The 72,089-nt window shown below is 39.0% G+C and overlaps 2 protein-coding genes and 1 pseudogene across 2 annotated transcripts in view; 1 reads left to right on the plus strand and 2 right to left on the minus strand.

Moving 5' to 3' along the window:
* Positions 1-6,620: 6,620 nt before the first annotated feature.
* Positions 6,621-48,380, minus strand: LOC140929987 (uncharacterized; annotated as a pseudogene).
* Positions 48,381-54,742: 6,362 nt separating this feature from the next.
* On the minus strand, positions 54,743-57,434 carry LOC140931118 (uncharacterized). The gene has a single exon (XM_073380868.1). It carries the CDS (start codon positions 57,412-57,414, stop codon positions 56,509-56,511), a length of 906 nt encoding a protein of 301 aa, XP_073236969.1. The 5' UTR covers positions 57,415-57,434; the 3' UTR covers positions 54,743-56,508.
* Positions 57,435-63,665: 6,231 nt separating this feature from the next.
* LOC140929988 (uncharacterized) overlaps positions 63,666-72,089 on the plus strand; it is a 16,342-nt gene continuing 7,918 nt past the window's right edge. Inside the window, exons 1-2 of the mRNA XM_073379658.1 lie at positions 63,666-63,733; positions 64,927-66,429. Coding sequence (XP_073235759.1) covers positions 64,958-66,429 — 1,472 coding nt within the window. The 5' untranslated portion in view covers positions 63,666-63,733; positions 64,927-64,957. The remainder of the gene's footprint in view (positions 63,734-64,926; positions 66,430-72,089) is intronic.

The raw sequence follows: 72,089 nt of genomic DNA on the forward strand, positions 1-72,089 counted from the left end.
CCCTCCCATCCAGATTCCTAAGATTTTAGGGGGCCTCCTCCCCCAAGATTTGTATTTGTCAACTTTAGAAGCCATCTACAGCTACATGCCTCATATGGTTTTCATAATGATGAAGAAGAAGTGATTCACTACTTATCTCCTCTTGACAAATCCAACAGCTATGCTTCCTATAAACCCTTTAAGCCCCAGCATCAACGTGCACCTTCTCCACACTGTTCTTCATATGGTACTGCTTGAGAGATTTTTTTTTTTAACATCACAACATTTCATCTTTGGTTTATCATTTCATGAATTCTCATGATCTGTCTGTTTGATCAGGCAGTGTTATTGTTGGGAGAAATTGGCTGTGAGTCACTATTGGGACTTAAAGGGTTGATGATGGCTGATCGCTGGCCTTCCACATCACTGTTTCCAGTCCCTTTCTGAGACAGTGTGCAATCCTGCCCTTATATTACTTCCTGCTCTCTTACGATTACAAAGCACACATTTAAATGGACCTTTGCTACCTTTCTTGAATTTCACTCCTAATCTAATGCTAGTTGAGAGATGCCTAAACCTTACATGCATCATTATTAAATTAACTAGCTGTTATATTGGATGATACGACCTAGAACTGCAATATACATGTATTTACTTATAAAAAAGACTACAGGTATCCAATAGCTTTTTAAAATATCAATAAACGAGAGTATAATGGAATGAATATCTTAAAACTTTGTCTGAGAGAGGTGGGGGAAGGGGCACATTTCAAAAGTTATTATTGCCCGGGGGGTTGCAATTTTCACATGAATTTTTTTTTTTTGGGGGGGAGGGGGAGTGAAGTGCAAGGTTCTACATCATATTCAGAAAACCCCTACACCCCTCTGGGACATACTAAACAATCACTCCCTTTCCTACATTATGCTTTTAAAGCACTTGGTGACTCCAGAGTTTAAACAGAGGTTTGAATCCAAAATTCAAGACTTTTTCCAGACTTTATTCCAAAACAATAATTTCTTTTCCCAGATGATCAACACAGACCTTAAAAAAGCAGGAACAAAGCTTTAGTCTTGATGCAATGCAAACATGCAGCAGAAAAAAGACCATGACCAAAATGAAAAAAAAATCAGATGTGAAGCACTTATTATAGCTTTGAATAAAAATTTAAGACTTTTTTACCATATTTAGTGAATACCAAAATTAGTGGGCAAAATTACAAGACTTTTTCAAGAATTCAAGACTCTGTACGAACCCTGTAACTCAAAGTCTCACCTCTTAAATTCCAAATCAGTGGTAAATAAGAGGGTTCGTAATGGTGAAAAAAATATGACATTTGTTTGGCAGGCCTTTCAAAATAATTGTTACCTGCCATTATTTTTTTGGCATCTTTCTCATGAATAGATTATACGGTACATGGAGCATTCTAAACTTTAAATGTGCAATCTTATTTTTGCTGCTAGTCTCAAATAAGAGGTCATGAAATAAGTCTTGATAAAATAGTTTTTCCTGAGCTTTATGTTTCTGCAAGCACCAACTTTAAAGTGTTTTGACTTTTAATTGCGGCTAAGAGAGATTGAATTTTTTAGTTTTCTTCAAAACACATAGATCTGAATATTAAAGTACATGAAGTTTTCTAGTCTGTGAACATCATGATTCCTGTTATGCTCAGAGTGACAGTTAACCCTGACTTACGTTTCTGGCACCAGTAAGCTACATTTAAACAGTTCACATTGATCAATTCACATGGCATTTAGTTGAAACCCTTGTCTCTTTTTCCTCCTGGCACTGGCCCAGAAAGCTTAACTTTTTAAATGCATTGCCTTATGGCTGATATTTTCTCCTGCTGAGCAGAGGCTAATATTTACTAATTTTGTAACACAACTGCAAGCCAATTTAGTTGGTTAAGTTAATATTCAATTCTACAGTAAAGCAGGTTTCAGTGTATTGGTGTAGTATTCCACCTGTAGTTAATTTATAAGCCGATAATTGATAATCACTGATAGTAATTGATATCAATCATTGATGAATGAATATTGACTTCCAATATCAATCAACAGAAATTTTGTTATGGATTGTTATTGATTACTATCGATTATTATTGGAAAAGTTTTAAGTCATTATTCGGTAGAAGTTTAACACTTACAGGATGTTGTCCGTACGGTATTATTGGGTCATTCAGTTGTGATATTATCCAGTTATTTTAATGAATACAAAACTAAAAGAAGAAAACACTAACAGGAACAAATTGCTCTTTGTTTTGATTTTTAAGCTTAAGTGCAATCCATTAAAAGGAGAGAAATATTACTGCAAAAGTGACAGACTCTTTGTCGCTGAAGCCACTCCATAATAATCCATCCATAATATGGAGCAAAATTTAAAAACAAAATCAGTGTTCTTATAATTTCAATGAGTCGCAATAAGAAAAAACTATGTCTGGATTAAATGGACATTTAAAGATCTACATTGTATTTAAAACAAACCAGGAAACGCAAAGGAAAAAAATTGGAATCTTATAAAGACTGTGCACAACTAGAATAGTTGCTGAAGTCATCAAAAATAAAATGTGTTAAGCTAAAGCTTATGGATTACTATCGATTCTTATTGATTGTTATCGATTTTGTTAATCAATAATAATCGATAATTTTTTTTCTGTCTTCGATTTCTAACGATTTCCTCACAAGAGATTAGAATTGCCGTACCGTACCCGCTGCTCCCTTCTCTTTCCAGACATTGACACCTGCATAAACTAAGGCGACTGGCGCTTTCAACTGTAAATTTTAACGGCAATCAAGGTCACAAATTAAAATATAAACTCCTCTGCGGCCTGTGTCTACGCACAAGCTACAAATTATTGCCCGCCAGGGAAGCGATCATTAATGAGCTTCTAAAATATTGTGCTTTCTTTATTGTCGATCAATCCTGTCACTGAATTCATTCTAAGATGATATATCATGTACTGAAAACCTTTTCTTACCTTTTTAAATGAGGTTTCAGCGCTTGTGATCAGTCCACAAGATCCCCTGACGAGATCTAACTCTGTTGGCTGCCATTTTCCTTGTATCAATGCCCCCCGTACATGAAGCAGTTACCCAGGAAGGAGTACTTAGTCCCCCAACCGTAAACACAGGCACGTCTAACGTGCATGACCTTTTCCAGAAGTTGCGTCATCCCAAAAGGAAGGAAAAGCGTAGTGAGAACAGTAGACACCTGGGTTAATGAAATATCTCCTTAACGCAAACATTTGTACAGTGTGCAGTTGAACCCGGCTTTGTCAACGGACACCCGCTTATTACAGCCACCTCGTTCTTACAGATGTTCCCTTTTCCCTAAGTTACAAGACTCTCCCGCTAAAACAAGGTCGTAACGAGGTATATAGGATCAGGGGTCAACAGTAAAAATTAGGTTGTGATCAGGGAATACAGCGACGAGATGTGGGATCAGAAGCCGTAGGAACAGGATAAGAAGTGTTTTAAGGAGTTAAGGGATGGTTTACGGGTTTTCCGACAGAACAACAAAGACCACAAAATTCTTCAAATTCTGAAATGCTCTGCAAACGTTTTAAAATTCAGTTCTGTAGAATTTTAACGTTGAAACATTTCAAGCGGGTACCAAACCGCACGCAATCCAATCTGCTGGACTACAAAACCCTGGTACTTTCCTTAAATTGAGAGATATTTATCTTTGTTGCCTTATTGGCACATTAATGACTCTGCTGGTTGACCTGTTGACTCATTTTGTTGGAGATCTGATATACACTAAAGTGACTGAGCTACCGGAATTGGTCAAAGTCTTTGACTGCCAAAGATGGATTCTGGAAAAAAAATTCTCGCTCTGGGATTGATACCCTCGTTACGCGCATTTACACCGTTGTAGGAAACCCGTTTTTTAGATTCAAGCTAACCGGATCCGCTGAGAGCTGGTACACTGCTCCCCCTGGGAGGGGGGGGGGTACTCCCCTATAAAATTGACGGGGATGCTTGTCGTACCTTTTAGGGGTTTAAATTGGTGGATTGGTACCGCTTAGGGTGCTAAAACTTAAAATGACTGCTGCCAGAGTTGTTACGAATTCTGTTAGAAATAATATGCTTTATTATAATTAGGATAAAGATAATATAATTTGTTGTTGTTGAATTGCTACCTTATAGAGGTGGAAATGAATTTGGGACAGGCCCATTAAACAAGATTCTGGTACCTTTTAAGGGTGTTCTCGAAATTTTTCGACGAGCAACCCCGTCAATTTAATTTTCTAGGGGAGTACCCCCCGGGAACAGCTCACTATATTATGCCGAGCGGTAACCCAACTAGATTTTATCAAAACCTACACTTGTATGACAGTCAGATAGTGATTTATGACTAGAGGTACTCCTAAACTTAGCTAGGCGGCGACTGAAACAAAGCCAGCTAGAGCAAACGCTTTTTATCCTAGAGTTTTATACTCCATCAAAATTTGCTTTGCTTCTGTTGTTGCTGCTAAGTTGCCGTAGTTACATGAAATTGATCAAATTTTAAAAGGAAGGCTTAAATGACACGAACAGAGCAAAAAACGATATATTATTATTAGAGCTCTTAAGTGGAACGCATTATGATAGAAATAATAACTCGAAAATAAAGACGGGAGCCAAACTTAATTCTCCAGTCAGTAACTAATAGGGCCGTTTAAACGAGGAAAATAAGACGCGTCTTTGCAGTGGCCCATTGAGAACACGCTACTACATTTCTATATTGAACAACAATTCGACCTTTAATCCTATATTGCTTAACGGAAAGCCCCTTGAGGAGGTGACCAGTGCTAAATTGCTTGGCCTGAACATTAGCAATGACTTAAAATGGAACGTTCATGTATTAGAACTAGTGAAGAAGGCCTCCTGTCGGTTGTACTTCTTGAGACAACTAAAGAGATCACAGATTATGCCTGCGGAGTTAATACTTTTTTACATCACAAGCATTCGTTCTCTTCTCGAATATGCATGTCCCGTGTTCCATCGCGCCCTCCCGGGTTACCTCAGCGAGGACCTGGAGAGACTGCAAAAACGTGCATTGCGAATTATTTACCCCGGTATGTCATACAATCAGGCCCTAGAATTTTCAGGTTTGCCAACCCTCTTTAAAAGGAGAGAAGAGATTTCATCAAAGCTCTTCAATGAAGTCGTGGATGACCCCGGGCACACTCTTCACAAACTCCTTCCTTCCAAGAATCCAGCAAATTACTTTCTAAGGAGGAATCGGAACTTTGCCTTACCTTTGTGCGAGACCAATCGATGCAAAAAATCTATCATTTTTAGTCACGTTTTCTGCGCTTAGTAGTGTTTAATTAGTTAGTTATAGTAGCAATTTTATACTTTTTACCTTTTTATTGTTATATTTTATATACTTTTTTTATTTATTGTAATGTCTTTATTGTAATGTCCTTTTATTGTAATGTCTTTCGTAATTCAGCCTATGGCTGCAAGGTATTAAGACAATAAAGCATCTATCTATCATATCGCGCGATAAATCGAAAATATCGCGCAATAAATTCAAATTATCGCGCGATAATTTGAATTTATCGCGCGATATAAAAATGTAGGTAGCGTGTCCTCTATGGGCCACCGTACGTCTTACATAGGACGCGTCCTAGATAAGAATCAAACTATCCCATATAAACGGCACCTTTTTCTTCAAATTTAGCTAAGACGCGGCGTCTTATCTAAGAACAGCCCCTAACACCTGTTCTTCGATAAGACGTGTCTTTGCTAAGTCGCGTCTTAATGTGTCGTTTATACGGCATAGTCTTATTTTTTCAGCAGACCTGCACCGTTCTAAACCTCTCATTTCAGTGGTCCCCTTTAATGTTTTCAGGGATAGGGGCATTGTTATGTGACAATACCTATTGTTTTGCCAGCTAATCAAAAACAATCTTTCAAGTAGGTACCGGATCGCCCTATTTTTCCTCGTTTAAATGGCCCTAGTGTGACTAAAATAAAATAAATGGAAGTGAGACACTTAATTTAGTATTTCATCCAGTTTTTGTCAAGTATACGCAGTTAATCGGGGATCAAGGTTTGCAACAATTTTGGGATCAGGATCAAAATTTTTGAATCCCATATTTTGGTCTTTTGAGGCCGTTTTAAAGTCGGGAATAGATATACCTCAATCAGACCTTGTCTAGAAACGAAAATTTCTTACTGACCGGTGTCTTTTTTTAAAATGAACAAATTTACTTAGAAGGATAACTTCGCTTTAATATGAGCACATAGGCGTACGGGCCGGGGGACGATACCCCCACCCCCCAATCCCTAATTTTGGGCAACTGAGTTTTTTTCTCTATTATTAAAGGCAGGTCACCCTTCTAAGCGACTGGGTTAATTGAAAAAAAAAATGGATCCCTTATTGCCGTTTTAGCGCGTTAAATTTAGAGAAACTTGACGGATGTAAAGCAAAGGTTGTAAAGTTGGGTCTAAACGAAAGCCACCGAAAAAATAACTCGAAACTTCGCGTGACGTTCATGCTTCTTATTTCACTGAACGACCTGAGTGTGTAAATTTGAGGGACCAGGGAAATGTGCGATAATACAAATAAACCATTGGGTTTAAATTAATATAACCCTTTAAGTCACAAGAGTGAGCAACATAAATCTTCTCCAGAGAAAATTAGTACATAATCAGGGGAAAAGCTTACGAGAACTCGTTAAATTACCATTAAAGGGGAAATGCATTGATCTTTTATCAAATTCTTCCGACTAATTATCGAAGAAAATGTATATAGAACAGTCGGGAGAATTTGCAGGTCACTTATGGTGCAGAGGCTTCTTTTTGTCGCACAGAGGCCAGGCAGAGCGAAGAAGAAACTATTTCTTAATTATTGCAAGAACTATTAAAATGCATAGCGGGAACATCTGTAGAAAAGGGACCTTCAGCATTAAAGTCCTTCATTTTCTTTATATAAAAGAAAACGATCAACAAAGAACTGCTCTGTCCATTTTCAGAAAACGCAATGTCTACTTATCAATATCTATTTACAAACCCGCCCGACAGAAAAAAGAGTTGAATTTTTAAACAAAACAGATTAATCTTCCCTGGAACGATTGATCTAGCAACAAACGAAGTCATCCTTACTGCATCTTACAGTTAAAAGACAAAACCTAAAAAAAACAGAAACAAGACTTAACAAAAGCTTAAGACGGAAGTCTTTACAAGCCATCTTCAGCTACATGCCTCATATGGTTTTCATAATGTTGAAGAAGAAGAGATTCACTTCTCATCTCCTCTTGACAAATCCAACAGCTGTGTTTCTCAGTAACGTCCAGTTGTTGGTCTTTTATACTACTGTTTCTAGTCTCTCTCTGTGACAGTGTGCTGTTGGTCAATCCTGCCCTTATATTACTTCCTGCTCTCTTACGATTACGAAGCACACGTTTAAATGGACCTTTGCTACTGTCACATTTCTGCAACATTTTTCTAATGTGGACTTCTTCATGCCTCTTAAAAACTCTTAGATGAGTGAAACACTTGCCACAATGTTTACATTTAAAAGGCGTTTCCCCAGTGTGAACCCTTTCATGAATCCTTAGGTCTCCTGTTCGGCTAAAACACTTGCCACACTGTTTACATTCAAAAGGCTTTTCCCCAGTGTGAACTCTTTCATGAATCTTTAGAACTCCTGCTCGGCTAAAACACTTGCCACACTGTTTACATTCAAAAGGCTTTTCCCCAGTGTGAACTCTTTCATGAATCCTTAGAACTCCTGCTCGGCTAAAACACTTGCCACATTGTTTACATTCATAAGGCTTTTCCCCAGTGTGAACTCTTTCATGAATCCTTAGGTCTCCTGTTCGGCTAAAACACTTGCCACACTGTTTACATTCAAAAGGCTTTTCCCCAGTGTGAACTCTTTCATGAATCCTTAGAACTCCTGCTCGGCTAAAACACTTGCCACACTGTTTACATTCAAAAGGCTTTTCCCCAGTGTGAACTCTTCCATGAACCCTTAGGTTTCCTATGAGGCTAAAACACTTGCCACATTGTTTACATTCATAAGGCTTTTCCCCAGTGTGAACTCTTTCATGAATCCTTAGGTGTTCTGCTCGGCTAAAACACTTGCCACACTGTTTACAGTCATAAGGCTTTTCCCCAGAGTGAACTCTTTCATGTCTCCTTAGATCTCTTGCTTGGCTAAAACACTTGCCACACTGTTTACAGTCATAAGGCTTTTCCCCAGAGTGAACTCTTTCATGTCTCCTGAGGTCTCCTGATTGCCTAAAACACTTGCCACACTGTTTACATTCATAAGGCTTTTCCTCTCTCATGACTCCTTAGGTGTCGAGCTCGGCTAAAACAATTGGCACACTGTTTACACTTAAAAGACATGAACTGCAGCTTCCTTTGCACCCTTTCAACATAAAAAAGACATTATTTAACCTTTTTATTCAATTAAATCCAGCCAGAAACTCATAAGGGGTTATGCCTTTCTGATCCAGCTAGTTTAAAGAGACACTGCCCTGACATATGAACAATCCTTAAAATAACGGGGGAACTACTTAAACAAAGTCAAAGTTAACATGTGTTTAAGGCCTAGCCATGGTCTAGGTGTCTCAATAAACAACAGTTTAACCATGTTTAAAATACATTATTTAAACATGTTTGTTTTTTTCTTGTCAATGGCTGAACAATATGTCTCACAAGGAAATGCATTGTCTGCGGTGTTATTTGTATGCACATCTAATTCCCTGTTGGAAGTTTTACTCAATATGGTCTCTAAACCTGGTCACAACAAATTATAGGTCTCCTTACGTCTAATGCTTTACGAAACACTTACCACAGTGTTTACTCATTAAAAACATGGACTGCAGTTTTCTTTTAGACTGCTTGCAGTCCCCCTTTTCTCTTAAAATCCGTCTAATTCTTATCTCATCCAGTGCGATTGCAAACCATGACGTTATTATTACGGAGACGAGATGAGAAAAGATGGATTTTTACTTCTCAGGCTTACGCCCTCATTTCCTGCGGCTCCCAACTTTGCCGCTCGCGTGCTTAGGTTTCGTGTGCAGTAACTTTGCAAAGAAAAACAAGAGACTGCTCGCAGTCTAGTTTCATTTACACCCTTTCAACAAAAAATAAACATAATCTTATTCAACTTTCTTAAAGCATTAAATTAAGATAGAGTTAAGAGGTACTAGAGTGATTTTAGTTGACCCGTGAAACAAATAATAACTACAAGTGCGAAATAGCTACAAGTAAACAAAAGAAGACAATGGAATTAGTGCATAATAGCACATAGTCAATTGCAGCTGCAAAAATCTCCCGAAAACAGGCAAATTTTGCATAGCAAATGTTAGGGGCAGGAACACTAATTCTACTGCAATTTGAAGTCAATTCTTAACTGTTTCTGTGTTTTTTCTAGTTAAAAATGTGCTTGTCCCATGGACAAGTCATGACAAAGGTTTACATGTCTAAACTACATTTCTACCTGTCCCAGACAGTCAGACATAGGTTTTGGCACACCCTTAATGTTTGGAAGGGAAGGTTAGTCTTTTTATGGGTTTATTGCTTTTTTAAAATGCCTTTTTTAAATGCCTTTTTTACATATAAATGAAAGGCAAAAAACAATAAATTGCACAAAATATACACATTCCGAATCTGAAAAGAATCTCAAAAGGCAAGGAAGGCCATGAAGGCCTACAGGTGAGACTTTCTCTTTACATTAGATTTCATTATTATTATAGCTATTACATATACTTATATAAATAAGGTACAGCATATAATAAGGTAATTTACAAACATATAAAATATATTAAGAGAAAGTTAAGTGTCTCTGATAATTAATTATAAATTAGAATCGCTTCCAGAAAGGGAAAGGGCTTTAACAAGGAAAATGTGAGAGGGGTCAAGATGGCATGTGATTAACATGTAATACCCTAAGTAAAAATTATAAAACCAAATTATATCTGCAGTAATAATTAAAAAACAACATGCAGTGTTTCATCTGATATTTAGACACCAAGAAGTGGGTTGAAAAACGACACCCAGCCGAGTTTTTTAAACATCAACTTCGAGGTGCCTGGATATCGGATGGAACATTAAGGGTCTGAATGGGCTGGTCCACATGTCGGTTGTCGGTAAAGATTTCATTACTTTGTCAGTTGTCGGTTAAAATTTTCGATATTTGTTGGTTGTCGGTAAATCTCCGTTGATGATTAACAAAGCAAGTTAATTTTTAATATTGGTCATTTAATTCACACAGTTTAAACTTTTCTGCAGTAAGTAAAAAACTTCTTCATTCATCGTCAATTCATCATTTGATTGCAATGGAACCTCAAAAAATACTGGTTTCTTTAAGCTACACAATCGCTTATTTCACCTTTGTTTTGGAAAGAGAAAATCACCAATCTTTCTATCCTTAATTTGTTTTCTTCCATGATGCCATCAATTACATTTTGTGAGTTCAGAGGTGGCTAAGGAGGCCAATGTGAGGACGAAAGTGTCCGCTACATGTGATGCACATGATGTAAGCTGAGGTCGATGAGTTTCTGCATGACTGAGCAAGATTTATGAATTAGACCTTTTCACTTCGTACACTCTTCATCTGCTGGCTCAGCACCCTCACTGATGAGGCTGTGCCACTTTAATCTGTCTTGAGTCGGTTTTTCCCAGTTTAGACCAGCAAAGTAATCAAGAGAGAATAAGTTAGTGGTCAAGTGAGAATATGAGTCGAATTTCAGTAAAATTATTTTTAGTGACTAAAGTCTGTTTCCTGGGTCGTTTTCGAATACTGATTTATGGCTCGTGCCTTAGCTGTGGAATGTTTTGAACTCACTGCTGCCTATGACTGAAATCAAATTTGGAACTTCCAGTTGCCAGTACCCTTCTGTTGCTATAGACTGGTTCTCGCCTTAAACCGCAGAGGCGAGTTTTGCCACTCAGATAAGCAAAGTAGTGTCCAAGAAAACCTCCCAATTTTGTCAGATGTAGTCCTTTCAGTATTCTCAAAGCATCCCTCATAATTTCTATGTCAACTGGAATGCAGTGGCGCTCGATCGCAACCTCTTAACCTTTTCAAAAGAAATTTACAATCACTCTTATAACTTCACTTATGACTTGAGCATGGATAAAAAGCAGGCAGTGAAAGTACTGCAGCAGTACGTCTTGTGGGTTCAATTACCACGCACTGTGCAGGAAATGAGTGCTCGCTTTCCTGGATTTCTCCAGAAAAGGGGGAGAAACAAAGGCACACCATTTGATGGGTCTGAAATAAGTTTTAAAGGAGGTGCAGGTACAAAACAGGCGTTCTTCTATACATGCTGGGAAAGAGAGGGAAATCGAACCTTCAAGACATGGATTTTACAACAATTTGACTCAAGTAATTTAACGACAGGAAATTTTATAAGTACCAAAAACTGGAATTTAATGTCATTTACCTCTGGTCTCGAAATAGGGCCAACTAAAAGACCCTCCATGTGGTGGAAACAAATCAAGCAAAATACTTTTGACAAAAAAAAAGGAAAATACAAGACAAATGAAAAAATATGACTTATTTCTGAACACAAATATCTGTACAATGTTGGACCATGTCAGCAGTCGGTTAATTTCTTCCCCGTCAGCAGATGGTATTTTTTCTCAGTTTTGTCAGTTATACTTTCCGCCGTTTGTCACTAGTCGGTCAACCCTATTGAGACCCTCAGCACTGAGTGGAGTTTTTGATATACATTACCATAAAATTCTGAAAATAAGCCCTGGGGCTTATATTTTTCAAAGGCCCTTTTAGAGGGGTTTATTATTTATTATTTTTATTTTTAGAGGGGCTTATATACGGAGGGAAAAATAAATTGAGTTTCAAAATCGTCCAGGCTTACACTTGGAGGGAAATTTGCACCTCATAATTAATTGGGCTGGATTATATTTGGATTTTATGTCAGTAATTTGCAGAAAAGTTTTACTGACTCTCGCCTTGAAGATGTAGACCTTTCTAAAACACAGCTGTGCAAGGACATCTAAGCCAAGAGCGAAGAGTGACCTACACAAACAGCAATAAACTGTAACACTTTGTGAATGCAATCATTTGGCACACTTAATAGCTCTTTGGCAAATGGAAAAATTTATATGTTACTGTACTGTTATTGCTTTGTTTCACTTTGTATTTGAGGACATTTGAGGGGTTTGTTTTGTTACCAGTTGGGGGGCTTATATTTGGAGGAGCTTATACATGGAGGGGCTTTTTTTGGGAATTTTACTGTAGCTTCTCAAATGAACAATAATTATTCGAGAAATTCAGAGATAAAGTTTGCAAAATTTTATGGTAATTAGTATCTGATATCCAAACAGCTGTCTCGGTTGTGATTTTCTTTGTTTTCTCTTTATGAATTATTAATGAGTTTGAGAAGCAAATCCACATTTCCTTTGATAGAACACAAAAAAAATGAGATGGCAGAATTTTGGCCAGCAACAAACTGGAGATGCTGTTATATTCTTCTGTTTCCCTTCTTATGACCAAGAACAAACTCCATCAATAGTACTACTTCAATTTTACCAAAACACTGGAGTAAATGATCAAAAGTCGATTCCCGATAACTTTAACCTTCCAGGTAAAATAATCTAAAAAAGTTCAAGTTAGCAGGAGTTTGAGTTATCAGCAGTTCCAAAGCAAATAACCAGAAATAAGAAAAGGGGATGAGGAAAGAATACAACTAACATGCATACTTCAAAACTTCATTTTGATAAATACACAGTGCTAAGCACCATTTTCAATTGAACTGACAATAAATTAAAAACAAGGAATATGTGGTTGCTACTGTAAAATAATTTCAAATGAATGTTTCAGACTACAGCACTTTTTTAAAATTTGTCTGGTACTTGAAGCATAGTTCAAGTTAACGAGAGTACTTTTACACAGAAAATAATGATCTGAAGGAAACAAAAATTACTTCAACTGAGGGTAAAATGAAAGGAAATCCATGATGGAAATCCAGGAAAATAGATTTTGGTTTGAGTTAACGTAGGGTTTGAGTTAGAAAGGTTTCGAGTTACTGGGAGTTGAATTAATGGTACTTGGACAAGTGCGATCTCAGCGAGTGGATGTGCGCTTTGAGCGAGTACAGTTTTGGTTGAACTTGTCTCATAACTATGTCTAGAAAAGCTAACAACTCAAATTTAAAGCACTTCAACATCAGAATGATTTAATGACGAAAGAACTTCAAACAGTGCGTCATGAATTCAGCCAACCTTAAGAGTCTTTCAATCACACACGGATGAAGCAAGCAAACATGGTGGTCAAAGTCAACCTGGACCAGATCCCGTAAATACCAAGATGTGACAGTTCATTAGTGGTGAGTACAACGATTTGACTGTTTTTGTAAAGCAGCTAAGAAAGATCTTGCTAAGAAAGTCTCTTACTGCTCAAGTAAGCGAAATGGCAGGAGTATTGGATGACCTAATCAAATACAGTTACAGATTTTATTAATGTCAAGCTATTGGGTATTCCAGAGATTGATCCGACTAGCCAAGAACCTGCTGTTGAGATGGCTCAACTCTTCATTTGCCTATTCAATTCAATAGGGGCTAATGTTATTCTCAACATTCTTTGAATGGTCCAAAACCTATAATTTGCAAATTTGTGCTGGGAATTGCTCAGAAAGAATTCATGTCACATCACCGACAAATCACTGAAGTGGACCTGACAGCCATGGATCTTGACAGGGATCTTTTGAACGCGATGATCTTAGACCATCTAACACCAAATGAGCAAAAGTTCCTATTTGAAGCAAAGAGGTTTAAGACCAGGTTCAGTTATGCTTAAAGCTGGGCAAGGAACCAAGTCATTTACCTTTGGCAATCTGAAAACAGCCCACTCTTAAGAGTGAAAGACCTTGGTGTACTACAAAGAATGGCGCAGGAGGAAAGTGACACTTAATTTGTAACAAGATAAGTCCTTATTTTTTATATACACAGGGCTGTCAAAAAGTTTTCAAGTAGCAGGCTGATAATGAATGATAGGCTGCTTTGGATATCGCACCAAAACCACAAGTTCTTCTTGAGGGCCGAGACATCTAGGGACATTTTCAAATTTAGACTCTCGGAAATGGCATTTCCAGATGTTTTCAAGAGCTATTTTCCACCGCAGACGCCATGTTGTTTCGTCAGAATACAAGCAGGACTGGGAACAATGCCGTCAAAATGTCCCAGGCATTCCATGACATCGCACAGTTTGAAGGTTTCGGTGATTTAAACCTGTTTAAATATGCGTTCAGTGTCATTCAAAACTGGGAAATGCACACTTTACAATTTTATTCAACAGCGCTTATTTTTCGTGAGCAGTTATGGTAGAAGGAGATGAAAGTAGCGGGCTAAGGATGGCTAACTAGCCGGCAGTTTTGGTCAGCTACTGGCCCTTATTGACAGCCCTGATACATATAAACATATTTGTCTACTCAAATTATCGCTTTTGCTAAAGAGACAAAGTCCAAGAAATTACTGTTGCAAGAACTGTCTTACCATGGAGTTAATATCATTTTTTTACAATCATGGTCAGGTTCTTGAATCACTAGGTTTGGGTTCTTTATACATGTATATGCGGGTTTTTACTGTATTTGAACAATTTCTCTGTCTCCTCACGGGAGATTTCAAATGCCATACCGTACCCTCTGCTCCCCTCTCTTTTCAAACATTGATACCTGCATAAACAAAGGCGATTGGCGCTTTCAACTTTAAATTTTAACAGCAATCAAGGTCACAAAAAACTCCTCTGCGCCCCGTGTCTATGCACAAGCTACAATCGCCCGCCATTAATGAGCTTCTAAAATACTGTTTTTTCGTTACTGTCGATCAGTCCTGTCACTGAATTCATTCTAAGATGATATATCATATACTGAGAAGCTTTTCTTACCTTTTTAAATGAGGTTTCAGCACTTATGTGATCAATCCACAAGATCTAACTCTGTTCGCTGCGATTTCGCTTCTGTCAATGTCCCCGTACATGACGTAGATACCTAGGGAGGAGTACTTAGTCCCCCAACCGTAAACACAGGCACGTCTAACGTGCATGACCTTTTCCAGAAGTTGCGTCATCCCAAATGAAAAGTAAGGAAAAGCGTAGTGAGAACAATAGCCGATTAGTAGTAGGCTCCTGGGTTAATGAAATATCTCCTTAACGCAAACATTTGTACAGTGTACAGTTGAACCCGGCTTTGTGAATGGACACCTGCTTATTACAGCCACCTCGTTCTTACAGATGTTCCCTTTTTCATAAGTTACAAGACTCTCCCGATAAAACAAGGTCGTAACGAGGTATATGGGATCAGGGGTCAACAGTAAAAATTAGAGTGTGATCAGGGAATACAGCGGCGGGATCTGGGATCACAGGCCGTAGGAATCGGATGAGAAGTGTTTTAAGGAGTTAAGGGATGGTTTACGGGTTTTCCGACAGAACAACAAAGACCACAAATTTCTGCAAATTCTGACATGCTCTGCAAACGTTTTAAAATTCAGTTCTGTAGAAGTTTAACGTTGAAACATTTCAATTGGGTACCAAACCGCATGCAATCCGATCTGCTGGACTAGCTGGACTACAAAACCCTGGTACTTTCCTTAAATTGAGAGATATTTATCTTTATTGCTTTATTAACACATTTCTGACTCTGATGGGTTGACCTGTTGACTCATTTTGTTGGAGATATACACTAAGGTGACTGAGCTACCGGAATTGGTCAAAGTCTTTGATAGTCTGCTGCACAGCCGTTTTTAATGTCGTCACGCAACGCTTCTCCCCCATTGCGTGACTGCCCAATATGGATTCTGGAAAAAAAATTTTCGCTCTGGGATTGATCCTCTCGTTACGCACATTTACACCGTTGTAGGGCACCCTTTTTTTAGATTCAAGCTAACTGGATCCGCTGAGAACTGGTAAACTGCTCCCGGGGGGGGGGGGGGGTTACTCCCCTATAAAAATGACGGGGGTGCTTGTCGCCCAATATGGATTCTGGAAAAAAAATTTTCGCTCTGGGATTGATCCTCTCGTTACGCACATTTACACCGTTGTAGGGTACCCTTTTTTTAGATTCAAGCTAACTGGATCCGCTGAGAACTGGTAAACTGCTCCCGGGGGGGGGTTACTCCCCTATAAAAATGACGGGGGTGCTTGTCGCACTTTTAGCGGGGTTAAATTGCTGGATTGGTACCGCTTAGGGTGATAAAACCTAAAATGACTGCTGCCAGAGTTGTTAAGAATTCTGTTTAAAACAATACACTTTATTATAATTAGGATACAGATTTATGACAATATTTTCAAAAAGTCCCGGGAAAGAAAGTGTTGGAGAGTTATCTTTATTACTATTAAAATTTGCAGTGCCAGTAATATAATTTGTTGTTGTTGAATTGGTACCTCGGAGGGGTGGAAATGAATTTGGGACAGGCCCATAAAACAAAATTTTGGTACCTTTTAGGGGTGTTCTCGAAATTTTCCGACGACCTAGCCCGGGGCAGTACCCCCCGGGCACTGCTCACTATATTATGCCGAGGGGTAACCCAACTGGGATTTATCAAAACCTACACCAGTATGATGGTCAGATAGTGATGTACGACTAGAGGCACTCCTAAACTTAGCTAGGCGGCGACTGAAACAAAGCTAGCTAGAGCAAACGCTTTTTATCCTAGAATTATATACTGCATCAAAATTCGTTTTGCTTGTGTCGTTGCTGTTAAGTTGCCGTTGTTACATGATATTGATCAAATTTTAAAAGGAAGGCTTAAATGACACGAACAGAGCACAAAACGATATATTATTATTATAAGAGCTCTAAAGTGGAACGGATTATGATAGAAATAATAACTCGAAAATAAAGACGGGAGCCAAACTTAATTCTCCAGTCAGTAACTTATAGGGCCGTTTAAACGACGAAAATAAGACGCGTCTTACATAGGACACGTCCTAAATAAGACTCAAACTATCTCGTATAAACGGCACATTTCGCTTGAAATTTAGCTAAGACGCGTCTTATCTAAGAACAGCCCCTAACACCTGTTCCTCGATAAGACGCGTCTTTGCTAAGTCGCGTCTTAATGTGTCGTTTATACGGGATAGTCTTATTTTTCCAGTAGACCCGAAACCTCTTATTTCAGTGGTCCCCTTTTATCTGCACTTCCATTGTTTTCAGGGATAGGGGCATTGTTATGTGACAATCCCTATTGTTTTCCCAGCTAATCAAAAAGAATCGTTCAAATAGGTACGGGATCGTCCTATTTTTTCCTCGTATAGATGGCCCTAGTGTGACTAAAATAAAATTAATCGAAATGAGACACTTTATTTAGCATTTCATCCAGTTTTTGTCAAGTATACGCAGTTAATCGGGGATCAAGGTTGGCAACAATTTTGGGATCAGGATCAAAATTTTTAATCCCATATTTTGGTCTTTTGAGGCCGTTTTAAAGTCGGGAATAGATATACCTCAATAAGACCTTGTCTAGAAACGAAAATTTCTTACTGACCTGTGTCTTTTTTTTTTTTTAAATGAACAAATTCACTTAGAAGGATAACTTCGCTTTAATATGAGCACATAGGCGTACGGTCCGGGGGACGGCACCCCAGCCCCCACCCCAAACTTTGGGCAACGCAGTTTTTTTTCTCTATTATTAAAGAGAGGTCACCCTTCTAAGCGACTGGGTTAATTAAAAAAAAATGGATCCCTTATTTCCGTTTTGGCGCGTTAAATTTGGACAAACTTGAAGGATGTAAAGTAAAGGTTGTAAATTTTGGTCTAAACGAAAGCCACCGAAAAAATAACTCGAAACTTCGCCTGACGTTCACGATTCTTTTTTCACTGAACGACCTGAGGGTGTTACATTGTAAATTTGAGGGACCAGGGAAATGGGATATAATACAAATAAACCATTGGGTTTAAATTAATATAAACCTTTAAGTCACAAGAGTTAGCAACATAAATCTTCTCCAAACAAAATTAGTACATAATCAAGGGAAAAGCTTATGAGAACTGGTTAAATTATCATTAAAGGGAAAATGCATTGATCTTTTATCAAATTCTTCCAACTAGTTATCGAAGAAAATGTATATGTTGTGGTTCAATTTTATCCTTGGTTCAAATTTTCTTTCCTTTTGTTTCAAACTCATTATCATGTTATTATCATACATTACCATACCCAAAAACAAAAGAAAAGAAAATTTCAACCACGGATAAAATTGAACCACAACATATATAGAACAGTCTGGAGAATTTGTAGGTCACTTTTGTTTCAGAGGCTTCTTTTTGTTGCACAGAGGCTAGGCAGAGGGAAGAAGACGCTATTTATTTATTATTGGTAGAACTATTAAAATGCACAGCGGGAACATCTGTAGAAAAGGGACCTTCAGCATTAAATTCCTTGATTTTCTTTATATAAAAGAAAACGATTAACAAAGAACTGCTCTGTCCATTATCAGAAAACGCAATGTCTACTTATCAATATCTATTTACAAACCCACCCAACAGAAAAAAAAAGTTGAATTTTTAAACAAAACAGATTAATCTTCCCTGGAACGATTGATCTAGACACAAACAAAGTCATCCTTACTACATCTTACAGTTAAAAGACAAAACCTAAAAAAAAAAACAGAAACAAGACTTAACAAAAGATTAAGACCGAAGTCTTTACAAGCCATCTTCAGCTACACGCCGATAAATCAAAGGTAACAAAACGACATCGGAGATAATATTCACAGTTGAAAAAGCAAACCCTTAAAAACGGAAACGAAACTAATTAACAATTCCCAAAGACCGAAGCGTTCGTCAACTTTCCGAACCATCTTCAGCTACATGTGTCATATGGTTTTCATAATGTTGAAGAAGAAGAGATTCACTTCTCATCTCCTCTTGACAAATCCAACAGCTGTGTTTCTCAGTAATGTCCAGTTGCTGGTCTTTTATACTACTGTTTCTAGTCTCTCTCTGTGGAAGTGTGTTGTTGGTCAATCCTGCCCTTATATTACTTCCTGCTCTCTTATGATTACGAAGCACACGTTTAAATGGACCTTTGCTACTGTCACATTTATGCAACATTTTTCTAATGTGGACTTCTTCATGCCTCTTAAAAACTCTTAGATGAGTGAAACACTTGCCACACTGTTTACATTTATAAGGCTTTTCCCCAGTGTGAACCCTTTCATGACTCTTTAAGTTTTCTGTTCGGCTAAAAGACTTGCCACACTGTTTACATTCATAAGGCTTTTCCCCAGTATGAACTCTTTCATGTCTCCTAAGGCGTTCTGCTTGGATAAAACACTTGCCACACTGTTTACATTCATATGGCTTTTCCCCAGTGTGAACTCTTTTATGTCTCCTTAGGTCTCCTGATTTGCTAAAACACTTGCCACACTGATAACAGTCATAAGGCTTTTCCCCAGTGTGAACTCTTTCATGAATCCTTAGGTCTCTTGCTTGGCTAAAACACTTGCCACACTGTTTACATTCATAAGGCTTTTCCCCAGTGTGAAGTCTTTCATGTCTCCTAAGGTGTTCTGCTTGGATAAAACACTTGCCACACTGTTTACAGTCATACGGCTTTTCCCCAGTGTGAATTCTTTCATGTTTCCTTAGGCTTCCTGCTTCACGAAAACACTTGCCACACTGTTTACATTCATACGGCTTTTCCCCAGTGTGAACTCTTTCATGTCTCCTTAGGTCTCTTGCTTGGCTAAAACACTTTTCACACTGTTTACATTCATAAGGCTTTTCCCCAGTGTGAAATCTCTCATGAATCCTTAGGTGTCCTGCTCGGCTAAAACACTTGCCACACTGTTTACATTTAAAAGGCTTTTCCCCAGTGTGAACTCTTTCATGAATCCTTAGGTTTCCTATGAGGCTAAAACACTTGCCACATTGTTTACAGTCATTCCGCTTTTCCCCAGTGTGAACTCTTTCATGTTTCCTTAGGCTTCCTGCTTCACTAAAACACTTGCCACACTGTTTACATTCATAAGGCTTTTCCCCAGTGTGAACTCTTTCATGTCTCCTTAGGTCTCTTGCTTGGCTAAAACACTTGCCACACTGTTTACATTCATAAGGCTTTTCCCCAGTGTGAAATCTCTCATGAATCCTTAGGTCTCCTGCTTGGCTAAAACACTTGCCACACTGTTTACATTCATAAGGCTTTTCCCCAGTGTGAAATCTCTCATGAATCCTTAGGTCTCCTGCTTGGCTAAAACACTTGCCACACTGTTTACATTCATAAGGTTTTTCCCCAGTGTGAAATCTCTCATGAACGTAACCCTTAGGTGTCCTGCTCGGCTAAAACACTTGCCACAATGTGTACACTTAAAAGACATGAACTGCAGCTTACTTTGCACCCTTTCAACATAAAAAAGACATTATTTAACCTTTTTATTCAATTAAATCCAACCAGAAACTCATAATGGGTTATGCCTTTCTGATCCAGCTAGTTTAAAGAGACACTGCCCTGACTTATCGACAATCCTTACATAATGGGGAGATTACTTAAACGAAGTCAAAGTTAACATGTGTTTAAGGCCTAGCCATGGTCTAGGTGTCTCAATAAACAACAGTTTAACCATGTTTAAAATACATTATTTAAACGTGACTGAGCCGTGTTTTTTTTGTCAATGGCTAAACAATATGTGTCGCAAGGAAATGTATTGTCCGTGGTGTTATTTGTATGCACATCTAATTCCCTGTTGGAAGTTGTGACTCAATATGGTCTCTACACCCGGTCAAATGACAACAACTTATAGGTCTCCTTATGTCTACTGCTTTACGAAACACCACAGTGTTTACTCTTTAAAAACATGGACTGCAGTTTCCTTTACACCCTTTCAACAAAAAATAAACACAATATTATTCAACTTTCTTAAAGCATTAAGATAGAGTAAAGAGGTACTAGAGTTATTTTACTTGGCCCATGAAACAAAATAATAATAACTACAAGTGTGAAATAGCTACAAGTAAACAACAGAAGACAATGGAATTAGTGCATAATAGCACATAGTCAATAATTGCAGCTGCCCAAATTTCCTGAAAACAGGCAACTTTTGCATAGCAAATCTTATTGGCAGGAACACAAATTCTACTGCAATGTGAAGTCAATTCTTAACTGTTTCTGTGTTTTTTCTAGTTAAAAATGTGCTTGTCCCATGGACAAGTCATGACAAAGGTTTAAATGCCTGAACTACATTTCTACCTGTCCCAGACAATTGGACATAGGTTTTGGCACACCCTGAATGTTTGGAGGGGAAGGTTAGTCTTTTTTTTGGTTTATTGCTTTTTTAATGCCTTTTTTACATATAAGTGAAGGGAAAAGACAATAAATTGCACAAACGAAACACATTTTGAAAGTAAAAAGAATCACAAAAGGCAAGGAAGGCCATGAAGGCCTACAGGTAAGACTTCCTCTTTACATTAGATTTCATTATTATTATAGCTATTACATATACTTATATAAATAACGTACAGCATATAATAAGGTAATTTACAAACATATAGAATACATTAAGAGAAAGTTAATTGTCTCAAATAATTACTTATTATTCTCAATTGCTTTACTGACATCTCAGAAAGGGCCAGGGCTTTAACAAGGAAAATTTGAGAGGGGTCAAGATGGCATGGGATTAACATATAATACCCTATGTAAAAATTATAAAACCATAATATCAGGGTTGTCACAAAGGGCTGGGGGCCGGGGATTTCCCCCGGCTACTCAGAGCATGGGCCCCGGCTACTTTCGTCGTTAAATTAAACCAAAAGAGCACACTTTTTAAACACACTAAGACTATCCATCAAACTAAATGCAAGTTTCATCTGCAGCAGGTTTAAGTAATTTTGAAATACTCGCGTGCAAAAACTAAGAAATGTCGGAAAAAGACATCTGACTTAGATTTGGTACTAGTACAATCACGCGCAAAAACTCTCCGTTCGCGAAATGATCAGTAGGGAGTTTTAGCAACGATGACGGCGACGGCAACGAGAACGTCAAAAAGCAATAGGTTTATTGAGCAAAACAATTAGTTCGCACGTGCATCACGCTTTTTTGTACATTCTTTGCCGTTACTGCACGACTACGACGTGAAAATGCCTAGTTTCACGTTTTATGGAGGACGTAAACAAGCGACGACAAACCCTTCTTTCTCTTTCTAAACTTGAGTGCGGTCCCAAAGAAATCAACTCCAGGGAAATTGGCCTACGTTAGCTATTTTCAGCGAACTGAAATAAACGCGACAAAGTTGGAAAAAACACCAATTCATTTTAAAAGTGACGTTTTCGCTGCCGTCACCTTTGTCGATGCTAAAAGTCCCTAGTTTCAACCGTTGTGTCGGTTTTGTGTTGAACATGTCGAAGAAGTGGCAAAGGAATCTGCACTCTTTGTGAACGATGAAAGACCTGAGCAGATCTCTGTTGACATTACAGAAGACGTTGTGGCTTCATCCGACAGTTAAATCTCCCTCATGCTGATGTTGATGATAATCAGGATTATGATGAAGGCTTTGAAGATGAAGACTATGACCGATTGCTATGTTTAACAAGTTGACGTTTAAGTGACCAGGTCTACCTTTAGCTTTAGGTATCGAGTATATAAAATAACGCACGGTCAACGGGAAATGTTCGATCATTGTCCGCAGGTCATGATCACATCATCTCAGTTCTACTTCCAAGAAGTTATATATAAAAGGGAAGTTAAGCATTAGCATTACTTTCGCATTCTTCTCCTTGAGTCTCGTTTTGACATCTCAGCGTCGTTTATAAAGTATTAGCCCTGTCTTTTAAACGCTTTTCCATAGGTCAGTTTCTACTTATGTTAAGGGATGTTTCGTTCCTAAATCGAGACCACTAATGTTATCAGTAGTGCAGTTTAGTTTTGCCATATTTTATCCCGCGATTTTTCGTATGTTACGCTTGTTTTAGCCTCATCATACTTTTATTTTTCAACAAACCATAGTAACCTTGTGTTTATGACGCTTTTTCGTACATTCATCGTCCCCTTGTCGTCTTTCCGCTTTTCCGTGGGTTAATTCATTTGTAATATTAGTTTTACTTTAGCTTTCCGTAAGTTGTTTCGTTCTTACGTATAACAAAATGAGGATTTACAATTGATTTTACCGCGCATTTTAATTCATTTGCACCATATAAGAATCGATTGTCCTTTCCACAATAATTTTTTAACATTTGTTAAGTATCGTTGTGAATTAAAACTTCACTGGCCAGCATGCGCCTTTTCTGCGTGAAGATGAGACTGCGCAAATAACGTGACCGGTGCCAACCTGTCATTTTTTCAGATCCGGTGCTAACATGTACATTCCCATTTGGCGGCCACTAAAAAAACCCTTTAACGAGCCGTGAGCCTTTACGTAAAGTGAAAACTTATTATTTTAGTGTCTCAGAATGTTGTAGTTTTCTTTAATAAAGATGTGATCATCATAAAACCGCTAATGATAGCTGTACTCTTGATGAAGATTGCTTTTTGGGGGCGGGAATGCCTTTTGGAAAACGGTAGAAGTTGCACTTCAAAAACTTCTTGCGGGGGGTCTCCATCACTGCTTGCGACTTCCCCGGCTACTAACAACAAATACCCGGCAACTCGAAATCTTAGTGACAACCCTGAATATATTTGCAGTAATATATTAAAAACAACATGCAGTGTTTCATCCGACATCATTTTAGACACAGAGAAGTGGATTGAAAAACGACACCCAGCCGAGTGTTTTTAACACCAACTTCAAGGTGTCTGGATATCGGATGAAACATTAAGGGTCTGAATGGGCAGGTCCACATGTCAGTTGTCGGTAAAGATTTCATTACTTTGTCAGTTGTCGGTTAAAATTTTGGATATTTGTGGGTTGTCGGTAAATCTCGGTTGATAATTAACAAAACAAGTTATATGCAGTAAGTAAAAAACTTCTTCATTCATCATCAATTTATCATTTGAGTGCAATGGAACCTCAATAAATTCTGGTTTGTTTAAGCTATGCGATTGTTTATTTCACCTTTGTTTTGGAATGATAAAAACACCAATCTTTCTATACTTAATTTGTTTTCTTCCATGAGGCAGTTAATTACATTTTGTGAGTTCGGAGGTGGCTAAGGAGACCAATGCGAGGACGAAAGTGTCCGCTACATGTGATGCACATGATGTAAGCAGAGGTCAATGAGTTGCTGCATGACCGAGCAAGATTTATGAATTAGACCTTTTCACTTCGTACACTCTTCATCTGCTGACTCAGCACCCTCGCTGATGAGGCTGTGCCCTTTTAATCTGTCTTGAGTCAGTTTTTTCCAGTTCAAAGACCAGCGAAGTAATGAGAGAATAAGTGGCCTAGTGAGAATATGGGTCGAATTTCAGTAAAATTATTTTTAGTCACTGCAGTCTGTTTCCCGGGTCGTTTTCGAATACTGATTTATGGCTCGTGCCTTAGCTGTGGAATGTTTTGAACTCACTGCTGCCTAAGACGGAAATCAAATTTGGAACTTCCAGTCGCCAGTACCCTTCTGTTGCTATAGACTGGTTCTCGCCTTAAACCGCAGAGGCGAGTTTGCCACTCAGATAAGCAAAATAGTTTCCAAGGGAACTTCCCAATTTCATCAGATGTAGTCCTTTCAGTATTCTCAAAGCATTCTCCATAATTTTCTGTCAACTGGAATGCAGTGGCGCTCGATCGCAACCTCTTAACCTTTTCAAAAGAAATTTACAATCACTCTTATAACTTCACTTATGACTTGAGCATGGATAAAAAGTAGGCAGTGAAATTACTGCAGCAGGACGTCTAGTAGGCTCGATTATTACGTGCTGTGCAGGAAATGAGTGCTCTTTTTCCTGGATTTCCCCAGAAAAGGGGGAGAAACAAAGGCACACCATGTGATGGATCTAAAATAAGTTTTAAAGGAGGTGCAGGTACAAAACAGGCATTCTTCTATGCATGCTGGGAAAGAGAGGGAAATTGAACCTTCAAGACTTGGATTTACAACAACTTGACTCAAGTAATTTAACGACAGGGAATTTACAAGTACCAAATCTGGAATTTAATGTCGCCTCTGGTCTCGAAATAGCTCTACCGGTAACTAAAAGATCCTCCATGTGCTGAAAACAAATCAAGCAAAATACTTTTGAAAAAAAAGGGGAAATAAAAGACAAATAAAAAAATATGACTTATTTCTGAATACAATTAGTATCTGTACAATGTTGGACCATGTCAGCAGTCGGTTAAGTTTTTCCCTGTCGGTAGTCAGTATTTTTTTTCTCAGTTTAGTCTGTTATATTTTTCGCCATTTGTCACTAGTCAGTTAACCCCATTCAGACCCTTAGCACTGAGTGAAGTTTCTGATATACCATAAAATTCTGAAAATAAGCCCTGGGGCTTATATTTTTCAAAGGTCCTTTTTGAGGGGTTTATTTTTGGAGGGGGTTTATATACGGAGGGGAAAATAAATTGAGTTTCAAAATCGGCCAGGCTTATACTTGGAGGGAAATCTGCACCTTAAAATTGATTGAGCTAGCTTTTAGTTGGATTTTATGTCAGTAAAATGTCAGTAATGTCAGTAAAATGTCTACTCAAATTATCGCTTGTGCTAAAGAGACAAAGTCCAAGAAATTACTGTTCCAAGAATTGCCTTACCATGGAGTTAATATCATTTTTTACGATCATGGTCAGGTTCTTAAATCACTAGGTTCTTTATACATGTATATGTGCGTTTTTACTGTATTTGAACAATTTCTCTGTCTCCTCACTTGAGATTTCAAATGCCATACCGTACCCTCTGCTCCCCTCTCTTTCCAAACATTGATACCTGCATACCGTATTTATTCGATTAACCGCCCTGGGCGCTTATTAAATTTTTGGACCTTGAGAGTGGGCGCTTATTCGAGGTGGGCGCTAATTCGAGGCTGGGCGCTTATTAAATTTTCACCATTTTCAGCAAGTGAAGGATGTTTATTTTGCAACAAAACAATAAAAGCTAATAACAAAATGCGAAGAAGTAACGAAGCAAGGTTTCTGTAAAATACTCTGAAGAAAACTCCGTCCTCGGGAAAGTCTCCTATTAGAATTTAGTCACTCAAGTGGGTGGGGTGGGGGTGAGCGCTTATTTAAGTGGAGGGGGTGGGCGCTTATTCGAGGCAGGGCGCTTATTAACTTTTTCTGCCTTTAGGATGGGCGCTTATTCGAGGTGAGCGCTAATTCGAGGTTGGGCGCTTGTTCGAATAAATACGGTAACGAAAGGTGATTGGCGCTTTCAACTATAAATTTTAACAGCAATCAAGGTCACAAATAACTCCTCTGCGCTTCGTGTCTATGCACAGCTGGCTGTCATTAATTGGATTCTAAAATACTATTTTTTCTTTACTGTCGATCAATCCTGTCACTGAATTCATTCTAAGATGATATATTATATATGGAGAAGCTCTTCTTACCTTTTTAAATGAGGTTTCAGCACTTGTGATCAATCCACAAGATCTAACTCTGTTCGCTGCGATTTCGCTTGTGTCAATGTCCCTGTACACTACATGAGGTAGTTCGAGGTAGTTACTTAGGGAGGAGTACTTAGTCCCCCAGCCGTAAACACAGGCACGTCTAACGTGCATGACCTTTTCCAGAAGTTGCGTCATCCCAAAAGTAAGGAAAAGCGTAGTGAGAACAATAGCCGATTAGTAGTAGGCTCCTCGGTTAATGAAATATCTCCTTAACGCAAACATTTGTACACTGTACAGTTGAATCCGGCTTTGTGAATGGACACCTGCTTTAATATTACAGCCACCTCGTTCTTACGTTACCTCGTTCTTAAGTTACAAGACTCTCCTGCTGAAACGAGGTCGTAACGAGGTATATGGGATCAAGGGTCAACAGTAAAAATTAGGGTGTGATCAGGGAATACAGCGACGGGATCTGGGATCACAAGCCGTAGGAATAGGATGAGAAGTATTTTAAGGAGTTAAGAGATGGTTTACGGGTTTTCCGACAGAACAACAAACACCACAAAATTCTGCAAATTCTGAAATGCTCTGCAAATGTTTAAAAATTCAGTTCCGTAGAATTTTAACGTTGAAACATTTCAATCGGGTACCAAACCGCATGCAATCCGATCTGCTGGACTAGCTGGACTACAAAACCCTGGTACTTTCCTTAAATTGAGAGATATTTATTTATATTGCTTTATTGGCACATTACTGACTCTGCTGGTTGACCTGTTGACCCATTTTGTTGGAGATATACACTAAGGTGACTGAGCTACCGGAATTGGTCTTTGACTGCCCAATATGGATTCTGGAAAAAAAAGCCTCGCTCTGGGATTGATACCCTCGTTAGGCAAATTTACACCGTTGTAGGGCACCCTTTTTTTAGATTCAAGCTAACTGGATCCGCTGAGAGCTGGTACACTGCTCCCCCTGGGAGGGGGGTATTCCCCTATAAAATTGACGGGGATGCTTGTCGTACCTTTTAGGGGTTTAAATTGGTGGATTGGTACCGCTTAGGTAGTCTGCTACACAGTCGTTTTTAGTGTTGTCACGCAACGCTCCTCCCCACTAAGTGGGGAGGAGCGTTGCGTGACGACGCGAAAAACGGCTGTGTAGCAGACTACCGTTTAGGGTGCTAAAACTTAAAATGACTGCTGCCAGAGTTGTTAAGAATTCTGTTAGAAATAATATGCTTTATTATAATTAGGATAAAGATTTTTAACAATATTTTCAAAAAGTGCTTGAGAAGAAAGTGTTCGAATGTTATCTGTATTACTATTAAAATTTGCAGTGCCAGTAATACAATTTGTTGTTGTTGAATTGTTACCTTATAGAGGTGGAAATGAATTTGGGACAGGCCCATAAAACAAGATTCTGGTACCTTTTAGGGGTGTTCTCGAAATTTTTCGACGAGCAACACCGTCACTTTAATTTTATAGGGGAGTACCCCCCGGGCAATGCTCACTATATTATGCCGAGCGGTAACCCAACTAGATTTTATCAAAACCTACACCTGTATGATAGTCAGATATTGATGTATGACTAGAGGCACTCCTAAAGTTAGCTAGGCGGCGACTGAAACAAAGCTAGCTAGAGCAAACGCTTTTTATCCTAGAGTTATATACTGCATCAAAATTCGTTTTGCTTGTGTCGTTGCTGTTAAGTTGCCGTTGTTACATGAAATTGATCAAATTTTAAAAGGAAGGCTTAAATGACACGAACAGAGCACAAAACGATATATTATTATTATAAGAGCTCTAAAGTGGAACGCATTATGATAGAAATAATAACTCGAAAATAAAGACGGGAGCCAAACTTAATTCTCCAGTCAGTAACTAATAGGGCAGTTTAAACGAGGAAAATAAGACGCGTCTTACATACACTGTAGGACGCGTCCTAAATAAGACTCAAACTATCTCGTATAAACGGCACATTTCGCTTGAAATTTAGCTAACACGCGTCTTATCTAAGAACAGCCCCTAACGCCTGTTCTTCGATAAGACGCGTCTTTGCTAAGTCGCGTCTTTAATGTGCCGTTTATACGGGTAGTCTTATTTTTCCTGGTATAAATGGCCCTTGCGTGACTAAAATAAAATAAATCGAAATGAGAGATACTTTATGTAGTACTTCATCCAGTTTTTGTCAAGTTCACGCAGTTAATCAGGGATCAAGGTTTGCAACAATTTTGGGATGCGAGATCACAATTTTTGATCCCGTATTTTGGTCTTTTAAGGCCGTTTTTAAGTCGGGTATAAATATACCTCAATAAGATCTGTCCAGAAACGAAAATTTCTTACTGACCGGTGTTTTTTTTTAAATGAACAAATTCACTTAGAAGGATAACTTCGCTTTAATATGAGCACATAGGCGTACGGGCCGGGGGACGGCACCCCCCCCCCCTCCCCCACCCTAAATTTTGGGCAACTCAGTTTTTTTCTGTATGTATTATAGGGAGGTCATCCTTCTAAGCGACTGGGTTAATGGCAAAAAATGGATCCCATATTGCCGTTTTAGCGAGTTAAATTTAGAGAAACTTAAAGGATGTACAGTAAAGGTTGTTAAGTTGGGTCTAAACGAAAGCCACCGATAAAAATAGTTTTTTAGTTTTACTAGCTTTTCTGGACACAAGCCTGCCAAGAGGGAATGGGCACGAACTGGACTCATAGGTCCTATGCAAGGTGCCATCCCTACCCAATCCCACAACCCGTAAAGGTTGGCCACACCACAGGGGTCTACGTCCCCTACTCTTTTCGAACAGTGGTGTGGGTTCTTTTACGTCCCACATGAACAGATCAGTGAAAGTGCTGTCAGATGGGACCTACGATTTTTCGTCCTTATCCGAGAAGACTAGAAAGTGTAACCATTTGCAGATGTCATTACAAAGGCAGCACTTTCTTCTCAGTTATTTAAAGACCCCGAGTGTTGGTCCGGCCAGGGTTTGAACCCGCGACCTCCCGCTCGGCAGACCGGCGCTCTCCCAACTGAGCTAACCAGGAGGCGGTTCAAACAAAGAACTCGAAACTTCGCGTGACGTTCATGATTCTTATTTCACTGAATGACCTGAGGGTGTTACACTGTAAATTTGAGGGACCAGGGAAATGCGCAATAATACAAATAAACCATTGGGTTTAAATTAATGTAACTCTTTAAGTCACAAGAGTGAGCAACATAAATCTTCTCCGAACAAAATTGGTACATAATCAAGGGAAAAGCTTATGAGAACTGGTTAAATTATCATTAATAATGGTAATTGAACTGAGTGGAGTGCAATTTGGTCTGGAATCATACGCGTGATTTCAAAATCGAACGAGCGCGCAGCGCGAGTTCGATTTGAAATCACAAGTATGATTTCAGACCAAAATTGCACGACACGAAGTTCAATTACCACTTTATTACATCCATTTTGAAATCGCAGAATTTAGTCAGTACTAATATTTTATTGATCGAGTAGCCGGTTTGTTAAAAAGCCGAAACAAAAAGGCTTTTACATGTCATTTTGTATTCGAAACAGAAATGATGCGATATAGAACAAAAATGGTGCGATTTAAAACAGAAATGATGCGATTTAGAACATGAATGACGCGATTTGGAACAGATGCGATTTAGAGCAAAAAATGGTGCAATTTAGGAATAAATCACACTGCTGAGAGCCAATCAGATTGCACGGATAGCCAGTGATTTCAAAGTGGATGTAATAAAAGGGGAAATGTATTGATCTTTTATCAAATTCTTCCAACTAATTCTCAAGGAAAACATATATAGAACAGTCTGGAGAATTTGTAGGTCTCTTATTGTGCAAAGGCTTCTTTTTGTTGCACAGAGGCTAGGCAGAGGGAAGAAGACGCTATTTCTTAATTACTGCTAGAACTATTACAATGCACAGCGGGAACATATGTAGAAAAGGGACCTTCAGCATTAAATTCCTTGATTTTCTTTATATTAAAGAAAAGGATCACCAAAGAACTGCTCTGTCCATTTTCAGAAAACCCAATGTCTACTTATCAATATCTATTTACAAACCCGCCGGACAGAAAAAAAAGTTGAATTTTTAAACAAAACAGATTTTAATCTAATTTTAATTAAAATTTTCCCTGGAACGATTGATTTAGTAACAAACGATCTCATCCTTACAGCATCCTTACGATGAAAAGACAAAACCTCAAAAAACAGAAACAAGACTTAACAAAAGCTTAAGACCGAAGTCTTTACAAGCCATCTTCAGCTACACGCCTCATATGGTTTTCATAATGTTGAAGAAGAAGAGATTCACTACTCATCTCCTCTTGACAAATCCAACAGCTGTGTTTCTCAGTAATGTCCAGTTGCTCGTTTTTTATACCACTGTTTCTAGTCCTTCTCTGTGACAGTGTGCTGTTAGTCAATCCTGCCCTTATATTACTTCCTGCTCTCTTACTATCATGACGCACACGTTTAAATGGACCTTTGCTACTGTCACATTTCTGCAACATTTTTGTAATGTGGACTTCTTCATGCCTCTTAAAAACTCTCAGATGACTAAAACACTTGCCACAATGTTTACATTTAAAAGGCGTTTCCCCAGCGTGAACTTTTTCATGACGCCTTAGGTGTCCTGCTTGACTAAAACACATGCTACAGTGTTTACATTTAAAAGGCTTTTCCCCAGTGTGAACTCTTTCATGAACCCTTAGGTATCCTGCTTGGCCAAAACACTTGCCACAATGTTTACATTCATAGGGCTTTTCCCAGTGTGAAGTCTTTTATGACGCCTTAGGCTTGATAAGTCTGTAAGGCACTTGCCACACTGTTTACATTCATAAGGTTTTTCCTCAGTGTGTACTCTTTCATGACTCCTTAGGGTTCCTGCTGTACTAAAACACTTGCCACAATGTTTACATTCATAAGGCTTTTCCCCAGTGTGAACTCTTTCATGAATCCTTAAGTTTCCTGCTACACTAAAACACTTGCCACACTGTTTACAGTCGAAAGGCTTTTCCCCAGTGTGAACTCTTCCATGAATCCTTAGGCTTCCTGCTGTACTAAAACACTTGCCACACTGTTTACATTCATAGGGCTTTTCCCCAGTGTGAACTCTTTCATGAATGCTTAGGCCTCCGGATCGGCTAAAACACTTGCCACACTGTTTACATTCATAAGGCTTTTCCCCAGTGTGAACTCTTTCATGAATGCTTAGGCCTCCGGATCGGCTAAAACACTTGCCACACTGTTCACATTCATAAGGCTTTTCCCCAGTGTGAACTCTTTCATGAATGCTTAGGCTTCCGGATCGGCTAAAACACTTGCCACACTGTTTACATTCATAAGGCTTTTCCCCAGTGTGAACTCTTTCATGAATGCTTAGGTTTCCTGCTTCACTAAAACACTTGCCACACTGTTTACATTCATAAGGCTTTTCCCCAGTGTGAACTCTTTCATGAATGCTTAGGCCTCTGGATCGGCTAAAACACTTGCCACACTGTTTACATTCATAAGGCTTTTCCCCAGTGTGAACTCTTTCATGAATGCTTAGGTTTCCTGCTTCACTAAAACACTTGCCACACTGTTTACATTCATAAGGCTTTTCCCCAGTGTGAACTCTTTCATGAATGCTTAGGCCTCCGGATCGGCTAAAACACTTGCCACACTGTTTACATTCATAAGGCTTTTCCCCAGTGTGAACTCTTTCATGACGCCTTAGGGTTCCTGCTTCACTAAAACACTTGCCACACTGTTCACATTCATAAGGCTTTTCCCCAGTGTGAACTCTTTTATGACTCCTTAGGGTTCCTGCTTGGCTAAAACACTTGTCACACTGTTTACATTCAAAAGGCTTTTCCCCAGTGTGAACTCTTCCATGAACCCTTAGGTCTGCTGCTTGGCTAAAACATTTGCCACAATGTTTACAGTCATAAGGCTTTTCCCCAGTGTGAACTCTTACATGAATCCTTAGTTTTCTTGGTTCGCTAAACCACTTGCCACACTGTTTACATTCGTAAGGCTTTTCCCCAGTATGAACTTTTTCATGACGCGTTAGGTGTCCTGCTTGGTTAAAACACTTGCCACAGTATTTACATTCAAAAGGCTTTTCCCCAGTGTGAACTCTTTCATGATTCGTTAGGTTTCCTGCGACACTAAAACACTTGCCACACTGTTTACATTTATAAGGCTTTTCCCCAGTGTGAACTCTTTTATGAGTCCCCAGGTCTCCTGATCGGCGAAAACGCTTTCCACACTGTTTACATTCATAAGGCTTTTCCCCAGTGTGAAATCTCTCATGATGCATTAGGTTTCCTGATTGGCTAAAACACTTGTCACACTGTTTGCACTTCAAAGACATGGATTTGCCTCTTCCTTTACACCCTTTCAACATAAAAGAGAGACACTATGGTTTTATCTTTCTAAAACAACATAATCCAGCTGCATTAAAGACGCACGGCCATGAGGTAACGACAAGACTAAAAATGTATTAATTTTGTACGTACAATGTAGAGATTATTTTCAAAAGATATTCCAAAAAGTCATTGTTTTAATAGGGCTGACCAAAACAGCTGACAGATTATAACAGTTGACTTTTAAAAAGATGTCTGTCATATACGATCTGTATAAGTCAAAAAGTGGATTGTTACAATCATGCAAAATGTTACGTGCAAAGTTTCATCAGTTCCAAGCGCTATTCGATGTCAAACATAAATACAAATTGTTTATTTGCCTCATTGTAGCTTGGTAAGGTAATAACTTTATATAATTACGTTAATCAGTTCAGTTTAAGCTTTTCCCCTTGATTTTTCCTGTAGACGACAAACTCTGGTAAGGGAGCACTCTTGTCATGCACCAAGGGTGGTCGCGTACGAGAGAGTTGACTAAAGTGGTTCCTAAAGGAAGGTTAAGTGCTAGCAAACAGATGTCTATTATGATAAGTAACTAGGGAATTTATTCGGAGACAGAATTTATTCGAATAATGTATGTATTACAATGCAAGTTTGATAATGTCACAACTTATGGTCACAACGTGAACGGAGAAAATATATATATCTGGTTTCCTTCAACACACAAGCAATTAGTATCAGAAGGAGATACTTAAGTTTTTATGACTACACTGTATAACATAAATTTTAATTCTACTGTAATTTGAAGTCAATTTTTAACTGTTTCTGTATTTGTTTCTCTTTAAAAATGTAATTGTTCGACGGACAAGTCATGTCAAAGATTTATATGTCCGAACTAAATTTCATAGGTTTTGGCACACCCTGAACTTTTGAAGGGAAGGTTGGTGTTTAGGCCCAGGTAACCCAGGCTCACTGTTACCGTCACGTACGGATTTCATAACATGGTTAAATATAGAGAACATATATGGGGCGAAGTTTAGGTCTGGAAATTTGCCAGGAAAGGGAAATAAAAATCAATGAAACTTACCACCAATAACAAGGTTTAAATTTTACTAAGACACTGGAGTAAATGATCTACAGTCGATTCCCGATTACTCGAACCTTCCAGGGAAATCGAAAAAGTTCGATATGGCGGGCATTTGAGTTATTGGGAAGTCGAAGCAGGTAACCGAAAATAAGGAAATGGGATGGAGAATGAATGCAAGTAATTAAAAATGCACACCTCAAAACTTCATTTTGATAGATACACAGTGCTAGGCTCACTGTTAGTGTCACGTACGGATTTCATAACATGGTTAAATATAGAGAACATATGGGGCGAAGTTTAGGTCTGGAAATTTGCTAGAAAAGGAAAATAAAAATCAATGAAACTTACCATGTGGCGAGTTGTTGTTGTCCTTAATGTGTACACAAAGCTTTGGGAAAAATAGTCTGCTTCACCTTTCCTTCATAGTATAGTGACAGTTACTATACTACATTATGAAATCGGTACGTGACACTAACAGTGAGCCTGGGTTACCTGTGGTATAGGGAGCCATCGTTTATTACATCCCAATAGGTATGAATCACTATGAATACGTTTAAAAGGATATGGACTGCGGGAGGGTACTCCTGGGATTTCTTGGTGGGGGTGTGCTGCCTGGTTCTTCAAATCCTGGCCCAATTTTAGACCAAAAAATGTAATTTTCCATCGCCCTTTTCAGACTAGATCTCTAAAATCCATACCCATTTTCAGACCTGGCCTTTAGGCAGAAATTATGTTATGATTGCTTAGATTAGAATGCAAACAAAAAAATTATTCCACTCCAATTGGAATTAGCATATTTCTCTTTCTTTCTTACTCATTTGGATTTGAAATGATGAATACGTTCATACACTCTGTGGTTTGAGCGTAGTTCCCTTGAAAACCATACCTGATTCCAGAGCAAAATGGGCAAATTGCAGACCCGTTTTAAGACCAAAACCGCACAAAAACCCTACCCGATGGGTTGGCACATATGGCTTATGTAAGGGAATACCCCCAGGGTATGGACCTTACCATTTAACTTTGTCTTTTCTTGATGAATATTCATCGTTTCGCGCCATTTTGTCAGCGTGTACAAAACATACATGTATCTAGATGTGACAAACCAGTAACGATAACCTTATTTAGCATTTGTCTTCTCAATATTGTTTTGAGCTCCATATCTTGTCAACATGATGATCAAACATGACAAATATGCCTTAGAACTGTGGATTTCTACATAACTGCTGCCTGATCAATTTTACAAGGAGAAATTAAGATTCAAAAAGTGTATTCCATCGGACTGTGAATCTGTGTACCATGAGATTTTTGTGCCTCATTGTGAGACCGTGAGATTGTCCTTGAAACGGTGAGTCTCACGGTAAGGTGAGAGGTGTGCAGAGGATAATAATGACCATTTTTGTATCACAATTGCAGGACGATTAGGTTGGTTAAGTTAATATTGAATTCTACAGCAATGCGGGTTTTCAGTGTTTACATGGAGGTACAGGTATTGCTGCAGTATTTGAACACTTTCTTCGTCCCCTCTGCGCTGATTTTGACCACAGTTTAATTTTGTCCCACACCACTGTGGATTTGTAAACACACTAAGGGATACTTTATTAACTTTGAACTATTTTAGAGTCCCAAAGGTTGGGAATTTGACCAAAAATATTGCTGATTCAAATGCCGCACGTTACGCCCGTCCCCCTTGCTCCCCTCTTCAAACATTGATATCTGCATCAACAAAAGCGATTGGCACTATCGACTGCAAACTTGAACAACAATCAAGGTCACAAATGATTCCTCTGCGCCCTGTATCTAAACGAACAAGCTACAATCGCCCGCAACGTTCATTAACGTCTTCTAAAATATTGTGTTTTCTACACTGTCCATCAATCCTGTCACTGTGTTCATTCTACGATGATATATCATGTACTGAAGAGCTTTACTTACCTTTTTTAATGAAGTTTCAGCGCTTGTGATCAACGCACAACATCTACTGAATAGCGTTTGTACATCAATATCCCCATACATGAAGTAGTTACCTAAAAAGGCGTACTCAGTCCCCCTGGCCGTAAACATAGGCACGTCAACGTGCATGAACTTTTCGGAAAATTGCTTCATCCCAGAAGGAAGGAAAAGCGTCTTGAGAACAGTAGCCGATTAGTAGAAGGCTCCTGGGTTTGTGAGATATCTCCTTAACGTAAACGTAATTTGTAGTCCTTTAGTGTACATTTGAGCCCGGCTTTATGAATGGACACCTGCTTACCGTAATGATTCGATTTAGCGCCTGGGGCTCTCAGGGCTGTCAACCCCCGACATCTTCAAATATTTAGAATTGACAAGGAAGGGATAATAGATGACGTAATAATGCACGAAACATGACGTCATTGGTGGAAAAAACACGCGAAAAAGATGTTGTTGGAATTGTAACACTTGCACCTGATTGGTTTACTTCTCACCCATCACATATTGCTTATATTACAATGGCATGCCGGAGTTTCTGAGGAAATGTTCAATGTTAAAAGTTAAAACAACGCAAAATATTTGAAATTTCATTGACAGAAAGTCGAATCTACAAGAAATAGCAAACTTCGGCAACTATCCGGGAGATTTCAGACTCTAATCTGGAGACCGGGAGAAACAGTTCCAAATCTGGAGTCTCCCGGATTATCCGGGAGAGTTGACAGCACTGGGCTCTTTTTTATTTCTGGTACCTTAGAGAGGAACGCTTACTCGGGACGGGGCGCATATTTCTTATTTGAGAAACAACCGAATGTTCAAAACAAAACTTCAATAATACTTTAAAAGGGGACAAAAACAGAAACTGTAACAGTAAAATGAACCTCCGTCTATACGTACCGGTACTCTAATTTAGAACAGGGGCGCTCAATGGGATAGGAGCGCTTATTAACAAAAACATCTTTGAAAGGGGCCGCTTATTCGAAAGGGGGCACTTATTGAAAGGAGGGCACTAAATCGAATCATTACGCTATTACAGCCACCTCGTTCTTACAGATGTTCCTTTTTTCCTAAGGAATAATACTCTTTCGCTAAACCAGGGTCAAAATCCCCATTGTTTTCCCAGCCAGGAGCCGATTACGAACAATCTTTTAAATAGTTGCAGATCGCCCCAGTTTTCTCGGATGGATAGATGTTATTAGGTGTGCGGCTACACTCGCGCGGGCAGATCCGCTATTATTAGTTCGGACACTTTTGCCGTAGTAAATGACCCATTCACCGCGGGAATTTGTGTTAGTGTGTGTGACCAGACTTTCCCGAGGAAAATTTCGCGTGTTAAATATCCATGGATACGTAAACAAGAACAAAGAAAGCGCCCATGATATTTGACGTGTTAATTAGCAAGGGTTTTTCTACTCACGGTAATACAGCCAATCATAAAGCTCGAATGGCTTTGCAGCTGAGTGGTTGTGGTTTCTTGGGTGTAGCTTAAATTTCAGACGATTACTTCGAGTCTTTTTTACTCCCCTTAACCGTCTGAAATTCAGGCTACCTTGGGCGTAGAGTAGAATTTTTTGGATTTTACTCTCTAATATCTAAGCTATTTTTGGTACAAATTTCAAAAAAAACAAATTTCAACGATTGGCGGAGTTGATCGGCATCGCACAGCCTTTGGATAGTAAACAGGTTTGTCAGGAAAAATTAATCCGTGAATTTAGTTTCTAGTTTTCTGCGAAACTTAAATTACTCAATGTACATGAATTATTAGCCTCCCCCGCAGGCGTTTTTAGGAGAGATCGTATTTCTTCCCTCCCCCTAAAAACGCCTGCGGGGAAGGCTAATGAATTATGCGAAACCCAAGAGAAGATGATGCCCGAAAAGTCTCAATGTTTTTAAGTGAAAGGTTTTTCTCAAAGGAGTGTATGGAACCCTTAGTCAACCATCTTCTTAACTTTAAAATTGTTGCCCTTGAGTGTATAGTCAAACATGGCTTTATGAACACCCGCTCTAATATCTTACAAACCTCATCTTTTTCGGAAGGAAGAGTTCTTTCAGTTTCTCTAAATGTAACCCGGTAAAATGAACACTCTTAATGCAATAAGGAAGAGAGAGATTTACTTAGAAGGATAACCTTTCTACAAAACGGACACGTCCGTTTTAATGGACCCTTCTACGGTTTTTTAACTTTTGCCCTGTACCACTTTGGGAAAATCTGTCGACACCACTGGAAAAAGCGCCTTAAAATTTGAGGGTGATGCACATTAAGAGGCGCTGCCTGTAGGGATCGAGCAAAGTTGGAAATCAGGCCAAATATCACAACTTTTGAAACTTTGTCAGAATAAAGCTTTTGACAGGCCTGATTGAATGACAATACGTTATCTTAAAAACCTAAAATTCTTATTTTGGGATTTTTTCACTTTGAGCGGACATTAATGGGGGTTAAAACAGAAAAAACGCTAAATTTGAAAAATCCAAAAATTATGTAGCCATTCAGTGAACCTTAATCCAGATCTTTACACGAATCTAAAGATATAAAAAATATATGTTTCATTGGGACCAGTAATGTTTTTGCCCAGGAAATGTATGTTTAAAGATGGCTCCTTTTTCCTTACACTTGTTCAATCAGGGACTCTGCTACAGATCCCGCGAAATATCTCTAGAAGTAGATGGACTTGGGAAAATTTGTTTATGCTGTTTGGAATAAAAATTTCCGCTAGCAGTCATATTGTGTTGGCAGGAGAACGACTCCATAATGCCGAAACTTCGAGTCTTCATGAGACGCCATTCTTGATGACATGGACAGCACTGGTTACGAGTTTTATAATATCCAGCTACGGCAAAAAGACACTACAAAATAACAAAACCTGCTATTTTTAATATTTTCCGGGAGTATACTTGATTTATGACTGGTTTTGGTCATTTTAAACGCAACGAGCCATGGAAGGACGATTTTGCATTACTGATGAAGTTGTCTTTTTTTAAACTTTTCAGCAAGTTTCTCAAAGAAGAACTCTGTCTTTGCTAACAAATGCTCTTTCATTTAATTTGTAGGTAAATACCAAATAATTTTTCTTTCAAATTACATGCCATCGGACAGTATAAGTTTTTGTTCTGGAGAGGGGCGGGGGGAGGAATAACTGGTGACTTAAATTAAATGCGGCAAAAAAATCTTGATCCACGAGAAAAGCATAACAAATTTGGTTCCATAATAGGACCTTGTGGTCCTATGTTATAACCTAGAACCAACCCCTCCTACCCTCAGTCCGTAAGTCGAGGGAGTCACATTTGATAGATGAGGCCATGACTCTTGAACCTAATGGCCTAAATTGGCGTGATGAATTATTGTAACCTATATCCCAGGATATATCCTTATTAGTTTTTTTGTTTTTTATGTTGTACGTCATTTCCGCCTCTCCCTTTTAAACAATATTTATTGCGACATCCTCCATCTATGTGAGGGCTCGACACTTACCCGATATCCACAGGAAAGGAAAAAATGCACGTGGAAAAGAAAAAATACAGGAAGTCTGTAACTGCTTTCCCGATCTGATAACAACGTTCTAGGCACTGTGGATAATACTCTTTATCTCCAGCGAAAAAAGGCTGTGGAAATTTCTCCAAAATTAATCTTACTAAAGTTTGCCACGAAAAAAAAAACAGATCGTAACATCGTTTCACTTCGCTGGCAATGGCAGCCATTTTGGACCTCTGACTGAAAAAAGGTGGCCTGGGTAGAGAACGGCCGGGCGGACCTCACGTGGAGCTCATACGCGACGATCCGCCATTTTAATTTTTGCATTTGCAATTTGGTCGGGGAGCTTCAAAAATTAGTCATGAGTCTTTGAGATTTGGGTTCAGGCGTCTAGAAAAGGATGAGGATGGAAGAAAGGACGTTGAGGAGAGGAATCTTGGAAGTCAGTCGGTCAAGGAGAAAAATCAAACAGCTAAAGAAACAGCCAAAAAGAAATACGAAGAAAAACGAAAGACGGTTTGCCTTGGTTTTAGAAAAGAGTGTCTAAGCGAGTTCAGTTGGTTGGAATACAGTGAAGAGGAGGGGCAGATAAGCTGTGCAATTTGTAACCAGTTTCCCAATATATGAGATAACAGTAGCTCGTTCTTCCTCGGTAATATCAGTTTTCACATGAGTAATATAAAGGGATACGATCATAGCCGTCGACATCTAAGTTGTATTGAAGCGAAAACTCTTACTTATACTCTGTTCCTTCTATGTAACGATTTTTGGTGGCAAACACATTTTGAGTTCTAAAGCTTTTTGGAATGTAAATTTGTGGTTTGGAAGTAAAATACGAGAATCACCTTCCATGATGGAAAGTGAAGTGAAAAAATAGTGTCGAGCTCTGAATTAAATATATTGTAATTCCCATCATAAATTCAGTAAACCTGAAGAAGGCTGGTATGGCCAGCCGAAATATTGTTGAATAAAAACAATACACGTCACGGTTTTGCAGTAACTATAGTTACTAGAATTACTGCTTCCAGGATCATACAGGAGCGCCTTTTCAAAAATTCAATAATAGCAACAGAATAGGCATTCTTCTTCCGACTTTTAACTTTAATGGAAAAAGTGACTAACTATGGAACCCATCTGAGAGATCTTGAGGATTTCGATCTCTGACTCTGTCATCAAGCACAGGTTTTTGCCAGAGAAAAGCAAGGGATGATTTCCTGCCGTAAAAATTCCATCACATCCGAGTGGACAGCCGCTTGCTGCCTCGCAAATTCTTCAGCCTCATCATCGGAGTCGGTGGCATCTCTTCTCTTACATGCCATCCTAGAGGAGAATGAGGTGATTTGTTGTGGACGTAGGAACTCCTTTAACGTGAAGATTCGCATCCCGCTCTGATCTCTCAAACATCTCATCTCCTCCGAGACGTCATCTGGGCTTGCTTTAATCCCCGTGGTCTCTCCATGTTTAAACTTTTCCTTCATGTACCTACTTTGTTTGGAATTAAGCTGATGGCGTGGCATGGCCGACTCCCGACAAGCTCATCCCTCTGGCAGACAAGGGGAACCACTGTGTATTTCCGTATCCGGTATCGTCACTTCAGGATGGCTCCCCCCAGGCTCAAGACACTCTGCGGAACTGAGCTTTGCTCGGTCAATAAGTGAAACACTCTCGGCCCGACGGAATTGGTGTTTACCATACATGAGGTGCTGCTCCAGCCGTCCGTATGTCATAAAGGACTTGGTGCATCCGTCATCTGGGCATGGAAACAGGTGACTATCAGCCAGATTGGCATTTGCTTGTTGGGTCATTTCAGTGGTAGAACCCTCCTTGAGTAAGCTATTTGTATGGGATGTCGCCGGCTTTGGCTGTCTGGGTTTCACAGACACAAATTCTCCTTTCACTGGCCTTTCAGCAATCCATTTAACTTGGTTATCGTGTGGTATTCCTGAGAGAAGAGACCAAAATAAGCAAGTAATGGTGGCTTTAACACTCGCTGCCGTGATCTCGAAGTTGGACAAACTACTGATGCCTTTCCACTTGCTACTCTTTGTTTTCACTGGTGTTTTAAGCTAGCAAGAAAAATCCTTGTTACTTTCGCGATTTTTGCGATCTTTGCGGACATTTCGGGGCCCTTCTTGGCTTCTTTGCTTTCTAAGTCTGGAATTTTGTTAGATTTGTTATTTTTGCGATTTTTGCGATATTTGTCATGGGTGTTTTTAGCTAGCAAGAAAAATCCTTGTTATATTTGCGATTTTTGCGATATTTGCGGACATTTCGGGGTTCTTCTTGACTCCTTTTTTTCCAAGTCTTGATTCTTGTTAGATTTGTTATTCTTGCGATTTTTGCGATATTTGTTAGTGATTTTCTGACATAATTTTTTCTCAATTATTTCTTTTGCGACAATTGCGAAAAATATTTGCTAGAAAATTTTTGCTAACAAGATCGATCCTGGACATATCTCGCAGTTTGGACAGTGAAAACCCCAAGGTAAACGCATTTCATCGCACTTACATGTAAAGAATGGAAGACCAACAGTCTAAGCCGTAGACTTGCTACAAGTCGACGTGTTTTTTAACCGCGATTTTCGCTCATATGTTAAGGCTTATGATCCAAAATCGCTTCCATTTGTTCTTAAAAGTACTTTAGCATTCGAAATTCACTGAGTGATGTTCTCTCTGCTCCGCTGTTTGTTGCTGCCGTCTCCTTCTTTGTTGCTTGCGTTGAATTTCAAGTCGGCGTTCTCGCTCATGAGGAATTTTTCGGTGTCAAATCTTCCCCTGCGAGGATTGACAATTCGGCGTTCTTGAGTTTGCTGTTCTGTTTGCATAAGAAATCGCTTGAGATTCACCAATAGGAAACATTGTTCCGCACACGATGAATAAACAAGTCAGCTCTTCAGGAATACTTTGGTCATTGATGGGAAATCGCTTCCAGTTGAATGTTGCCCAGAAACAAAAAATGCCCCGTGACGTCAAACTACTGTATGACGTCATAGCGTACACCATCAGAAATGTAAAAGTAAAGATCAGCGCGGATCCATGCGCGGTCCACGCACTGCGCGCGCGACGAGATTATAAACTCACTTCGCGAGGAATAACTATTCTTTCACAAAATTGGCCAGGGCGATGCGCTTTATCGTTTTTTTCTGCCCTGTCCCTTGACTTGCCCACGCCTAACCCAACGACTGGGTACGAGTCTGCCCCATTAATGGCTCATCGTCACAGGATACCCAGGTACACAATAGTTGCTTGCGACTTTGTAGGTGTTGTGGAGAGAATGAAAAAGAAGAAGAAGGGTCAGTCGGCTTTACAGCCGTAAGGAATCCACTATAGTCATTACGTTCACTGTTTTTCCTCACCTCTTGCGAATTCTTTTGATATGTTGCAAGGCTTGTGGTCAGCTTTCCACGACACTGCCGGCAGATTGCTTAAGAAAGATAACATTCGAGAAAGCCTTTGTGAGTGAATACAGTGGTTAGTGTAACATTTCTAATAATACTGTTGAATACCTGAGCCGATGGGTATAAGTGATCCAGTCCTTTTGAAGATTTCCTCTGACAGGTTCCTACTGATAGTGCGATCACCCGTGTGATTTTTTGAGCGGTAAGATGTGACCCCCTCTGGGACCTGGCAAATCTTCTTACGCCCTCTCCATTTTATACCAAAGGTATCTCGATGCTTTTGACAGACCATGAAATCTACTTCAGGCGTTCCCGAAAATACTCAGCCATATACAAAGTTAAGTCAACCGTGAACATCCCTTCAATACGCCCCTCAATGACAGATGTAAAGGGGTATGAAAATGTTCTTACCTGCTCTCAATAAAATCAACTCTTTCTCAGACAACACGTCCTCTTCACGCATTTTCAGCATTTCCAAGTGGCCCGTAATATCGCGCTGACAATCACCTAACACTTGATATTCGTCAACTACTGTATCTTTCACAGTAACTGAACCGCACTATGTCCCAAATAGCTTTCCAATCCCGCATTTATTCATTTTTTCTACTTTTACGAACAAAGATGTCTGCCATTCACTTGTTTTAAGTTATCGTCGGAGTGGGAGTGTTTGTAGGCGCCTTAAACTTTCTAGCAGTCTGGTGATCTCTTCGCAGATGATTGGCAGGTGGACATGAGAGTGTTTTTGCAGTCAATAAATATAATGGCTTGAATTTTGTACTGTCCTCCAAGAAAACAAGGGTTTCGAGAGAACATGATATTATGAAAAAGTGTCCCGTCAACTGTTTCCCGGGAAAGTTACGAACAAGTAGAATCTAAAGATTGTTTGTTGCGCCTATAACTAATCAAGCGTGACAAATGCTTATTGAATTACAGCATTAAACTTTGCGGGTACTTTCCTAGGCATGCAAAGTGAGGCGACCTTAAAAATCTGTCGAAAAACTGAAATCCGAATTCGAAGATTTCCCTCTAGATTAAGATGAAGCTAACATACAGAAATGAAATGATGTGCCAAGTGTATAATTTCTTCAATGTACTACGACATGCCAACATCTTTTTTCCATATAGTATACCTGCCAACTCTCACGCCTTAGGCGTGAGTCTCACGCCTGCGGGTTGAAAACTTCGATCTCACGCCGGCTCACGCTTGCGGGACAATTTCTCACGCCTGATTGAAAAATGTGAGTTGTTGCCGTCTTGCTTGACACAATTTCCAAAAATATGTTAACTCAGACCCATATAAGGAACGAAAACCATCTGTAAAATGAATAAATGACAATACCTTCCTCACGATCTCTGATTTTTGAAGTGAAAAGCACTGGGAGCGAGGTCGCATTTATACGCGTCCGGAAGACTTCGGACTTCTTCGGGAGACTTCAGACTTCTTCGGGAATCTTCGGATATGATCGTGTCGTCTTCAAAAATCCCAGCACTCCCAGGATAAAAATCTCATGCTTATATCTCAGAAAAAGTTGGCAGGTATAATATAGGATGTCACAATGAATTTTCCAAGACGACTATAACGAGGCAAATGTTTGAGGTACACTTTTGACATGCAATTTAAAGCGGTAGACCAGTCCCTCTTACAACTTCAGGCCATTTACAATCAATAATCTAAAAATTCTTGAAAGTTTTTATTGGATTAAAGAAGCATTGCTCGTGTGTTTGACAAGATGCGAAGGTTTAGCTGCACCAACGTACCAAGGGACGCAGCGGGCAAATCCATCAGACTTGACGCACTAGCAGATCAATAAAAACAATGTACATATTGGTTATAAAATAACAACACATTCAAAAACAAATTAGCAAAACAGTATTTGACAAATTGCATAGTTTATTACCAGCTTTTGCATTCTCGTCACATCAACCCTGGCGACAAGACCTTCAGAGAGCGTCTCAAGAAAGGTCGAATTTTGGGCACTTTCAAGGCGCTCTACTGGCAACACACAGAGACGGCCCGCGGAACTTTTTATATCAAAAACTTCACCAGCATAAGGGGCTGTTTACATCATACCGGGGGGACTTTCACACGGGAGTGAGTTCACACCAGTTCCCTCTCATGGCTCTACATTTGTTTATATGATACCACCACAAAATGTCATGCCGGCGCGAGTCACCCCGGCGTGAGTTCACCCCGGTTGTTGTACCGGGGCGAGAATTTCACTCCGGTACGAAATCTCGCAACGGTATCATGTAAACTCGAAACTACCACACGTTTCGGTGTAAAATCGGTTAGCCGGTAGACTGGAACGGGTAGCGCATGCGTAATGTTTGCGATTTTGAATCTTACGTGTATTTTATCAACATGAAGTCTACCTTCAAATAACGAGATATGAAATGACCCAGTCATAATGTAAAAGCGATACGAAATAGAAAAGTCATCCCGCTATGATACTCGCGTCGGTGCGAGTTTTCTCATCTAAACACCCAAAAAGGCTTTCCAAAAGGTATTAAAAAATTGCTCAGTCTCAGTCTACTACTCGAGATATCCCTCGGGATATGCAGCATAGCCCATGACTATACGAGTATTAAGAAAAAGAGAGTTTTCTTTCAAATTGATTTTGATGAAATTGATAGATCACTTCTAACAACTGAATTAAGTTTCCTTGGGTTTTGGAAATTTTGTACGGATTTTTCAAATTTTGATTTTATTCCACTTTTTAAGCAAAAAATGCCCCCTTAAAGTAAACGCGTCTCAAAAGAAAAATATTGAGTTAACGATAAAACAAATTATGCCAATGAATCAGGCATATAATAGACTTTATGTAACTCCCAAAAGTTACAAAAATTGGTAGACGCTTACCTTGAATAGGGTTCTTCAATTCCGCCATCACGACCAAATTATTTTCTTCATCTTGAAATGCCGAACGTTTTTATCGGCCAATCGCGATCCAGGTCATTATGTAAGATGTCAAACCTCGTCATCAATTACAGTTAGATTTTTATTTAAAAGGCGCTTTGTTAGTCTGTTCCACTAAACTTTACTATCCAATTGACTTTCACTGTAGCATTTGCAATAACAATTTTAATTTCATTAAAAGTGAACGCTTTCACAGTTTTTAACGATATAAATAAAGCAGAAAAAGAGAAGAATGTGAGAAAAAAACCCTTTCTTTAGAAGTGCTTTGTCCTTCTTTAAACAGCGAAATCTCTCCTTATCATTTGTGTATTTATAAACCCGTCTAACAGAAACAAATTCTAACTTTCTAACTCAACCGATTTACCAAAAGCAAAAAAAAGAAATCATGCTTTAACTTAAAAGGCCAAACGTTACAAAACCGTAACGAAACTTAACAAAATCTAAAGACCAAAACGTTTATCAACTTTATGAGCCATCTTCAGCTACGTGCCTCATATGGTTTTCATAATGTTGAACAAGAAGAGATTCACTACTCATCTCCTCTTGACAAATCCAACAGCTGTGTTTCTCAAGGATAGGTGATTGCGGATCCTTCATACCACTGTTTCCAGTCTCTCTTTATGACAGTGTGTTGTTAGTCAATCCTGACCTTGTACTACTTTCTTCTCTCTTACGCTTACAATGAACACGTGTAAACGTACCTTTGTCACTGTCACATTTATGCAACATTTTTTTAGTGTGGACTTTCTCGTGCCTCCTAAGACCGCTCGACTGACTAAAACACTTGCCACACTCTTTACATTCATAACGCTTTTCCCCATTGTGAACTCTTTCATGAAGGTTTAAAAGTTCTATTCGGCTAAAACACTTCCCACACAGTTTACATTCATAAGGCTTTTCCCTGGTGTGAACCATTTCATGTCTCCTTAGCACTCCTGCTCTGTCAAAAAACTTGCCACACTGTTTACATTCATAAGGCTTTTCCCCAGTGTGAACTCTTTCATGAATCCTTAGGTTTCTTGCTGCGCGAAACAACTTGCCACAAAGTTTACATTCATATGGCTTTTCCCCAGTGTGAACTCTTTCATGATTCCCCAGACTTCCTGTTTGGCTAAAACACTTGCCACACTGTTTACATTCATAAGGCTTTTCCCCAGTGTGAACTCTTTCATGACTCGTTAGATGTCCTGCTTGGCTAAAACACTTCCCACACACTTTACATTCATAAGGCTTTTCCCCAGTGTGAACTCTTTCATGAATCCTTAGGTTTCTTGCTTCGCGAAACAACTTGCCGCACTGCTTACATTCATAAGGCTTTTCCCCAGTGTGAACTCTTTCGTGACGCTTTAGGTTTCCTGCGTCACTAAAACACTTGCCACACTGGTTACATGCATGAGGCTTTTCCCCAGTGTGAACTCTTTCATGCTTCGTTAGGTGTCCTGCTTGGCTAAAACACTTGCCACACAGTTTACATTCATAAGGCTTTTCTCCGGTGTGAAGTCTTTCATGAATCTTTAAAAGTTCTTTTCGGCTAAAACATTTCCCACACAGTTTACATTCATAAGGCTTTTCCCCAGTGTGAACTCTTTCATGTCTCCTTAGGGCTCCTGCTCTGCCTAAAAACTTGCCACACTGTTTACATTTGTAAGGCTTCTCCCTCGTGTAAACTCTTTCATGATTCGTTAGGTTTCCTGCTTCAATAGAACACTTGCCACAATGTTTACATTCACAAGGCTTTTCCCCAGTGTGAACTCTTTTATGAGTCCTCAGGTCTCCTGATCGGCTAAAACGCTTTCCACACAGTTTACATTCATAAGGCTTTTCCCGAGTGTGAAGTCTCTCTTGACGCATTAGGTTTCCTGCTTGGCTAAAATACTTGTCACACTGTTTGCACTTCAAAGACATGGATTTGCCTCTTCCTTTACACTCTTTCAACATAAAAGAGAGACATTATGTTTTAATCTTTCTAAAACAACATAAGAGAGCTTGATTAAAGACGCACGGTCATGAGCTAACGAAAAGACCAAAAATATATTAATTTTGTATGTACAATCATCAAATGATGTAAACATTATTTTCAAAAGATATTCTTGTTTTGGTACACTGCAGTTAACCGTCTCATAGCGACCAGTTCTCGTAAGCTGAAACTTTAGAAATGACTGTTTTGTTTCTCAGTCAAACACTGTTTCAACAATTCTCTCGTAAGTCACCACTACATTTATCTAAATTTCTGAAAGGACGGCAACAACATTTTGGGCCAGATATTTGACAAATTCTTTTGGTAGCAACCACCTCGCACAATCATTTATGATGGTGAGAAAACTGTTGCTCAAATGTCGCAAAAAGTCATTGTTTTAATAGGGCTGACCAAAACAGCTGACAGATTATAGCAGTTGACTTTTAAAAAAGATGTCTGTCACATACGATCTGTATAAGTCAAAAAGTGGATTGTTACAATCATGCAAAATGTTACGTGCAAAGTTTCATCAGTTCCAAGCGCTATTCGATGTCAAACATAAATACAAATTGTTTATTTGCCTCATTGTAGCTTGGTAAGGTAATAACTTTATATAATTACGTTAATCGGTTCAGTTTGAGCTTTCTCCCTTGATTTTTCCTGTAGACGACAAACTCTGGTAAGGGAGCACTTCTGTCATGCACCAAGGGTGGTCGCGTACGAGAGAGTTGACTGAAGTGGTTCCTAAAGGAAGGTTAAGTGCTGCAAACAGATGTCTATTACAACAAGTAACTAGGGAATTTATTCGGAGACAGCATTTATTTGAATAATGTATGTATTATAATGCAAGTTTGACAATGTCACAACGTATGGTCACAACGTGAACGGAGAAAATATATATTGCTGGTTAGTATGGGAAGGAGATACTAAAGTTTTTATGACTACACTGTATAAGATAAATTTTAATTCTACTGTAATTTGAAGTCAATTTTCAACTGTTTCTGTATTTTTTCTCTTTAAAAATGTAATTGTTCGACGGACAAGCCATGTCCAAGATTTATATGTCCGAACTAAATTTCATAGGTTTTGGCACACCCTGAACTTTTTGAAGGGAAGGTAGGTGTTTAGGCACAGGTAACCTTGGCTCACTGTTAGTGTCACGTACGGATTTCATAACATGGTTAAATATAGAGAACATATGGGGCGAAGTTTAGGTCTGGAAATTTGCTAGAAAAGGAAAATAAAAATCAATGAAACTTACCATGTGGCGAGTTATTGTTGTCCTTAATGTGTACACAAAGCTTTGGGAAAAATAGTCTGCTTCACCTTTCCTTCATAGTATAGTGACAGTTACTATAATACATTATGAAATCCGTACGTGACACTAACAGTGAGCCTGGGTTACCTGTGGTATAGGGAGCGATCGTTTATTACATCCCAATAGGGGCCTGGGGCCCGTTTCTCGAAAGTCCTGGTAACTTTACGGGCCCGAAATCAAAAATTCAAATCGAAATATAAAGAATAAGAGCGTGGGTCTTGGCTAGCAAACTACTCCATTTAGTTTCATTAACTGACAGTTTTATCATGTTAGATGCAAAACTATTGAAACCTCGATCTTTAATGTAAACGGAGACAGCTTACTGTGCCCGTTAATTATCGGGACTTTCGAGAAACGGGCCCCAGGGCTTTTAGACATGTTTAGAAAGAAACTGTGAGTGAGGTCAAGATTATAAGGTGCAGGACTCTATGTAAAAAATTATAAAACCATTTTACATTTGAAGTAAGTCTAAATTTCCTCTAATAGTAGACAAAAACTCGAGATGGCAGTTTTTTTGCCAGCAACAAACCAGAGATCTAAAGCTGCAATATTCTTCTGTTTCCCTTCTTTTTACCAAGAACAGACTCCACCAATAGACACTGGAGTAAATGATCTACAGTCGATTCCCGATTACTCGAACCTTCGAGGGAAATTGAAAAAGGTTTGAGATAGTGGGAGTTTGAGTTATCGGAAAGTCGAAGCAAATAACAGGAAATACAAAAATGGGATGGGGAATGAATGCAAGTAAAAATGCACACTTCAAGACTTCATTTTGATAGATACACAGTGCTGGACACTACATTTACATTGAACTGACAAAAAAGGAAAGACAAAGAATACATGGTTGCTAAAACAAATCAGTGTTTCAGACTACAGTACACTTTTTTTCAACTTGTCTGGTGCTTGAAGCTCAACTTTTTTCTAAGTCCCCTTTTGGCAATCTAAAATTATAAAATGGTCGCCAGACATGAAATATGGGTCGCCAGAAAAAAGGGACACTTTGTGCAACACTACATGAAAGTTTGAAAGAATCAAAATGGGTACAACCATCGCAATCAAATTTGGAGGTGCATGTGACATCTCAAAGCTTAATACCCACAGAAGCAGGTTTAAATTAGGCAAATTATCAAGAAAACAGAGCATAAATGATATTTAATACAAACTTCTATTTCCCTTTAACTTAAAAAGACCATAAACACCAACTACTAGAAAAATGCATATCACAGAATCTCAGGAGCTTGGCATGTGATAGCTGAACACAGGTTGTCAAATTGGCGACTTTCACAATAATGACAGTCGCAAAAATTTTTTTCGATTTGCTATGTCAACCAAAACGTTCACAGCTTGGAGCACTATGTTCGAACCCTGCATGTAAGTAAGGTTACAGGAAAGCGTTAGACTGTGATGAAGTTATGGCAGATAGCAAAAAAAGTTTAGATACTGCGCTCGATGGCGATGTAAAATCCTTTTTTTAACTTCTTTCACTTTTCCTAAAGTTACAATGGATGCACCATTCAATGTAAATCAAACAAAACACAGCTTAAAGCTCTAACAACAAATATAAAAATTTAAAAAGGTTAACAGACCATTTCATGCTGTAATAGATGTGCAGCCTGTTACCCAAACAGTTTCTCTGATATCTTTACTAGACAGTACGTGCCCTGCAGTGTCAGTGGAACCACTCAAAAAAGCATAAAATACCTAACTAAAACATGTATACAAAAAAATTCTTATAACTTGACAAGGTTCGAAGAAAGTAGTGTCCGATTGCCGGGGCTCAACAACAACAGTCCTATTTAGGACTACGTTCACCCAAACGATCAAAATCAACCTTTTAAAATTGATTAAGTTAAAGATCAAGCAGGTTGCAAAGAAAATCATTTTTACAGCTTGCAATTCAGGCAAGCTGAAGCTAGCATTTACTAGCGCAGATGTCATTTCAACTAGCCCCAGACGCTTTTTGATGAGCAGAATTGATTTCATAGTTCTTCTGTTATTCGAATTGCTCAAAAAACATCACTTGCCCATTGGGCAAGTGAACAACAGAATTTCACAAGCCCAATAGCAAAATCCACTATAGTCATCTTCAGAGTCAAAGTGAGTTGTATCACGTCAGTTGATGGTATTATACTCTGGTTATTGGTCTGATTGGTCAATTACGTTGCGCAAAGTAATTGACCAATCAGACCAATAACCAACGAAATATAAAAGGCGGTTGCCTATTAATTAAAGACGTCTTTGCAGAGTATAATACCATCAACTGGGGAAGCTGTCATTTATGTGGGCTAAAAGCCTGTTTTTTCTGCTCACTCAAGTCATTCTAATATGTATAAATCATGCACTGAAAAACTTTTCTTACCTTGGTTATTGGGTTTCGGCGTTGTGGATCAAATAAAAAGAACTCGAATTCAAAGTGCTCAATACTGTTTCCGAATGGCGTTTTGTATCAATGTCCCACACATGACGTCCACCGCGGTCAAACGTCTGAGCATGCGCGAAGATTTGCTTGGTGATCGCTACATTCGATTTGGAAAATCTATACGCATGTGGCTACGTCTTCTTGCGGGCAAGAACAGAGAAATTTTCTTTGTATTTCAAGAAAGTTCACTGGCGATGAATAGGAAGAATAAGAAGAGCGTATAACAGGAAATGTAAGTATGAGTAAACTTGCCTTTGACAATCATAATATTCCCCAAGTGCTCTTATGCTCTTGTTGATCAAAATGGTGGCACACATTTGTGGCCGCTAAAAGTATAGCTCAAGTTTAAATAGTTTTAAATTGTTTAAGCTTTCTGTAATGCTTTATACTAACACTGGCTTGAACGTAATTTGAATGGTTGGTATTTTTATTTAATACAAACCATATCTTTTGGGCTCTGGTTCGTTCTGCAAAATAAAAAATTTAGTAAATTGTCCGGTTGTGTTTTTTTTTGCGATGAAACTGTTCTTTTATGACTGACGACCTTAATTTTAAGCTTGTTCTTACCTTTTCACATCAAATATATTATCTCGCTCAGGGTTTAAGTCTGTATTAATAATAAACAAAATGTATCGATAATGAATAATTATTTTAGATCTCATTCATAAAATTCAATGACCACATCACATGAGTTTAGTAAACATAATCGAGCTCAAAAAAGATGTATGAACATCTATAGTGTCGGTGTTATTTATTGTTTTAGGCCAGGCACATTGTGAGGGGAAAAAGGTTTTTGTTTTAGCAGATGTTTAATAACCACACATAAGTTCAATAATCACAGCAGCATAAGATTATTTTTGACTGTTTGACATAGAGTACTAAAGTGTGACGTCATAAAAATGAAATTTCCGAAATTATGGGATTTGTCAGGATATTCTGAAAGAACAATGTCCAAGAGGCCTACTTGCCAAAAATGAGCATTTGGGGGCAAATTGTTGCTGAGATCATAGCCCAGTTATGCTTACAAAACTCCATACAAACCCTTCTAAATTTTTTTTGGGTCGACCGAATCGAATTTTTTTTGGGTGGTAAATGAGGTCTCAGTTGTACAACCTTCTGTGTTGATTTAAACTGCCATGGTGTTTAATGATCTTGTATGCATCTTTAAGGTGGGCCAAATAATAGGAGTTAGAGATTATTGTGGGTTACTAGATGCTCATATAGCATTAAAAGGGAAGGTACTTGGTATCTACTGTAGTTTTGTTCTTGCTATAACAATCTGACAACTTATTATTTATTTGATTAAATCTATCTTATTTTTGTACAGAAAGTTAGGAAGGGGATGAATAGAAGACACAGAGTCTAGACCCTGAAGGAGAAGCAGATCCATGAGAAAAGGGTGCAAAATGAGAAGAAAGAATGGAAATGATGTACATAAAGAACACCTAATTTAACTGAAAAGACAAATAAAGGTTCCACTCAATTTTATTTGCAATTTTGTCTTCTTTCTTACAGTATTTTAGACTGTCTTTTAGAAAATCTTGTTAGCCAAGCAGTCTAACTGACCAGCCATCATTTGGAGATGGGCAGCTATCCTCTCAAGGCTTTGTTACCTGTTTATTATTATTATTTTTTCTGCTTTTTCTTAAAGTCTTCTTTCTTGATCTTTGATCACCTCTCTGGCTTAAACAAAGTGCATTATTATGGTCTAAGTGAAAAGTTAAATTCCATTTTTTCTCTTCTGTTTCAATCACAAATAGGACACCCCTTACTTCCATTTCTTTTTCTGACAACTGGAAACAGGGATGACTCCAACCAGTTTTTCGATGATCACTTGTAGTTAATTGCTTCCGACGAGCTTAAAATGCAAAGCACACTGCGTTTATATATAGCAAAATGTTGAAAGCCTTGGCTCACCTGATCAGGAGCTCAAAAGGTAATCAAGGAAATAGGTCATGCAGAGGGGAGGGGAGGGGAGGGAAGAGCTGAAAAAAACCATTAACCGAGAAAAAAATATTTCTGTACAGTTGTTCATCTGCTTATAAAATATCACTTAAAATGAGAGGACAATGAATTCAAATTGCTGAGAACAAAATTTTAGTAAAGTGTGGTTTACCATATTTTCTGATGTCTCTTTCGTTTGTTTTTGGAGTGAAGAGATTTATTAACTGCGTTGCTTCTGCATAATTATTGCACCATTTTGTCCGAGGTTTGTAGTCGGTAACGTTGTCAGGTTGTTCCTGCCCACCTCGTCAAATACTGCATACAGTCTCTCGAGGATTGGAATTTTAAATGGTTTTACTGTGTCCCCACGAAGACGGACAGGAGCAGCGTTTGTCCTTGGCAAGTATCGCGTTTCTATGCCTCAGGCAAGGCCATGATCCTTCAGCAGGTACCCCTTCTGCCCTCGATAAAACTTAATCAACACTCCGGAGCTGTTTTTGACTACAGTTTTCTCTTCCTGTTGGCTTCTCCCTTCGTGGACTCGTCACGCATTGGAACGGCGACATTCAGTAAACAAGGCTAAGCAAATGGCGACGACAAGCTTTCGCATGTCGGCTCTTTTAACACGAAGAACTTTTTTAGTGAAGGTCAAAACAATTTAGTGAACTCGGAGAATAATGAAAATTTATCTAACTATTAACTGTGAAAACAAAAACCTTCACTTTGAAGTATTTCGCTTAACTTTAGCGTATTTCTGACGATTGTTCAACTATACTTTGCTTGACACCGGTCTCTGCAATGGTTTCAATTAAAATTTCGCGCGGGAAATTTCCCCGGCCGGGACCGGATACGAGTGCATTGCGCATGCTCGTGCGTTTGACCGCGGTTAAACACATGACGTACCTACCTTGGAAGTAGTACTCAGTCTGCCTCGGATAAAAATGGGCACAAATGTAAACAATAGCCTGTAAACAGACATTATTTTATTTTTCTTTTCGTTCTTTTCAAAAACAGCGAAGAGAGCGCTCGAGAACGAGCGCGAGAAAGAAACATTTTTCTATCACCCGCGCTCGACGGACTTTGAAGAGAAAATAGAGGGTCTGTGAACAGTTTGCGCAGCATGGCGGTTTTGTCGTGCCGCGAGCCGTGGCCGGTTTTGTCAAGCCAGGCGGACGAGCGGCGAAGCGCGCGGACGAGTGGCAAAGCCCTCGCCCGCCTCTATTATTTAACACGCCCAACCAAAACCGTCATGCTACGCAGGATAGAAAAAGGTGGTTTCCGCTCACACGCCGATGTAAAATTGCTGCGTTCACACTCATTACACAGTGCCTTTATGCATCAGTCAATTCCAGCTGCGCCAAGCCTCCCCCCCCCCCCCCCCCGGGCTGACCCCCAGGCATTAGCATGTTTTTAGCATGTCAGTTGTCAGTTAAAATTTTGGCCATTTGTCAGTTGTCAGTTAACCCCATCCACACCCTCAGTCGAGTAGTGTCATTTTAAGCATTTTAATGCGCGATTTTTTGTTTCAATTAACCTCTTCCTTTGTGATAGTGCTATTCTAAAGACTTCACGCCGTGACGACACCAGTTTATGGTTTTGAGTATTGTATTGTAAAATTATTGACATTAAAATCAATGGTGTGCTCTAAAGTTAACTGTTATGAATACTTTTATTAATTTGAAAGGATGTTGTTCAAATAATATAAACAGAAGTTTGATTCGATAACAAAAAACACGTTGATTTACGTCGATAGCTCCTGATCTTGAAACTCTTCAACTCAACCAAGTAATCAAAGGTGACCAAACGAGAAAAAAAGTAACAATCCTTAGTTCAAATTTATGGCAGCATAAACTGATGTTAACAAACCCGAGATCACGTCCTATAAAAGGACAGTCGGATTGACAAACTAGCAACAAAAATGTCTCTGTTCTTTTGTCAAACAACGTTCAACATTTGAACAAGCTTTTGTATAACTGTAGATACTAGTCCAAAGTACAAGAAACAACAACGAACAGTAACTAGTTATTCGATTACAATGTCCCCTTCTCCTTTGGCAAACAGGGCAAAGTCCACTGTAACTTAGCATGAGACATTTTCTAGACTCCACAAAGGTTCCATTCATAATATCACATGCTGATCATGCACATGTGCTCCTCTTATTGCCACACACTGTCCTTACCTAGTCAGTTCTTTTACGGCTTCGGTTCTTTCACAACAGCATCTCCCCCCCCCCCCCTTTTTCTGACTGGAACCTTTTTTTAGCTCTTTCATTTCTTCCTTATGCTCACTATATATTTGCGTGACCAGAATGTGTACCATTCAGCAATTATTATTGGATTCCTCTACTTCTTTAAGTATATATATAAGATTAATCATTTTAAATGTAACAATAAAATTCCAGGACTTTTCAGGATTTCCAGGACCCATACGAAGCCTGCACTTATGTTATGGTATTATACTGGACTAGGTCGCATTCATTCATTGGTTCCTTGGCTGTAGAACTACTGTCTTTCTAAAAGTAGTGGCAGGGAAGTACAACCCTGGCTGCACTTTACCCCAAAGTAAGACTTAGCCCTTGGAGACAGGTCTGGAAAAATATCCACTCTAGGGTGTGGACCTCCAGTCCAACCTGATCTATACTCCACCCAGGAGGGTCACCCCTTCTGGTTCTCCTTAGTTTGTAGTGACTGGCGAATATGGGCCTCACCCCTGAAAACTGATCAGGACTCCTGCTCAGGGTTGCTACCCCGGTACCACTTGATCTTGTCTCGCCCCAGGAGAGCTTCTCTCATGGTCCCCTTACCCCGCAGGGCTGACAAAAAGATTTTAAGTAGCAGGCTGATAATGTACAGTAGGTGGCTTTGCAACTTGCACTAAAGGTACAAGTTCTTGAGGGCCGAGGCATCTAGGGACATTTTAAAAAATTACTCTCAGAAATGGCATTTCCACACTATGTTGTTTGGCCAGAATACACGTAAGACTGGGAACAATGCTGTTGAAATGTCCCAGGCATCCATGGTTCGAATGTTTCACAGATCTAAACCTGTTAAATATGCATTCAATGTTGATCAAAACTGAGAAACCGATACTTTACAATTTTATTCAATGGTGCTATATTTTGTTTGCAGTTATGATAGAAGACGAGAGTAGCTGGCTAAAGATGCCTAACTGGCCGGCAGTTTCGGCCAGCTACTGGCCCTTATCAACAGCCCTATACCCCTAGATTGAAGTGCTTCCCTGCCACCAGAATTTTGCCCACTACTTTTCATACATGTACTAGCAGTTATGGTAGAAGAGAAATAAAATTGACTACTACTACTAAAGAGCAAAGAATTTGTCAACTTTACAAGCCAACAGACCTTCATTACGATGCAACTTTTATTCTGCTGTGACTCCTAGAGTTTCTTGATTGACAAAAACACTTATTTATGTTCAAAAGCCTTTTCCCCAGTGTGAACTTCAGGTCTCCAGATCGGCTAAAACATTTGCCACACTGTTTACATTCAAACGGCTTTTCTCCAGTATGAACTCTTTTGTGAACCTTTAAGCTTCCTGATAGGCAGAAACACTTGCCACACTGTTTACATTCATAAGGCTTTTCCCCAGTGTGACCTCTTTCATGAATCCTTAGGCTTCCAGCATGGCTAAAACAATTGCCACACTGTTTACATTCATATGGCTTTTCCCCAGTGTGAACTCTTTCATGATACTTTAAACTTCCTTTTAGATGAAAACACTTGCCACACTGTTTACATTTAAATGGCTTTTCCCCAGTGTGAATTCTTTCGTGAATCCTAAGGCGTCCTGTTCGGCTGAAACACTTGCCACATTGTTTACATTTAAAAGGCTTTTCCCCAGTGTGAACCATTTCATGACGCCTTAAACTTCCCATTAGGCTAAAACACTTGCCACACAGTTTACATTCAAATGGCTTTTCCCCAGTGTGAACTCTTTCGTGACGCCTTAGACTTCCTTTTAATCTGAAACACTTGTCACATTGTTTACATTCATAAGGCTTTTCCTCAGAGTGAACTCTTTCATGACTCCTTAGGTTTCCAACATCTCTAAAACACTTGCCACACCGTGTACATTCATATGGCTTTACCCCAGTATGAATCCTTTCATGCCTCTTAAGTTTTCCTGCCTCACTAAAGCGCATGTCGCACTGTTTACATTCATAAGGCTTTTCCCCAGTATGATTCCTTTCATGAATCCTTAGCTTACAAGGTTTGCTAAAACACTTGCCACAATGTTTACACTTTACAGACATGTAGTGTAGCTTCCGTTTCAACCCTTCAACATAAAATAAAGACATCATTTTCAACTTTGTTAAACCATTAAATCCAGCAAGATAAAAGAGGCACAGCCATGAGATATTCAGATAAGCACAATATGTATGTACAATGCAAATATTAAAATATTATTGTTTATGTTAAAATAACAATAACAATAAACTTTATAAATGTGTCATATAATGTTATTCTACTTTGCAGTAATTGGGGACATGGACCTAACTACAGAAATTAGGATACTAATAAAGTACCTGTAGCTGTAAGAAGGTATTAACAGTTGTTGTTTTATGGTATTATAAGAGCAATAAATTTATTTACAGTTGTTGCTTACCATGACCAAAGACAAAAACAAGTTTTGTCATTTTATGTCAAGGAAGTTGCTAAAAATACTTTTTTTAGCTTCACTGATTCTTCCCCAAAGAGGAAGTGGGAGGTTCTAACTTTCTGAGCAAAAATATATATTGTAGCTGAGAGTGGTATGTAGCTTATTCCTTATGAAAAATCTGCACACCAGTAAAATCAGTATTTTATCATTGTAAAAATGACTGTAAGAAGAACTGAAGCAGTGTCAACACAAATTTAAAATCCTTCTTCAGAACATAATTGTCCATTTGCCAATCAGAAATGCCCTTCTGGTAATTTGTTGAGTCAACAAGGATCTCAGTACTGCTTCACAAACGTTACTAACTGAAGTTAAATTATGTCTGTGACACAGGCTAGTTTTGTAATGCCTTATGCTATTTGCCTAAATGTTCAGAATTTTTTATAGATTTTAGAAATCAAACACCTGTTTCAAATTTTAGGCTAAACAGGTACTTGTAAAGAGGGTAACTTACTGGCAAATTTGAGGCTAATGGGTTCTTAAAGTAAATCCAAGTTAGCTTTAATAGTAGACAAAAAATCTTAAACTGTTAATTATTGCATGGGAGTACAATAATTTTCTCATGAAATCATTATTTTTTGGAGGGGGTTGCAAATTGGTATATCACATTTTTCACAGCACAGTCAACCCTCTGGGACCCAATAAACGATCACCCTCTAATTAAATACTTTTAAAGCACTTTCGTATCAAAATTTTTCATCTCTTCATTTCAACATAAATTATTTCCAAATCAGTGTAAAATAACCATCCCATACACAATTTGCATATTTCAACACAAATCAACTTGAAGGACTTTATGACCTCCAATTGCTTGAATCTTTAAGCTATTTATGTCATGAGTACATAAAGAACTTGCATCGCCTGCAATCAAGGTTGAATTAAGTAACAACCTGTGCTCAAATCCAGTTTCAACACCAGTCAATCAAAAGTCGGACTTCAAGACCAATAATAAAACAACAAGAAGAAGAAATCTGCTGCAATTTTAGGATCTCTTAAACAACAGTGTACTTCCAAGTATAATATCTGTCTAAATAACAGGGTGCAGAGGAGTTATTTGTTTCCTTGACTGCAGTTAAACTTTACAGTTGACAGCAGAAATCACCTTCATTTACTGCACAGAGGCGGTGAAGTGCATTGAAATGGGGAGGGACCCATCTTCCATTCAGCCATATGCATACCCCTACTCAAAATTTTCCAATGCCCTTTGCATCATTTGTTGCCCTTTGCATTGTTTGTTGGCACAAGCAGTTTTCACAGTGTCTAGTGTGTCCGAAATTGATTTGTAACAATTCATCAGTAGCCAGTTTTTTTCAGGGGGTCTTGCTTAATTGTGCTTATAAGGTAGCTCTTGAGTCATCCAAGGGCAGAAAATGTGCACTCTGAAGCAGGATATTGATAATTTTAATGGTTGATTAAAATCAATCGTTGTCGATAAATATCCAATCAAAAAACTGGTAAAATATATAATATGTTATCGCTTTCACACACCTTGTTTAGAACTTTGCATTCCATTTAAATGCTGTAAATGCACTCTCTTTTTTAAAAAGGAATCAATCACAAAAATAGAGCAATTTCTTGACTTTAAAAAAGCCACAAAATTCATCTGTTAGCCCTTTTGGGCTCTTTCACAGACCCAAATGGACAGATTTCCCTACCCTTTTAGGGCGGAGCCTCCCTGCATAGGCCATCAGAGGGAGTACCCCCCTCCCCAGTTTGCAATAAGTCTCAAATTGAGAGTCTGTTGTATACATACTGAATCATGCATTATGCATTACTGAAGTAAAACATAGGCACGTTAAACGTGCATGAGCTATTTTGAATGCTTCAGTGTAACTTCAATGCTTCAGTGTAACCTTACCGAGAGTGACGAATGTACCTTTTTCGTCCTAAATGTAGACTGGGTTTTTGTGCGAAATTGGGTATTGACGTAAATAAATGAAAACCCGAAACGCTCAGCTGCGTCGATCCTCATGCTATATATTCACTTCCCTCCGTCTTTCCCTGTTCCATTTGGTGCAAGTTAAACAAATTGTTTAAGTAGAATAAATATCTACTCACCAAACCTTGATTAGAAGGAAAACTCTAAGGTTTCCTCGGAGTTTCTTAAGCCAAAATGTGACTCATCGAATTCGAGTAGTTAAGTAATACCAGGATTTTTATCATTGTCATAGATGGTTGCATCATCACAATTCATGAGGTTTTCACGTGCCATTCTACTCAGTGAAACAGTCTTTAACTCCGACAACTTATTTCTTCATGTTTTAAAAGCCATTGCTTCTTAAAAGACAAGAATGTTTTTTAAGGCATTGGTTACAAAACGAAACAGGTCTTTATACGTTCAAGTTACTATTATCATTGTGAAAAGCGAATCTGCTTGAGATGTACAGTCACACAACTGGCACGTGAAAGTGTTGGACTTTGCCCCCTTTCGTGGTTCGTAAGTGAGGGAATTCGAGTTATCACACAGTAATCTAGTAAACAGAATTATAAAAATAACTCATGCACACAATTTACACTTGAAGATGTTGGTCTTTGGCCCTTTTACAATTTGTATGTAAAAAAATGCAAATTATTTACTACAAATATTCTCAAACGATTTTAAGAAATCACCTCGGCTTCATTACAACATCTGCAATTAAATTATGTTTCATGCAACGTCAAGGTTGATAGCCTAACATTTATAAACTTCCAAGAAAATTATCCAACTGCTGAAATATATTTCTGCTCATATCATGTTACTCAACTCAATAAAAAAGTATCTAATTATTGTGTCAACTAGCTTCTTCTAATTTTATTCCCTAACGGTACTGTTTCTACTTAAGTTAATCATCTTTACTAAATAAACAAGACCTCGAGACTTATCAAAAATGCTTCCGAGATTTCGAGATCCTGCCAAAATTTTCTGAGACCCACATTTTTTAGGTACCATTCGTCACCCCTATCAAGGTCTTCTCTGTGCCCTGTGTCTAAATCTGGACATTACATGTCAATAGAAATTGATCATCCGAAAACTAGTCGATAAGTCGATAGTGCTCGATACTTGTCAATAACTGTTGATTGATTAGCTAAATGTGTCGATAAAAGTGGATAATCACAATATTCTCAGGACAGGTAATCAATTTCAATTTAAACCTCTGAGAGTTTTCAGAGAATATCTGATGAGAATTTTAATACGCAAACTGTACACAAATGCTGCATAAGGAGAAGGATTTGGAGGTTGCAGTCTTCGAATGTACACGGATGCTACGCATTTACAAACAGATATTAAAACTGTTTGAACGAATCTGGAGACCAATGTTGCAAAAGCTCAAGTAGACTTTTAAGAAAGTCCTTCGTCTGAGTTAATGATGGCGCAAAACAGATGTTAATATTTTGACTGTTGCTTTGGATCAATTTTTTAATTTCAGATAATCGACTCTAACACCAATTTCGATAGGAATCAATAATCACATGAAATTCAGATATCTGTCAATTAATTAGTATCGACATTTAATTTAATTTAACGACAACGATCGATTTTAATCGACCATCGAAATTATCAACGTCCTGCTTCAGAGTAAACATTTTCTGCCTAGCTCAGATGACTCAAGAACTACCTAAGAAGCACAATGAAGCAGGACCGCCTGAACAACTGCCAAGTGATGCATTGTCACAATGCGATAACGGACACACTAGACACTGAAGATTGCTTGTGCCAACGAACAACGCAAAGGGTACTTTGAAAATATACGTATGGCTGAGTGGAAGATAAGCACCCCAACGTTTCAAAACGCTCCGACGCCTCTTCTGCATGAATCAATTCTGTCATTTAAGTCATGTAATATGGATATATCATGCACTGAAACACCTTTTCTTACCTTGGTTATCAGGTTTCGGCGCTGTGAATCATTTCTGAATGGCATTTGTATCAACATTCCATACATGACGTACCTACCCAAGGCACGTATCCCGCCAGGGGCCCGTTTCTCGAAAGTCCCGATAATTAACGGCCCGGTAAGCCGTCTCCGTTTATATTAAAGATCGAGGTTTCAAAAGTTTTGCATCTCGCATGATAGAACTGTCAGTTAGTAAAACAAAATGGAGTAGTTTGCTAGCTAGGAACCGCGCTCTTATTCTTTATATTCAAATCGAAATAAAAAGAATAAGGGCGTGGGTCCTGGCTAGCAAACTACTCCATTTTGTTTCATTAACTGACAGGTTTATCGTGTTAGATGCAAAACTATTGAAACCTCGATCTTTAATGTAAACGGAGGCATCTTACCGGGCCCGTTAATTATCGGGACTTTCGAGAAACGGGCCCCAGGGACCCGTTTCTCGGAAGTCCCGAAAAATTAACGGGCCCGGTAAGCTGTCTGGGTTTCCTGGGTTTCCATTAAAGATCGAGGTTTCAACACTCATCTAACATGATAAAACTATCAGTTAACGAAACAAAATGCAGTAGTTTGTTAGCAAGGACCCTCGCCTTTATTCTTTTTATTTCGATTTGAATATTTGATTTCGGGCCCGAAAAGTTAACGGGACTTTCGAGAAACGGGCCCCTGGCCTGTCACTGGTTTCTGGAAAGTCCCGATAGCTTTTGGGGCCCGAAAGGCGCTTTTGTGTTTATCGCGTTCGCATTCAAGATCAAAGTTTCAATAATTTGGAAAACGACACAATGAAATTATCAGTCAACGAAGCAAAATTGAGCGGTTTGTCAGCTAGGAACTTTACTACTATGGTTTTAATTTCGAAATTTGCCTTCGAACCCGAATAGTTACCAGGCCTTTCGAGAAAAGGGCCCCTTTCCCTTCCTTTTCGAACGCTAATTGGAAATTTGATGTACCGAGCAGTGTTCACGTGCTTCTTTATTTATTTTAGTCGATTATTTCTGTTTATATTTTTATCTTTTGGAGCAGATGGGGGGGGGGGGGGGGGAGACGGAATTTTCCGAACCTCATCCACGTTTAATACGTAACGTTATACCTGCCCGGTGGGCGCCAGCAGACAGGCTTAAATTATTGAGCTCCAGAGTATTAAGCTTAACCACGATCAAAGTGGTAGAAGTTATTCATTCATTCGATGACGATCTACTGCATTCACTGCCATGATTAAGCTGTTTATACTAATGCGAGATTTAAGCGCGAAGCGCGCAAATACAAACTGGAAGTGTGACAGCCTCTGATTTCTTTTACTTTTATTAGACACTCTGTTTAACTGAGTGGTCGCTTTAGGAAAAGTCCAGTTGGATAATCCCAAAAGTGGTCGCAGTCACTCACGAGAGCTTTTTATTACGATGTTTAAGTCACAGTTAGCCTGCGTAGCAAGCGTTTCCGTTTGGTTTCGGAGCAAAGAAAGAGAGAGGAACGGGATTCTCGATTTTGGCCGCGCGAGAAATGAAACAAGAGCGAAAAAATGAAAGTGGGGGGAGGGGGAGGGGAAGGTTCCCTCTCTTCCCCACCCCCTCCCCGCTCTTTCACTTACGCCATTTTTCGCGCGGTCTCTCTCGTTCCTCGTTGTTTGCTCCTAAACCGCACGGAAACGCTTGCTACGTAGGCTAAGTCACAGTTCAAACGGGGTTTATTGGCACCTCCCGGGGCTCCTCTCTTCATGTCACGCAACGCCAGGAGAGACTTCTCGTTCCTTTTGTTCAGCATTGGCGACCAAAGGATCGAAACTCTGAAAACGAGAATGTTCTCGACATAGACTGGACTAGCAAGTAATGCCAGGTTAGTCGCGTTGAAAGTTTTGTCCGAATGGACAAATGGAGATTTGATTCCATTTGAATGGAGATGTGATGTACCGACCGAGCCAGACTGAGTACGACTTCTTGGGTAGGTACGTCATGTACGAGACATTGTTAAAACGCTGTTCAAAATAGACGCTCAAGATCACAGTTCTTTTTGTTTGATCCACAACGTCGAAACCTAAAATCCAAGGTAAGAAAAGTTTTTTAGAACATAAGATTTGCTCCTCAGAATGACTTAAGTGACAGGATTGTCACTGCATAAATGGCGGAGAAGTTGTAGACCTTGTCATGGGTTGGAAGCCATCTTGGCGCTTGAGAAATGAGAATCGTATGTCAAATAATTTCCGTCAAACGGCTGTTTTGAAAAAAGTATGAGTGGTTAACTAAAGCTACACAGCGAAGGATTGTACTGACATTTTTTTTTGGACCGTACCTGTGCTTAAATTTCTCCAGACGCTTGCTTTAGATTTCCCACATATTTCTCACGCGGTTGCTTAGACGTCAAGATTGCTTCCAAAACCATGAAAAGGTCTATTGTGACAGTTGACTCCTGATCTCGAACCCTCGCTAACTTGAATTAGAATCAATTTCCCTTGGATTTCTGTCATATGTTTACAGTAATTTTACCCTTGGTAACTTGAACCTCCCCCTAACTCAAGTAATTTTTATTTCTCGCAGACCATTTTAAGAAGCTTATAATTCAGCCAAACTTTACCCTTGATAACCTGAACCACGTTTTAAGTCGAAAAAAAACATTGTAGTGAAGTCCTAAACACTGAATTTAGTTTCAATTATTTGCCCAGGGATGGTGGATCAGGCGGGGGGGGGGGGGGTGGGGGGGTGTTGGCTTGGGGTCTTAGCAAGCCCAATTTTCTGAAGAAAGCAATCAGGCAGGCCAGTATTCTAACAGCAGGATATATGGAGGGCCGAGAAATATGCCTCAAGTTAACAAAATCTTCATGATATTTCTAGAGAATGGCAGTACCTCTCATTTTACACTTTATCCAGGTTGCCTTTTTTAAAGAAATATCTCAAAAGAGCACTGAAAATGCCATTTCCGAGGCTCTAGGTAGGGGGAGAATAGAGTCAATGAACCCATAAGTATTTTTAGCAACTTTCCTAACATACAGGATGATGACAAATTTTATTTTGTCTTTTGGGCATGGTAAAAACATTTCTAAATAGCCTCATTACTCTTATGAAATAAATAAATAAAACTATAAAATAACAACTTTAAATACTTTCTAAGGTACTTTATTGTTATAACTACTTTGGCAGTTAGTAGGTGTCCATGATTACTTTACGTTTGCAAACCAGAATACAGTTTCTAACATAACACATTAACAAAGTTATTTATGGTAATGATTTTATTTTCTTTTGAAGGGGTTGCAATGGAAGTGACACTCCATACTCCATGTCTTTAAAGTGTAAACAGTGTGGAAAGTATTTTAGCCAAGCAGGAAGCTTAAAAACTCATGAAAGAGTTCACACTGGGGAAAAGCCTTATGAATGTAAACAGTGTCACAAGTGTTTTAGCCAAGCAGTTCACCTAAGGAATCATGAAAGAGTTCACACTGGGGAAAAGCCCTATAAATGTAAACAGTGTGGCAAGTGTTTTAGCCAAAAAGGAAGTCTAACATGTCATGAAAGAATTCACACTGGGGAAAGGCCATATAAATGTAAACAGTGTGGCAAGTGTTTTAGCCATGTTGGAAGCCTTAGGATCCATGAAAGAGTTCACAGTGGAGAAAAACCATATAAATGTAAACAGTGTGACAAGTGTTTTAGCCAAAAAGGAAGTCTAACATGTCATGAAAGAATTCACACGGGGGAAAAGCCTTATGAATGTAAACAGTGTGGCAAGTGTTTAAGCGATGCGGTAGGCCTAAGGATTCACGAAACAGTTCACACCGGGGTAAAGCCTCATCAATGTAAACAATGTGGCAAGTGTTTTAGCCGATCAAAAGACCTAAGGAGACATGAAAGAGTTCACACTGGGGAAAAGCCTTATGAATGTAAACAGTGTCACAAATGTTTTAGCCAAGCAGCTCAACTGAAGAGACATGAAAGAGTTCACACTGGGGAAAAGCCATACAAATGTAAACAGTGTGACAAGTGTTTTAGCGAAGCAAGAAAGCTAAGGATTCATGAAAGAGTCCACACTGGGGAAAAGCCATTTGAATGTAAACATTGTGGCAAGTGTTTTATCGCAGCAGGAAAACTAAGGAGTCATGAAAGAGTTCACACTGGGGAAAAGCCATATGAATGTAAACAGTGTGGCAAGTGTTTTAGCCGGTCAGGAGACCTGAGAAGACATGAAAGAGTTCACACTGGGGAAAAGCCTTATGAATGTCAACAGTGTGGCAAGTGTTTTAGCGAAGCAGGAAAACTAAGGAGTCATGAAAGAGTTCACACTGGGGAAAAGCCTTATGAATGTCAACAGTGTGGCAAGTGTTTTAGTGAAGCAGGAAAGCTAAAGGTTCATGAAAGAGTTCACACTGGGGAAAAACCATTTGAATGTAAACAGTGTGGTAAGTGTTTTGGTGTAGCAGGAAGGCTAAAAATTCATGAAAGAGTTCACACTGGGGAAAAGCCATTTGAATGTAAACAGTGTGGCAAGTGTTTCAGCCGATCAGGAGACCTAAGGAGACATGAAAGAATTCACACTGGGGAAAAGCCATATAAATGTAAACAGTGTGGCAAGTGTTTTAGCGAAGCAGGAAAGCTAAAGATTCATGAAAGAGTTCACACTGGGGAGAAGCCATTTGAATGTAAACAGTGTGGCAAGTGTTTTAGCCAATCAGGAGACCTAAAGAGACATGAAAGTGCTCACACTGGGGAAAAAGCTTATGAATGTAAACTAGTGGTTTTGTCAATCAGGACACTTTAAGAGTCACTCAAAGTCCACAGCAAAAAAATGTCACATAAATGTGATAGTAACAAGGGTCTTTTTAAGAGTTTACATTGTAAGGTTAAAAGGGCAGGATTGACTAACAGGACCCTGTTACAGACCATCTGTCAAGAGGGGATGAGTGGTGAATCTCTTCTTCTTCAACATTATGAAAACCATATGAGGCATGTTGCTGTAGAAGACTCACAAAATTGTCAAATGCTCGAGTCTGAGTGTTGTTAAGTTTCGTTTGGTTTTTGTTGGGTTTGCATTTACATGTAAGCTGCATAAACTATCTGTTTTGTCACCTTTGATTAATTGGTTGTGTTCAGTTTGAATTGTGTTTTCCGTAAATGGGATTAAAAAAAGGTTCTTGAAATATATTAATGTTGACGGTTTTGTACATTGGCAATTCAGTTTGTTGGTGATCTTTTAATAATCCTAGTGATAATCACACCACTAGTGAAATTAGATGATAAAGAAAATGTTCAGACTTTGAGCGCTGAGGTCGTTGCCTGATGGATCGAAGAACTGCCATTCTCCTGCTAGTCCTAATAGGTAAAAAAATTCGGATTTAAATTGAAAGGAGGAGATCTTTCTTACACTCCTCGGACTGTTGGTACAGGCTATTTTTTACTTTATATGCCTTTTATATATGATCTAAACCCGTAGAGTAGCTTTTCTTATGCTTCATACGATGAGTAGGTCGTCAAATGTTGCCAAGAGTTGTGTAAAGCTACCTTTATAGGTGTTATACCTTTGATGTTCTAAACATCGCTTTTGGTGGCTGAATTTTGTCACCCATCCGGGTGAATTTTGTCACCCAATAGCACTATGTGTTTTGTTTACGTGACCCACGAACTGATGCACAAAATCAGGCTAAGTAATAAAGTATGGCACTCTTTCATTTTAGTTCACCCCCTACTCAACCGACCTCCCATATCATGTGAACGTGAATCAAAGCCGAAAAAAAATACTCCCTTGGTTTTGTTTACGTGACCCGAGAATTGATGCACACAATCAGGCTAAGTGATAAAGTATGGGACCCTTTTATCTTGGTTCACGTTAACGTGAATCAAGGCTGAAAAAATTGTCCCTTGTGTTTTGTTCACGTGACATGTAAACTGATGCACACAATCAGGCCGAATAATTAGGTATGGGACCCTTTTATCTTGGTTTCCCCCTCCCCCTGCCCTACTAAACCGACCGGCCCCCAAATCATAACGTAACCAATGGACCAATGTACAAGATAAGGAGTGGTAGATGGATGATTTACACCGTTTTGGTGCCTAGCAAGTGCCTAATCATTGCCTAATCCTACATACTAATTTTAAAAGTGCTCAGTCAGTGTCCAGCTAACTAGATAAAATTGCGTTCCTCCACACTAATCGACTCTTCCCCCTTCGAGTTTGACCGGTTTGTGAAATATGTTCATCGTGACATTGACCGTCTTTCCCAAGCGTACGCCCCTATTGACTGGCGCCGCCAGAAGAAGTTGAAGCCTGGTGCCCCTATGGCTTTCCCGGTTCCCAAGTAAATCGTCATAATTTGTCCTGTCATCTATGCTGTGTTTTTTTTTGGACTGCCTCTGGTTTTCCTTCCTTTTTGTGAAGTTGCCTCGTTTTTTGTTGCTGCTTGCTGGTAGGCGAGGCTCGACACCTCGGTGAGTTTGCTGAACGGGTTCCCTCTCCATACTGTTTTTGTGTTGCTGTGTGTGGCTTTTGCTAGGATGTTGTTTGGCGCCATTGCACTCACCACACCGAGGGGGGGGGGGGGCGGGGGGGGGTGGCCACTCACCTTAAATATAAAAGAAGTTAGTCGTTTCCTTGAGGTAGAACGGAGAAAACCATGGTCAGCATAATACACATTGTACTGTCGCAATTTGTAATAATCATCGCACTTTGTAATACCTGTCACAATTTGCAATAAAAAAGCTGTCGCAATTTGTAATAACTGTCCATCGCACTTTGTAATAAACTAAGCTGTCGCAAAAAAAAGAGCCTTTAAAGATCTAATTTCCAGCCCCCTTCCAGTCTGTCCAGTTTAGGCGCTCGGTCAATATATTTCGCGTTATACTGTGTAATGAAATGTTTTAGGAGGTAAAATGATAATTTACATCAACTGCAGTGATTAACAGTTCAGCAGAGGTAGTAGGTGAGGTGGATAAAGTCTTGATCCTTATAAAGCTACTCCGTTGAAAATTTAATGTACCGTCCGGTGCTCACGCGTTTCATTATTTATTATTATTATTTTTTTGGGGGGAGGGGGGTGGAGGGTGGGGGGTGGGGAGGTGGAGGGGGAGGCTCGACGTCTGCAACATGTTTCCAAATACAGTCGTACGCGATCGCATGGTAACGCAATAGGAGGTTGTTCCTTACAAGAGCTTCAGAAACTAATTGCGCATAAAGAAAAAACAAAAGAAAATACTGTTTAATGAGTATCTTTATACACACGGCTAAACTTTTTAACGTCCAATATTTTACCACTGTCGAAGACTGCAGTTTCATCAAAGTTTTGATTTATATGAATACAACTCTCGCTTTTATACGAGAGCTTAAAAACAAAGTCCAAGGAACCCAAAAGTCCATGCCCCACTTGTTCAAAAGGTGGATCACACTATCCATTGAATAAATCTCTATCCAGTAGATAGCGCAATTGGTTTCCCGATAATACTTATCCATTGGATAGTGATTTATCCAGTGCATAGCGCTATCCAACTTTTGAACAACTATGGCCGGTTGGGTAATTCCAAAAGAGGTCGCGGTCGCTTACGAGAGGTTTTCATTACAAAAGTTAAGTCACAGTTCTAACGGGGTTTCACCTGGGGGTTTCACAAATGTGGTCGTAACTACTGGTCGCTTACGAGTTACAAGAGTGGTCGAAAGGAGAGTTTCGACTGTGCTCATGCACGTTACAAGGGCACCCAACGAGAAACTTTGAGAAAAAGACCTAAAAACAACAACAAAGCGTGAACAAAGTTTTCTGAGAATATTTTAAGCATTTTGGGAGATGGCTGGAAAAAATTATCTGTTCCTCACTCCCAGCAAGACTGATGGAAGAGTTCCCAGCCAGCAAGGTGCACCTACAACCTGCAACCTGACTTACTGGGAAGTTTCATAGGGCACAATTCAGATTTTGAGTGGTATAAGTAACCCATAGCAGCTATTCTAGACTTCAAATCCCCTCTGACACCCTGAATAGAGTACTAAAGTGATGACGTCATAAAAATGAAATTTCTGAAATTATGGGATTTGTCAGGATATTCTGAAAGAACAATGTCCAAGAGGCCTACTTGCCAAAAATGAGCGTTTGGGGGCAAATTGTCTCTGAGATCGTAGCCCAGTTATACTCAGAAAACTCCATACAAACCCTTCTAATTTTTTTTTGGGTCGACCCAAGAGAAATTTAGAAGGGTTTGTATGGAGTTTTGTAAGCATAACTGGGCTACGATCTCAGAGACAATTTGCCCCCAAATGCTCATTTTTGGCAAGTAGGCCTCTTGGACATTGTTCTTTCAGAATATCCTGACAAATCCCATAATTTCAGAAATTTCATTTTTATGACGTCACACTTTAGTACTCTATTATCTTTTTCCCAGTAACACTTTGCTTCCAAGGACTATTATTTCTTCCACATCTCCCAGCCAGCAAAAATGTGCCTGAAGAACAGATATTTTGATGAACAGATCCATTGGGTTCCCCTGACGTTTTTAGACTTTCTTAAAGTCCTTCGCTTCTCATGTTCAGGTAGTTGGCCCCAAAAAACATGAAAAATCTTCCCGCTCGCGCTTCGTGCCCATGAAAAAACTTGAGCTCCACTTGTCAGGAGCACCCAACGATGGTTTTCTCCTAAATGCATTGAAAACACTTTTTAGACTATCCAAAATACTTTCAGATCGTTAGAAATACATTTTCTATCCGCGCTATAAAATTTCTATCTGTTCGGTCACCCTAGGGCAACTCGAATCTTTTCGAAATTACCAGGGATTCAGTAATATTTTCCCCAAAATTTTAGATTTAATTTAAAGTTTTACGCAAGTGAGAATTTTTCTGATTCCTCTTTCCATCGCATTTTCGAATCCAAAAAATTTAAGGTTTCTTTTTTCTGTGAAAAATACCTTAATCAGTGGAGTGAAATGCCAAAAATTAAACTTCAGAAAATGGTAGGGAATTATTAGATAAGCTTCGATAATATACATGAATGGAAAAGTCATCTAGAAATTCTCAGCCTTCCTCAGGGTATAGAAATTCTAGGCAATTTTTGCTTCTCCTAACAGATATTTTACAGAAAACAGCCTTTGGGTGCCCCTGACTTGTTTGGACTAGACTAGCACGTTATACGTGCCTAAGTTTTGTCCGAGCCAGTCTGAGTACTACTTTTTGGGTAGGTACGTCATGTACTGGAACATTAAATATCAACAGACGGACAATTTTTCTCCACTTACACGACGTAGTACCCTCCTAGTCTCTCTTCACTCAGAGTTCTCGACTTTCGATCCAAAACGCCGAAACCCAATAACCAAGGTAAGAGAAGCTTTTCATTACATGATGTATACAACTTAGAATGGCTTAAGTGACAGGTTTGATCGACACAACAGCAAAGAGGAGCGCAGACATTGGTATGACATGAGGGTCACTCTTATTTACCAGTTCTTACAAATGTAGCGAATTTCTTATTTATCGGACTTGTAGCCCTGAGTTTTGAGCTTTTTAAAGTCTTAAATTCCGATTTGTACATAACTCAGTCTTGATGTTATGCGGTAACCGGTTTTTCCGATACATAGTCGCTCACATAACTGTTTTACACGGCCACTCCATGGACTGTGGTGAAGTTTATCTATTAGGGTTTAGAAAACTGAGTGAATCAAGTTCCATTTAGGATCATTACAGATGATTCCCGATAACTCGGAACCATCGCTAACTCGAACCTCGCGCTAACCCAAACCAAAATCGATTTCCTATGGATTTCCTTTATTGCTGATTTGCACTTTACGTCACCGCGGCTGTCTTGGTGGTCAAGAACAAAAGCATTTCTCTCCTTTGGGAACTAAACTCCATTTTCATGATAGTAATAACTAAATCCTGAAACAGGCATGTGTGGTACAAGTCATATGAGCTCACAAAAGTGGTATGGCCAATAATAAAACAGTAGTTTTAATTTCTTTGGAGTACGTGTATGCGTGTGATAATCAACAGTGTTTAATGGGCGTTGACATGGTTAAATTTTAAGGCAAATGGTGAATTTCTCACATTTACTGGAAGTCCTGTAAGAAATGAGAAATTTCACTTATTGCCTACGTTGAAAATTTTGTTTTGAAAGATTATCTTTCTTATTTTTCACTCCTAACTTGCATTTTAATTGTTGACTGGTGCTTGTTTCCCACGATGTTATTACAAGCACTTCTTTGTTTAAATTTCTAATCATATTTTCCATACATAGAGGATATTACATGGCCGCGCTGAGATATGAAATTTCTCTTGGAGTGTTGAAAAATATTTCACAAGTGAGCACAGCGAAAGAGTGAAATATTTTGTTTCAACACGAGAAGAGAAATTACATATCTCCAAGCGACCATGTAATGTTCTATTTATCATATAAACACCAATGAAATACCAAACCATTTTACTTAAATAGTTTTTTGGTGTAAAAGGTGCAG

Source organism: Porites lutea, chromosome 3 (assembly GCF_958299795.1).
Source record: "Porites lutea chromosome 3, jaPorLute2.1, whole genome shotgun sequence".
NCBI lineage: Eukaryota > Metazoa > Cnidaria > Anthozoa > Scleractinia > Poritidae > Porites > Porites lutea.

What these genes read in the sequence shown, in the direction of transcription:
- LOC140931118 (XM_073380868.1), bottom strand. Translation starts at nt 57,414, where the DNA reads ATGTCTGTAAAGTGTAAACATTGTGGCAAGTGTTTTAGCAAACCTTGT.